Consider the following 72089-nt stretch of genomic DNA (forward strand, 5'->3'; position numbering starts at 1 on the left):
GAAATACAGGTTTATAGAAAGAATGAATGCTTGAGTTCTACGAGTAGAAGATATATTGAAGCTTCACATCTTCTAGAGGTAAAGGTTTTATGCCAACTTTACTTGTTGTGCCATGGCCGTTCAGGGTATATCAGCTGGTGGGATTTTGAAAAATTCCAAACCCATGAAAATTACCAGTTCACGAATAATAACAGCGTATGCAGGCTGTTTAAGTACAACAAAAATAGTGTTCACGAAGTCCAGATATTAAAACATTGCTTTCTAACGAAACATAGCGTAGCGTCAGTATATGATGAGGATCATCTTCGCCATTTTACATGCTGCAAAAAAACATGATGTGTAAGCAACATTAACTTTGTCTTTGTTAAATTGAAGAGAAAGATATTTTCCCAGATGTCCTTTACAGATCAAACGAACTTCAATGATTCATCGGTATATCCACCATAAGATACACAAACATAGTAACCTTCGGCTATTCAGTTTGGAGGTTCTAAAGAGTTATTTGTTGGTAATGAAAGTCCAGAAATCATCTTTGTTGACACGAAGTGTACTTTTAGTTCTCCTGCCTTAACAGTAACGAAATCAGTCTTGGCCCTTAGAAGAGTCGTTCCAATGAATCAATCCCCCCGTCTCATACAGATCAAAATCAATGTCAGTTCTTTAATATTCGAGTGAAATTCTAAGAAAAGTTTCACAGAGTGTGAAGCAAAGTCGTGGAAATTTAACATTCTAATTTAGAGAGCAACAATAAAAACAAACGTTTCTTTATTACTTAAAATGTAACTTCGATTCTTCTGTCATTTTTAGCATAGTCTTCAATCACCTGATCATATGAGTTTAATTCTAGTTTTTATTTGAATGGGAGTTTCTTTCCTAAGGAAATAAAAGCCAAAATTTAAAGGCTCTCCCGACCTTGTGAATTATATGCGTGCTTCTACATTTTGTTAATGTCAAAAAACTCAGTTCTACTCAAACGCTGATTGTTTAAATGGTTGAAATTAGCCCCTAGAACTTAAGTGTTTTACCATGAAAGCCGTTAGCTTTAACAAAAATAAAACGCTTACCAACATGTTTGCTATTTTAATCTTCATAACTAATAGCTGTTACATAAAAAAATGTTAAAAACATCACTACAGTTTTCATTTCAAGATTTGAAAGCAATTTCAGAAAAACATATTTATTGTATCGAGAAAAGTTTCAATGTAAAAGTTTTAAAACAAGTTCTTGACACTGTTATTTGTTGTATCATCATGTCAAGTTTTGATGTTAGCATTGTGTTTCAAACATTTTTGTATGATCCATCTACATATACGCGTACATTTGTTACACTTGGCTTTCAGTATATCTTGAAAAGCCTCAATTTTATTAAACAGAATATCGAATGTTATATATGTGAAAACGGCTGGTTTGATATAGAAAGCACTATGTAGAGGAACAAACGACGTTTCAATCTTCTTCTGTCAGATTCACAGGGTTAGTTGTTTCTTTCTACATTGTTCAATGAAATAGATGTCATTTCTTCTGTTGATAATTTTTTGGTTTAAGTTTCTTAGTTTCTTTACGATCGTATGAGCGTGTACTGTTAATAGTGTTGTAAGGTATGTTAGTTCAGACATAATGGTTACATAGATAAGTACAAATACATAAAGAAACACAAAGACATACACTCTAAATAAAAATTGTTCATTTTGACTACCAGGGCATAGTCACGTCTATTTCCTGCTTTAGAGATATCGTGGTCGCTGTCAAATTGACTATCTAAAATGTATCAATAAGCAAAATGACTAACAATTTGTAGTCATGGATATGAAATTGACTATTAAGTAGTAACGATGATCTAATACTAGTCAGTTTGAATGACTCTTAGCAATTTAAGTAATTAGTCAGTTTGACTGACTCTTAGTCAATTTAAGCAATTAGTCGGTTTGACTACTTCCCAGTCACAATGACCATGTCCAACTTTGTTTGACCACTTCCCAGTCACCCTGACTACTTCATAGCAGCACTGCTATGCTGGTCTTCAGGACTACTTTGTGTTCAGGAAGACCAACACCATAGTCAGCATTAACTCATGAACTGACACTCTAGATGTTTCTTATAGCATTAAGGCGCAGTTCAAGCAGATGACTGTATACATGTATTTTGTTCTATAAATACAACAATTGAAACGTGACCAGGGCTAAACTTTGCAAGAATTTATGTATTTACTTTTATTTGGGGGGGAATAAATTTCTTTCACACAAAATAAATCCTACCTAAATAAATCTTATTTATTGGCCACTACTATTTCTTCACTGTTTTATTTGAAAATTGTGTTTTTATATTGTTGTGTGCATGTGTTGGAATATTCGAATATGGCATCCAATAGTCAATAAATTTATTATCACAATCCACAATGATCTAAGTTATGACTGAAATAAGCTTTCCCCACGTGATTAACACTCGCGCTTACACTACACGTCCGGGAAATGCATCCGATTCGTCTACCAGTCTGCAGCGCAAATCGAGTACAAATTGAAAGCAGCTACGTAAGGCGCGAGCGAGATTATCTCTTTTTCAGAGGGGTGTACCAGGTTGAGTTTATCTGAAGGCGGGAATTCCTCGTGCAAGGAGGGCTGTAGGTGTTATTTGTGGAATATTTGTGAAGGTGGTCGAGGGGGGATTTAGGAGATCACATACAACAATAGATACACAAGGGTGGAGTGAAGACGGCACGGTACACTCCTTAGCGGCAGCCGAAGGTAGGGATGACACTATAAACCCAAAGGGGCGGGAGGAGAAAGAAATCACACTCAGCAATATTTTGTCGCACATTGGAGAATTGCATATGACCGAAACTTGCACTGACATTGCACAATTGCCATGCAACTGCGCAGATGACGGAAAGAAGAAATTCAGGTAAATATTAATCGTTTATGTTTTATTGAAACGTAGTTTAGGAAAATAAAACAATATAAGAATACGAATGATTAACGTTCTAGATTAGCTGAAGTGAATCCATCCGTATTTTTTTGTACAACTCGTTATGTGTGAACAAGGATGGTTGCCCGTTATATTGTGTAGGTCTGTACTACTGTAATCTAGTAGTAGTAGAGTAGGAATATTTATATTTAGATAATGCTTTGAAGCAAGTATGAAATCGAAAACATTCCCCAGTCTTGACATCACAAATGTACATATTTGGTATCTTGAATGCATATCAAAAGCCCGCAATGATCCATGTTGCTGCTCTGTTAAATTTAGCGCCAACTCCACCGCTGCTAAAAAGAGTTGTTACGGCTACCGCTACACAGATGAAAGTTATATACTCATTGAAAGGGACCTCGTCTGTTATTATTTCATAGACCTTTGATAATGAAAGATGACATACTATAATACGTAAATGATAAATCCTTATTTTTAATACATCAGCAGAGCTACACATTCTAAAGCGTACACACTTTATGCGACGTGTGTATTATGGCGGGATCCACTGACACGGCCAACAATGGGGTTACGAATGGGGGCGGCAAGACAAATCATTTGAAAACAGCGAAAAAGTGAAACATATATTGTGTTTAATGTGTGTTTCTTTAATTTAATATTACAAACTATCTAAAAATCTCTTTAGGTACAAAATGTATTTAAATTTTTAAACTCTACTTTGAAATCGAATGGTTCGAGATAGGAGACAGCGCCAGGCCGTACACTATGAATAGAAGGCCTGTGATCCTGCAAAATATTTCCCCGACCCCTCTCCCTTCTATGCTCCCAGGGAACTTTCTCAGACCTTGGTCCTTCCCATAATCCGTACCACATCCATACCGGTGAGAGAAATGTAGAATCCGGGGGCTATTGCATCAAGTCATGAGCAACCGAGTTGTGTAGTTAAAATAATAAAAATTGTATACCATTACGAAAATTGGGGGACACTATAGATCACGCATCAGTATGCGTCTGCAGAGATTTCCTTGTGTTGACTCTACAGTCCACAATTTCTTTCGGATTTCTGTCCAATTTGGTGAATATGTTAGTTAGGTTGAGGTCTGACCAATGTTTTTGGCTACCCCCGGAGGGTTGTGGCAAGAATTTGCATTTTGAAGTACGTTTTTATTCGCTAGATTGACGGCAAGTCCAAGGATACACCGTCAGTTCGCTAGTTGTTATTGTTGAAATTTATCATTAAATTTAGTTAAATAAATGATACATTTTACGTTCCAGAATGAAAACCCGTGACATTTGGATGCATGTCTTGCATGATATTTATTAATAGACACTGTGAAGTTTGATAAACTTTGGAGTTAAACATGGCAGAACAGTCAGAAGTTTTCAATAATTTCCCTTGCATTAAATGTAATTATAAGGTTAGGCATTTTAACAAGCTTCTTTCACATTTTTCTTTGGTTCATTAGCATGAGCCTGGATTTGTTGTCTCATGTGGGGTTAATGGATGTAAAAGACCATTCAAAAGCATCAGATGTTTAAAAAGACATATAAGTAAAATGTATGGATGGTTTGCTACTACCAGTATGCATGATAATGAAGCTGGTGGTGAATGTGCCGAGTACTTTATGGAACAGAGGAATAAAACCTCTGACAGTGATGAGGCAGTTGATGGTAATAAGGAGATGGTTGTCACAGACAAGCGAAGAACCTTAGTTGAAACAATTCTGTAGCTGCGTGAAAATGAAAAAAAAAATTACTTACAAAACTACAATAATTTTTTAAAAATTTGTCATGTTCTGTTATTTTTGTCAAAGATGAACATTTATTCCAAACCATAAAAAGAACATTGATCCTAGTGAGGGGGTATAGTTACAGTGATGGAAGTTTGCAAGAAAGAAAGTCTTGACTTTCATTCGATGATTGAAAATTTCACTGACCACAATAATTTTCAGTCTTACATTGAAGATAATTTGGCATTTGTAAAACCTGTTGAGTATGACCTGGGAATTGCTGGTGATGGGAAACATGACACAATGCAGCATGTTTCTTTATTAGATACTCTGAAGTGTTTGCTTAAACATGATGATATTTTTAGCCAGGTTGTTTATCCTCGCCAGTCAGCTGATGATTGTCTTAGAGATATCGTTGATGGTGAACATTTCAAAAACCATTCATTATGGCAAGAAACTCCCCTTGCCCTTCAAATCATTCTCTATTTTCATGAGTTTACAGCTGTGAACCAGGCTAGAATACGAGCTCCTGCTTACAAATGTGCTGCTTTCTACTATTAGTTAGGCAATATTGAACCTGCTTTGAGATATCAGCTTCATTGTATATTCTTAGCAATCTTGGTGAAGAGCCAAAAGGTAAAAAAACATGGGGTAAATACAGTGATGAGACCTTTGCTTGAAGAACTATCTGTTCTTGAAAACATTGGTATTGACATTGTCAAACCAGAGGAAACATTTAAAATTAGAGGTAATTGTTGCAGGTAATTTGGGAAGCCATGCTATTGGAGGGTTTCTTGAATCATTTTCTGCTCTCATTTCATGTGGATTCTGCATGGTAACTCGAGATGATTTAAGAAAGTTGACTGATATTTCAAAATGTCCAGAGAGATCTATTGCATCCTATAATTACCAAGTTGCAATGGTCGAAACTGAACCGACTTTGTCAAGTACATATGGGGTTAAAAAAAGATGGTCCCTGAACGTTTTGCAGCAATTTCATGTGACAAATGCTCTGCCTCCTGACATATTACATGACCTTTTTGAATCTGGTTTGGAGTCAGAAATTTTAGTTTTACTCATAGATCAGTATGTCTTGTCTGGATATTTCAGCCTTCAGTACCTTGCAGGCAGAGTGAAAAAGTTCCACTACAAAGGAACTGATAAAATCAATAGGCATGAGTTTGTTATTTTGAGAGAGTCTGTACACATTATGCAAAAAGCTGTTCAAGTTTGGTGCCTCTTAAGGTTATTTCCATTACTGGTGAGTGATGCAGTGCCAGAAAGCAACAACAAATGGGAAGTTCTGTTGGCTTTGCTGGATATGGTAGAATTGATAATGTGTTCATCAATGTCATATGCAAGCATTGAATTATTAAATGATGTGATACAACAGTTCCATTCTCTTTATGAAAAAGAATTTCCAAATAGAACTCTCAACCAAAGGGACATTTTACTTTGCATTACCCAGACATGACCCGCAGATTTGAACCACTAAGGAATGTGTCGATCATGAGATTTGAGATCAAACATAGTTTTTTGTTGATGTTGCAAGACGTACCAAAAACAGGAAGAATCTAGCCTAAACAATGGCAACGAGTCACCAGTATAAACTCTGTTCACATTTGGAAAGCAATGGATTTCTCGGAATAGATGCCTTTGACCTGACAATCCAGAGATTGCCTGTGAATTCACTTGGAGAAAAGCAGAACCTTGTCAGTACATTTGTTGGGGAAGGCGATTTTGTCACTAAAGCATCAGGTTGTACAGTCAATTGCCTCACATACAACACAGGGACAATGGTTGTTAGTAGCTATGAATTAGACAGTCTTCAATTTTCTTCAGTGATCTGTTGCTTTGTTCTTTGGGGAAAAACTTTTTGTATTGTCAAATATTTGTTTACATTGTAGAGCCAATGAGAAGCTATGTACTCCTGAGCATTCCAGATCTTTATGATCATTGCCTTGTCATGTGAAAAAAAGTGAAAATATGATCATCCTACATCACTACATTCGTGGCGACTGAACGACGACAAATTTTAAACAGAACTCGAAAATCAATGGTAAATTTTAACCTATTTTATGTAACTTGGTGTGTACCTTCCAGTGACAAATTTTATTAAAAGATTTGACATATTTTATGTATATTTGTTTCTGCCTTTTTGTGACAAATTTCATCAAAATTTTCAAACAGAGAGAACTTGTGTCATATTAATATGTATCATGCATATTTGCACCAAAATCACCACTATGATCACCATCTATTGAGGTCAGACTACTTATATTTGCTTTCACCTTTTAAAGGCTACTATTTGTTAGGGAAGAAAACTAAATTACTTATTTAGCTGATTTATACCAGTCCTGCTGATGTTAACTTTATGGAAAGTTAATATATCTATTTGGTGTTTTGTAGTTGTTCTTCAATGACAACTTTTCTACATGTGTATACATATAAATCATTTTTAATCAGTACCATACTTTTAGGTTCCAGAAAGATGGCTTTATCCTTTTACATTACCTACAATGAAAAAAAATTGTGGTGTCACTGGATGATCTGGGATTGTTGCCCAGAACAATTTTTGAGAACCTAAATCTGGATGTAGATGCTACCAATTTGTCAGCTCAATGAAAAAAATTGTGGTGTCACTGGATGATCTGGGATTGTTGCCCAGAAAAATTTCTGAGAACCTAAATCTGGATGTAGATGCTACCAACTTGTCAGTTCAAGTGTTCATAAAAGACTGGCAGAACTGGGTGGATGTTCAATGGTCTGACATTCCCAAATCACGAGGTTGCTAATGCTGGGGCCTCTGACGGAGAGATAGTTGTTGTGGTGAGTCGTTTGTAAGAATGCGCAACCCATTTACATTTAAGTGATTATAATCATTTATGTAGTCATTGGAAATCACTCTGCGGAAAATTTCGAAGAAAAGAAGTAAAATTGTTCAATATACATTATTCAACATAGTACAATTACTGTTGTTATTTTTTATTACAAATTTAGACCCGTTAAAAATTTATTTTTGACCAAAATCCACCGAATCCTGAAGTGCCTTCAAGCAAGCAGAATGCATCTTCACCCGGTCAAAGTACTGAACAAATTCAGTCCTTATCATCACAGTAGGATATGTTCTAATGAATGTCAAACAGATTTTTCAAGCTATTGGAGAAATAGTTTCATCTTTCACTTGAAACAATTAGGCCTTAGTTAGTATTTCATTGCAATCAGTCAACCCCAGTTTGTGTGTGTTTTGAACTATTTGATATTTTCTTTGGTCAGCATCTTAGCATTCAAGCCTTGGCCAGTACCCTTTAAGCTGGAAAATTTGTCAAGTCTGCCTAGATCTACTGCTTTGCTTTTGTCGCAAGGGAAGCCTGTTGAGAAAGAAGGGCGCTTCCATTTACTGGATGAAGTCTACACTGAGGTTTCCAACTATACCTTGTAAGTGCTGTGCAGTGAATACCATGTGTACCATTTCTGATCACAAGCATGTAATTATATCTCTTCAGATGTCTTCATCTGTATTTGATAGCCTGCCCAACCTCTATTTTCCAGATATCCCACTTCAAGGCAGTATGCTCAAGTAGTGGATGAAATATGTAAGCACTACCCTCAACTGTCAAATGCCCCAAATCTAATACCCCAAGGTGTTCGTGTAAGTACTATCCACATGTACATTATGTTATGTTTGTTGTGAAATATATTTTCATCACAAATATATTCTTTTATCTATACATTTGACTTTATGAGCCCAAAAGCCAATGAGCCCAATAAAATTCGTCCAAAAGTTCATAACGGGAATGACCATATCACCACTTGTAAGGGTGTAAGTGTATTCTGCAAGAAATATGTTCATTAGTTACAAAATAAATTAAATGACATTTTATGTTGCATAATATTAGTGAAGAAACAAATGAAAATTTTGTAGGAAGTTATATTTTTTAAAACACACACAAGTACATATATCTACCAAGGAGGGGCTGTGGAAAATACTATTTTGATACTTTGAAATATTTGTTTTATTTGTATACGATGTAACATGATTCAACTAATGAAACTCAACTAATTTGACGCTAAAGAGAATACATTGTCAAGATGAACTCGTACAACTGATTTATTAACCAGCATGTGTATGGCTTTCAGTTTCTCAGATTAAACCTGAAAAATGCTAAAAGTGGTTTAAAAGAAATACTGTTTAAAATAATTGTAGTTATACCAGGGCAGTTTTGTTATTCATTCTCAATATAAATAATTTTGTCAATTCTAATTGTAGGAGCTGTGGAGGATAAGGCTTCGTCAGAAATTCCAGTATGATAGACAGCGAAAGGATTCATCATTGCCTATAGTCCAAGAAAGAAAGAAAAAAAGACGAAAACTGTAACAGATGAAACCACATCTCGGAACAAAGGCTATATGGATTAAAACAATACTTGTGTGAAAAGCCAGTTGGGGAGGATGAAACTTCCACCGAAAAACACAAGGAATGGATGAAAACTCGTCTGCATTGCAGAAAAAAGGGTGATATTTGTAAAGTGGGCTTGCTTATGGACAAAACTCTGCATGATCGTAGGAAACTGGCCATTGACAACACTCTTGTCAATGAACTTGTAGAGCATTATCCTTTCCTTGTGGCACCACCAGCACAGCTATTGAATGAATGTAAGCGGCGAGGAAATGATGCAGAAAAAGGAGTGTCCAGCTTTCTCTCTCAATATAAGGACTCAGTAAATTCTCACCTGCAGGACAGAAACATATCACCAGAAAATAATCCATTGCTAGCATTTCTTATGAAATAGTTATCACATGTGCCTGATGTTACGTCTAGTATTGCCATTCTTGGTATCCCTTTTCTTCTAAAAGAAAGTGAAAGTATCATGGTGGGTAATGAAGTTAGGGAACCTGGTGAGAGTAGTATATACATTCAATGTGGTTCAATTTCTCAGTTTTGTGATCAGAAATTCAAACTATATGTTGATGGCTTTGATATTTGTGCCACTGAAGATTTTGTGGAAGCATTCACTATGTATGTCGGGAGTTTTTATATCTTCAATTTTGCATTTCCAACAAAACTCAAGAAAACTTTCAACTTTGTTGAAAGGGTTGTTCTGAAGCTCTATGATGAGTCCAGGATAATTACCAAATCTGATAAAGATGCAGACAGATGTGTTCTTCAGTTGCTTGATCTCTTGAATGTCAAAAACATAGCCGCGGGAAATTTGTCAAAACGTCCAAAGGTAAAGAAAGAGGAAAGTGTTCAAAGCCATAAGGTTATATTAGATCTGGTAATAGTAACTTGTCATGTGTATTTGATCCAGGGTGAATTTTTAAAAACCAAGTGTAAAGTTCAGTTGTTTATTTTCATATTGTTGCTGCAATTTGAATTTTATTTTGGTACATGTATATTGATGTACACTTGTGTTCAGTTTGGAATAAAAAAGGTGCTGCTAAAATGCATTTTATATTTTTCAGGATGGTGGCAAGTTACTGGGAATTAGGTTGAATCATCAGATTGCTGCGGGATTGACTGCTCAGTGATGGTTCTGCTGACTACAACTGACTGAAGATGGTCTCTTTGCCTAACAGTGGCATTGCAGAGGTGGTCCTGACCGGGTCAACATGACTTATCTTCCATGGTCTTTGGATAGTCATAATGACAACCGCTTTTTGGACGAATAGGGTTACACTGACTATGCCATGACTACTCTGTAGTGGTTTGCAGGTAGGCAATGCGACTATTGTCAGGTCGTCAGCATTGGTCAGAATGACTACCTGACGAAAGTCATAATGACTATCATAGAGCAGTCAAATTTATTACCTGTCAGGTAATACCTGACTATTTTCCAATTACACAATAGTAAAATGACTAATATTTAATAGTCATATTAGGTAGTCATCGATTTTAGCGACTACTTGGAGAGTCTTTTTTGGCACTGCTTGACTACCTGATTTACTATTCAAAAGTCGTCGCCTTGACTAGTTCTTATTTTGAGTGATACACTTCTCGTACAACAGTCGTGATGAAATAATAATCCGTGATGACGAGGAAACCCATTTGCAAAGAAAATTATATATGTAAAAACAACTGGTATGAGTAGAGAAGAAGGTCTAAACGTTGTTCGCTCCTCTACATAGTGCTTTTTTTTATCCATACTAACCGTTTTTACATATATAATTTTCTCTACAAGTGGGTTTTATTGTCATCACAGAATATCGAATGCTGTAAGTTTTAGCCCGCAGTGTATCACATCACTTACCTTTGATACGAAACAATTCTACAAGTGTTTTTAAAAGAAAATTAACATTCAAACCTCTCATCCAAGATACAAATCAATGAGCAATGTTGTCGGCTTCTTATTGATATTTTGGTTTCTCGAAACAATAAGTGAAGCTGTTCCTGATATTTGTAAACTGTTTAAACCTACTAGGTGATACTATTGGCAGTATTTTATTATTTTTTCATCTAGAGCTTATGTTCTACTTGAAGACTTAAAAAAAGAACTTGCTAAACCACTGAATGCCAGAAATATAGTCAACAATATATGAGACATATTTAATCTGTGAGGAAAATACGTACAAAAATTGCATTATAAAAATTCTCTTTTACGTTTAATTGCGTACTATTTAGGTGACCAGCGATGGTGGAAACATCAACTTAATCTTGGGTATACAGTCTTCTGTGTGGCAATGTTGTTGGTTCTACATCCAATCGATCTTTAGAAGAATTTGTGGGATACAAAAATATTTCCTGATGTAGCATAACGATGCACAAATGATACTGAAGAAAAATTAATTTTGTCAGTGGTCTCATTCAGTATTACGGAAAAGAAATTATAGTATTTAGAATTACAATAGAGAACTATTACATACAGATTAATATTTTAAATTATACTTTAATTTTTTCCAACACATATTAACGTGATGTAGAAATTATCTTAATTTACTTTATTTTTGTTATTGTTGTTGAATCACTTGTTTCTCCCGTTCTTTAACACGTTGGCTCCAACACAACCTACCAGTAAGTTGTGCTCTATTTTCTTTTTAAAGGGCCACTTATTGGCTGAGGCACAACAGATACACATACACTCTTCCTAAAAATAATAATTATAAAATGACTAGGGGGACCCTGGAAAGTATCGGAAAAATAGGCTTGAAAGCCAACGTGTTAAAGGTTAACTCTTCCCGTACTGGAAAACGAACAAGACCATTGAAACGTTTTATAATTTCTTTATATTTGATTACTGTACATTGATTACTTTACACCTGAACGGAACCTCATAACGTGACTCCTTCGAATTGATGATATTTATATATATGTGCCTTGGAAAAATTCAACTAACGTATATTCCAGGGGTGGCCAAACTTGCTTAACGTAAGAGCCACATACGATAAACTTTAGATGTTTGAGAGCCGCAAACATGAACAAATATTACACACAAATTTTTATTGTTACATGCACATTTTGCTACATAAATTTTATATACATATTAAGAAATATGAAAGTAATAATATTTATTCATGTATGTAGTTTTTAAACAGTTAATTTGTATTAGCTTGTAATGACTAAGTAACACATTGCAGATAAGACACAAAAAGTTTACTTTCTTTAACGGTGAAATCAAAATCTTCCTCCCACTCTGGCTTAAAATTTCTCTTTTCACCTTCGTACTTTTGCTCCTTACAGTTTGATGACGCCATCTTTCTTCACAAAATTTTCACAGACACTTCTAAAAAATTGAAGTCAAAAGAAACAATAAGCTCCAACACGCACAACGCAACATAACACTACAACGCCCAGTATCACACTAACACTCCGCTAATTTCACTGCCCGCACACAGCCACATACGCCACAATCACGCGATCGTAAGCCACGCCCACTAAATCTAACATTGTTAGCACTGGCTTGTGCGATTACTGATTCTCCTGCACAATTCCTCTGTAATTCTTGCTGATCCGAAATTTCTTTAATCTCTGATTCAAACCTAGCATTAAAATTGGGATTTTAAGTTCTTAAATATACTTACCATGAACATTAAACTTACGTTTTAATCCAGTGGATTCTCAGTTTATACCCGGTAAATAATTATGAAGCTTGACAATTTTTATGTACCTCTATTGTGATGCAAAAGGAGCTAAGCCAACATATTTCCAAGAGCCGCACGTGGCTCGCAAGCTGCAGTTTGATTCCTTTCCGATTCAGAAGGTTGCCAGTGAGATCACATGTGTTAGACAAATGTTACCGTGTATCGGTATGTATTTCAGTGTTATAATTACATAAGAGAGAAGAGCAGCCACTTATCAAAGCAATGATGATTATTTGCTGATGGGCACATTGTATAATTTCTTGACCTATGATTTGCTGATGAATGAAATAACGATATAGAGATGACTAATTAGTTATCACCTATTTCAAAATAGTATTGGAGACATTTACACCTGAACGGAACCACATAACGTGACTGCTTTGAACGGATTACATATACCTTGGAAAGATTCAATCCAGTCATGTTTTAATTAACATATACTCTTTCTAAATTCAGCAGGTTGCCAGAGAGATCACATGTGTTAGCCAAATGTTGCCTTGTCGGGTAGGCACAAAAGTAGCATATGGCTATGAACATGAGTTACGAATTAATTTAGTAGAAAAAATGCACATTCGCAATACAGATTCCATATTTGAAGATGTTCAGGACGCTGTGACAATGACGTATGAATTTTCCAATGAATAATATAGTTTAACACAGTATATATTATTGGTTTGCTACAGTTGGTGTATTATAAAGTTCAGAAGCTATAATTGCGATAAATGCATATTAATCGGGAAACAACAGATATTTGAGTAGGAATGTTTATAAATTGTTAATGTTTCAAACCGTTTATCTTCAGTTAATTCACATCGGACATTAATATTTTTACGAAGACATTACATAACTTCAGCGGTGAAAAACTCAACACGTGATCAAGAAAGAATACAGAGTTAGGTAACTCCTTGTTAAAGGAATTCTATTTACATCAACTCGAAATAAACCGCTTATCGTGAACCCTCGATAAGACATTAAGGAAATTCCAAACCAGAAAGAAGACTCGATATTATTTGTAAGTTTGTAGATCGTTGCTTTGTATTAAACGTTATTGTAAACTGTAGTATTATTTCTATAGTAAAACATATTTGCATTAACAAAGAAACTGTGTATCAATCTTGTTGACAAGTATGACGCAAACTTTATTTAACTTATAAATTTAAATTATCATTTAACTCGGTGTTAGGCTATTCGAATTTGTAATACGTGGTATAATAAATCAAGGGCACATCTGAGATCTGAATAAGAGAAAAAAATTCGATCTTATCTAAGAATTCAAATCATAATTCAATTTATTATGATCAGTGACAACAAGATTTAGTCATGCCTCTTTACTAAAAGTTTTTCGAATCACCCTCACTCGGACAACCACAAAGTTTAATAACAGCGAAATGCTCGAAATTGTTAAAGTTTTAGAACTAGAGGTTAAGAAATCAATGAGAAAAAATGAACTAAAACAGTTTATTATTGAAATACTAGTCAATATTGGTTTGTTGTCTGGGAAAGCATAAGAGGAATATTCTAGTGTCCCCATTAGCCGAACGGGGTTGAGTGATAAAGATAAGTTAAATATCGAGCTAAAACTCAAACAATTCGAGCTTAAACAAGTTGGTATCGAAGTCGAAAAGTAATTAAATAATTATTTTAATTAATTTTCAGAATACCTTGCGTATTCAAAGTATTTCTAGTCTTAGATCGTACAGTATAAATTCATTGAATAACATTTTCTACCATCGAATTCACTGAGTATATGACATTTATTTATGCTCAAAACCTTAATTCCTTGTAATGTAATGCTTTGTTTTTGCTATTTATTTATAAAATACAATTCTTTTCTATACATATAACAATGTAAAAATAACAGAAAAATCAATCTGTATGGTGTCGAATTAAAATGAATATAAATATTCTGTGATCCTACCTAACATAGACTTTAAAGAATAACGAAAAAGCTAAATCTACAGAATGAAAAGTTTTGCTTCTTGAAACGTTTTTGCTGATTGTGATAGGTACCTGGTGGGTGTGCACAAATGTAGTTTTGGTTTTGCTTCGTCATGTAGGAACTCTGAGAAATAGACACTTAACTGTTTACCGACAATAACGTATTTAATTGCGTTAATGTTTCTAATACGCTATATTACGTTCAACATAATTAAAAGTGTATTGCTCCTGATTTTCGTTTCTATTGAATATCCGTTGCACTACGTTGCAGTGTCCAACAGTAGTCAACAAGTATTGACGGATTCTAGTTGCCCTGATATCGTTTTTCCATTGTAGTAAAACTGAATATTTCCATTAAACGGTACGTGACGGGCAAATTTGGATGTGATTTTCGTAATCAGCAGCCAAAAATCTATAAGGAACACCCAACAGTGTTCAAGAAGCAAAATCTTTGTTGTGCAGTGTTATGAAATACTTCTGAAAAAATTGAGAATATATTATTAAGTACTGGGTCAGTATATTTGATGCGGCATTGCCGACCCTAATTTCCGACGAAGGAGGAAAGTTGGACTAGTAATCCTTCTCCGTAAAATAGTCATTACTATGTCAACGAGCAAGAACGATAATGCTTTTTATACACTGGAAAATATGAAACAAAATGGCGTTCATAAAAATTGCCCATTTAAAAAACACCTATAAAATATTATTATTAACAAGAACTATTTAACATTATTGCCTGAGCAATACTAAAAATTAATGTATTCATAAATCCATCTAAACAACTGTATACGTGTTCATGAAATAAATCAGAATTTCAACTAATTTTCATTTTAGTAAGTGACTTTTTCAGAAAAGTGTAGAGAAAAAATAACGATTGTTATCGATCTGATTTTTCACACAGCTCTTCCCTTTGGGGTCTTTTAAATCAGTTTATGACATTTCCATGACAAGTTACACCAGGATCATTTTTATGTATACATATAACACACGCTTGCACATACATATTTGTTTTAGAATTAAGCAAAAAACTACACAATAGGCTATCTGTGCTTTGCCCACCATGGATACTGAAACCCGGTTATTAGCATTGTGAGTCCATAAACATGCAGCTGTGCTACAAGGGTGAGGCACACATACTTATAAATTTCTTTCAAGCTGCAATTTTTCCATAAGACATTTTCCATAAGTTGATTCTAGTTAAGTTTATGTTAATTTTATCTTTTTCTAAGTTAAGATGTTGTGTAGCCAAAAAAAAGCTTGAAACAGGGTAAAATAATATGAAAAAGTAGGTAAGTTATATATATAAATATATCTGTATATTGTATTTGTTATTAGAACACAATAATAACGTTTTTTGTTTATAAAGGTATTCCTACTTTTTCATATTATTACAAGGTAGTATTCACGAAACCTTTTTTTTTGAAAAATTCAAGTCGTGACCTAATTTAATGTGTGTTTTCTTATAGCACAACCACATAGGGCTATCTGCTGAGTCCATCGAGGGGAATCGAAACGTTGATTTTAGCGTTCTAAGTCCGTAGACTTACCACTGTACTAGCGGGAGGCTTATTTAATAAAATATTTTAGTTAATAATAACATTCATAATTTGAACTAAAAATACTCGAGATAGATTAAGTCTATGCATGAGACTGATCACTTTCCTACCGATGCAAAACCATTTACATTTGTTCTGCAACGGCTTCACCGTTATATAATATATTTATTTTCACATCGATGTTTGTTTTAATTAAACATCCAAACATTTTATACTGTTAAATTTGTACTGCAAAATACTCGCTTATTCCCTAATTTATAGAATATTCTGGAGTGTAAGAATCAATAATATATTACACGTGTAAGTAAAATATTGTTGCCAACTGAACTTTCGAGAACCTTGCTTAAAGTTTATAAATCGACACATCAAGAGACAATTTTATATCGTTGGTTTGCTACAGTTAGTACACTATAAACCACAGAAGCTATAACTGTGATAAACACTTATTAATCGGAAAACTATAGATATTTGGGAGGAAGCGTTTATATATTTTGAACATTACAAATCGTTTAATTTCAGTGAATTAACTTCGGTCGTTAATATTTCTACGAGGAAATTAAATGTCTTCGTAAGAAAAAATCCAGCTAGTAAATAGCGTGAGGCCAGCCAAGAATAGAGAGCTAGCTAGTTAGACATTAAGCGAAATGTAACAATATCAACTCATAATTAATTCACTCATCGTGTGCCATCGATAAAATATTCATTTCCAGGCCAGATAGATAATTCAGTATTGTTTGTAAGTTTGCAAAACTTTTGTATATAAATCATTATTTGTAATAACTGTTATTATAAACTGCATTATTGTTTGCATATCAAAATATATTTGTATTAAGAATTGAAACTGTGAGTATAATTGTTGTTGGCGAATATCATAAATTTGATACATCTCTACATTTAATTCACTTTGCAATCCGAATTGCAATTTAACTCGGTTTCAGACTATCTGAAATCGTAATATGTAACATAATAAATTTTATGCTTGTCCGAGATAAATTTTAATACGTAACAGTTCTCATGAAAAATTTTGCGTAAAGACGAAACACTTTGTTTTTACGTTTTTTTATCTACAAGACAGAACTAATTTCTTCAAGCACATCAGAGCAATATTTTTTATTTCTGAAATAAAATAAGACAGAAAAGTATAGACACGCGTAGAAAAAGTCATTATTACCTATTAACTCTGATTTATCATCTGCCTTCCTTCTCGGAGAAGTAAAAAAACTTTCAAAGGTTCTCTTTTGTTTTCTTGACTAGCTGTCGATCTATATCTTTGTCCTGTAACTTTCTAGGGGATTAGTTTTCAGACAAAATGTTAACGATGAAATGAATATTTCTTATAGCATGTGCAAACACTGGAATGTATAAATGGCAGTGATATCTTAGCCAAATAAAGATGTGTGTTGTGGGTATTGCTAACGTATGGTAGCCCGGCATGGCCTAGCGCGTAAGGCGTGCGACTCGTAATTCGAGGGTCGCGGGTTCGCGCCCGCGTCGCGCTAAACATGCTCGCCCTCCCAGTCGTGGGGGTGTATAATGTGACGGTCAATCCCACTATTCGTTGGTAAAGAGTAGCCCAAGAGTTGGCGGTGGGTGGTGATGACTAGCTGCCTTCCCTCTAGTCTTACACTGCTAAATTAGGGACGGCTAGCACAGATAGCCCTCGAGTAGCTTTGTGCGAAATTCCCAAACAAACAAACAAAAGCTAACGTATGGAAAAAATAAGAACGTCATACTTCACGTTTATGTATTAGAAAGTGAGTTTGCAGAGTATCATTAAAATAAAACTAGTTCCTCACGAGTGTTGCCTTAGGAAGTTTTGGCCTGAGATATAAGATAGATACTGACTAAATTCATATTAACTTGAAAAATTTGTGTAAAAAGAAAAACTTTACATAATATTTCTTGTTCTTATAAAAACTTTGCATTTTTGATATCTATTTTAATCAGCTTCTATTCTTCTGAAGTATTTAAAGCATTTATTATTATTTTTTATATAATTTTTATTTCAAACCTTAAGCCATATAGTATAAATTCATTAGATACATTTGGAATCATCAAACTTACTAGGCATATGACTGACAGCACTGCCCAAACTTTTGGATTTTATGTAATGTTTTTTTGTTGTTGTTTTCTGCTCTAAGATAGTTTCTTTTTTTCATATGACATTGCGAGACTAAAGCAAAAAGCGATTTCAAAGTTATCTGCATAAAATTAATATAAACATTTGCATTACCCTCTAATGTAGAATTTAAACAATAATAAAGAACTAAACAGTTCCAAAATGGTAGAGTACTATACCGTTTATTTTACTTCAAAGTACAAAATAATTCTGACAAAAGAGTTGTGAATATATACATATATAATAATGTAATGCATTTCCGTTCCTTGTTAGTCATCTTTCGCCATAACGGATTAAAGCTCACAAATCGTTGAAGATATCCCATCTATTAAGCAAATTTCAAAACGTCGAATTTAAACAAGTTGACCAATATGGAAAATTAAAACAATGGTAAGGAGATAAGTGCTTAAACTAACAACGTCTCACTACTGCTATTCGCTGACTGCAGTTACCTTTAAAGTTATTTAAGTATAAATAGGATCACCCAACATTTCTACAGTTGAGAACTCCCAACCACCATCCATATAAAGATGTTAAAAATGAAAGTAAGAAATCTTACTTATAAATTGTTGAAGATTTATTTGAGTACAGGACGGGAAGGCTAAGACAGGACCAACTGCAGCATACTGAATAAAAAACTGTTTTTTTAAAGTAAGTTAGCTATTCAACGTTGATAAACTAACGACCTCTAAGTAACGAGTTTTCCATAATCCTTGTTACAAACTATCATTTACAAAGTTTGGTTGAGATTGCCCTAGTGACCTACGAGTAGTTAGATAATGGACGAACAGACATACACACATATTCTTCATGCTTTCCTTATATAGATATGTTTGTTTGTTTAAATTGAAACACATAGCTACACAATGAGCTATCTGTGCTCTATCCACCAATGGTATCAAAACCTGGTTTCTTGAGGTTTGAGTCTGCAGACATACCGCTCTGTCACTGAGGGACATATCAATATACATTTCTGGTAACCAAATTATCCAAAAAATTAAAATTGTTAATCTACCAAGACCTTTTCTAACGCAACATAAAAATATATTTCAGTCTTGTAAGATACGGTATTGTAATATATGCAAGTCTTGTTCTAAATTTTCATTGAATAGTTATTTTGTTTACACTGCTAGTGAATCCTAGGTTACAATCCTTATTATGTTGTTGACTCACAATATATTAAGGTTTGTTAATTGTCCGCAGTTTTAATTAACATGCCCTTTTCGTGTCAAGTATAATTGATGGCGTAATATCAACTCATACATTTTTACTAGCTTCACGTACGTATGATTGCAATATTAGCCTATTTACACAATACAGTTCCACTTAGCAATCTTATAAGCACACACATAATCCTATTTTCAAAGACAAAACCATTTTAAAATAAAGTTGTGTTTGTGTCTAGGATTCAGTTAGTCTGGCACTGTTTTGTCGGCAAGTTTCTTATATATGATATTTAGAGTGGAGAAATACATAGGAATTGGTTCATCATGTATTAGGTAACTTCTAGTTTGCTTCTTATTTAATTTTTATTAATATATTCCCTATAATATTGAAGAGAGTTATCCAGAAGTCTGTCTGATATTGTTGGTATGTTTTAATGGAATACCACATATATATATATATACGTTTGTTGATCGTGGCATTCTATACTATTTCGTTAAAATATAGTTTTGTATTTTATATAATTAGCTTATATGTGTTTTTGATACGCTTATTCATGTTATCCAAGTATATCCCTACTAGTCTTATGTAAGTTCTGTCAGTTTTTTAATACATTTTCTTGCAAAGTTCCTTGTTTTTGCCAGTAATAATTTTAAGGTAATTCGCTTTTTTTTTCAGATTCTTGTTTTTGTGCTATTAATGTGTAGTATCCAGATAGTTTTGAGTCAACTGTATGATTCCTAAGAATTATGCTGAAGTTGCTACCTGTAAGAGAATCCCGTCTTGTTTCGTACGATTTTGTAAATAATATGAGTTGAGTTTTGTGCGCAATTATTTTAATTCTCCACTTATTGCATTGCAATCTAATTTAATTTATTAGCGGTTGTATATAATTCATGTTACCGTTGTTGGGTTTAGATGTGTCATAAACTGGCTTCATAAACATAGTATCCTCCAGTGGATTCTTCTTTCTTCTTTTTTTTGAAACAAAAATAACACGTAAAAAACTCTGAGCCTCATGAATGCGAAGTAAATATAGTACTGTATGTTCTAACATTAGGAAGAACTTTTAAGTTGCGTCGGCTTCGTTTGAAAAAAAAACATTTATTCATTTGCAATCTTTGGATTGTTAATCCAGAAGGAATCACTCACATTTTAGTGTATAACTTATTGTTTCAATGCATTCTGTTGTATTTTACGTGAACAGCTATTTATATTGAAAAATCCTACACTATCAATGTACTAAATTCTGGTAATATATGATAATATCAAATAAATAATATTCTGAATCGTAAATGGTAAAAATTAATTTAAATCATTGAAATGTTTTTTCCTTGATTTCTTTAGTTTAGATTTTTTTCTTTGGACGCCGATTCAGGTACTGTGCAAAGCTTTTTACATTAAGTTAAGTTGAAATTCACGGCTCTCTCTTAACCAAAAGGTTCGCATCCCCGTCGCGCCAAACATGCTCGCCCTTTCAGCAGTGGGGTGTTATAAGTAACGGTCAATCCCACTATTCGTTGGCAAATGAGTAGTCCAAGAGTTGGCGGTGGGTGGTGATGACTAGCTGCCTTCCCTCTAGTCTTACACTGCTAAATTAGAGACGGTTAGCGCAGTTAGCTCTCGAGTAGCTTTGTGCGAAATTAAAACAAACAAACTTTACCAAAAAGAATATACATACATTTAAATAATTGCAACTAAAAAAAATATGCAATTGTAAATTTTTCATCACCTCTTTCGCTGACTTCTTTGACAGAGGGCGCAACTAGTTTACCTTTACTACTCTCTGCTTGGCTCAAGAAATCAGTTTGAGTTTAAACGACAAACGAACGACGTACAGAAACTACAATTGGTAAGTTAAGAACACGTCTTTTTGTTAGCGTAGTATTAAATCGTATCGTTTCTTCAGGTCGACTATTTGCAGAGTTTTTCATAAGTATAGAATCATAATTATGTTCAAATCTATCTATTATTCGGAATTGGAAAATAGAGATTGTTCTGGTGAAATTCTGATAATGAGCTTAGTTTTTATAAATAATAATATGTTAGTGGAGTAAGCGAAATATTTCTCTACGTGAAAAACTAATGCTACTGTCCCTATAATACACGTTATAAAGGTGGACCTATAATATATATATTCATATTTTGTTTCAATGGGACAGAAATATAATATAGCAGTACAAGACTGAAATCTAAGAGCAAAAAACATTTAAGATATCGTAAAGAAAGAGCCCTATTAGAGTAACAAAGTGACGAATTTAGTTATAATAAGCTTAATTCTATTAAGCAACAAATTTCAGCCCTCGGCTTTTGCAGATGAGAAACTACTAGGAGAAAGGAAAACAAATGGGGTCAGATAAGGATGTGGATGATAAAAAGGGTATAGTTATAGGTGATTTCTTGACAAGGCATACAGATAATTATATTACGCTACCTATAGGTACAGGTGGAGGATATAAGTGACAGAAAAGGATATATAAAAAAGACGCAGTTTTTGTGGTTTCTGATGTAGGAAAAGGTAAGTAAGAGGAACAAATTAGTAAGTACAAAGGGTTGATAAAGACATTTAAAGAAAAAGGCTATAGCTTCATAATTTTCAGGGTTAATACCCAGAATTAACTGTGGGGATAAAGTTATATGTAGGTTACTAAGACTAAATGCTAGGCTTTGGTTAATATATAATGATGAGCACATAAGCTGGTAGGACTTATGGCATTGGTTAAGCGATAGAAAGGAGCTTTTTGGAATAGATGGTTTAAATTAAAAAGGGCAGGGTTTGGCTTGTTTGCTGAATTTGCTTGTTTCTTAATTCAGCTGTATGGGAAATTATAAGCTAGGACTACATAGTGGTAAGCGCCAGAAGAAACTATAAGTACAAAAATAATAAGGGGCGGAAAAACGTTTGGCAGAACAAATGTGTATAGAAGTAGCTCTGAGGCTTAGTTGTTAATATTTTAATACTAGCAACAAGTAATAAGTAAAATGGATGATTTTATTGCACTAATATGAATGGAAGATGTTGATGTAATTAAAACACTCCCCATTTGCCCCTGAAGAAGAGAGGGCCACCTTTCAAAAGCTTTCGGGTAATAAGGGTTTATATTCATACTAAAACTTGGTTAAACATAATTATTTTTGACAGAAGTTTCTTTAAAATATAGGGATACAGGGTATTTAATAAGGATAGAGTATTAATGAGGGGGAGGTTTCATATATGAAATTTGAGTTATATCCTGTTGAAGTTGAGGATATTAAAGATAGCAGCAAAGAAATTGATTCTATGATGGTTTCTCTTTGTGGATATAAAAGGAAAATACTTTTAATAGCAACTTGTTACAGACAACTAAACAATATTGATAAAATTAGTGAGAAACTTTACAATGAAATTAAGATTTTTGCTATTAATAAAGTCATAATTATAGGTGATTTTAATAACAGGCATACAGATTGGAAAACGTTAGAGTCAAACCATAATGGAGAAGTTCTTAGAAACTCTTTAGATTGGCTTTCTTTGCTAATTAGTCAAGAAGTCTACTAGAAACAGTGATATTTGAAATTTACTATTAACTTCAAATATAAAAATCATCGAGAGGGTAGAAATTTGGAAACTTCTTGGTACAACTTTATAAGGTTTGATGTTTTGCTGCATGTGCATATAAGGAATAATAATATTTTGGATACAAGTTCCAAAGAAACGAATTTGGAAAAGATTTTACAATATTTATCTATTGTAAATTAAGCAGCTGTGTTACTTGAAGACATTTAAAAAATATTCAAGGTAAACAAATTGCTTATAGAACGAAAACGGTAGCTGCAAGTAAAAAACAAGATGGGTTCACAGAGTTTAAGAGATAAAATTAACGAAAAGCATCATAAATTTAAGAAATTTAAATTGAGTGATATGTCAGGAAATTATAAAATATCAAGGGAAAACGGTAAATTAGAACATCAAAGGAATGTATGAGAAAACGTGGGCTGAAAATGTAAAAATTAAGTGTAAGGACTTTTTATATACATGAAGAAAGGCGTTTTCGACGATTTAAAACAACAGTAAACTTAAAGAATATTTTACATTTTGAACAGTTGATAAATAGAAACGAGATCAAACAAGGTTAATTTATTAGGTAGTTGACATAGTCTCAATAAAGGAAAATCTTGACTTATGAATTTTGAACATTCTTTGAAAATATTACTGCTTATGTAGATGAGGTAAGAATGTAGGTTTGGTATATCTTGATTCTCAGAATGTATTCGACATAGTACCAAATAATAACAGGCTTGTAAAACATTTTCGTTACAGGTGGAGGGGGATAGGTTCACAAATTGTGTATAAAAGGATTGAAGGATTGTTATCAATGGAGTTCAGTCAAACTGGGCTAATGTTGCACGTGGGGTACTTTAGAGCTCAGTCTTAAGACCATTGCTCATTTTGTATTTGCATCAGTGACATAGATGAAGGAATAGCCAATAAATTACTTAAATTTTAGATGATACCAAAGACTTGAGTGTTGCTAGCTGTGAAGATACTGCTGATTTACAAAAGAATTTAGATCATTTATTGAGTTGGGCAAATAAATGGCAGATGAATTTTATTTGTAACAAATGCGTGATGTTGCATGTGTGTTATCATAATTTGAATGGAAATAACAATGTGAAAGAAAATAATCTTGATGTAATAGTCGATCAGTCTCTAAAGTCATCTAAGTAGTGTGCTGTTGCTAGTGGTAGAACAAATAATATTTTAGGTTATATTTACATAAATATTGAATGCAGGCCTAAAAAGGTTATATTTTAATTGTACAAGTCACATTGTACAGGGCTGCTGATTTACAATACGATTTAGATCAGTCAGTGAGATGGGCAAGTAAATGCCAGATAGATTTTTATTATGATAAATGCAAGATAATGCATTTGAATTATAAGTATAAAAATGGACGGTTAATATATTATAATTTGATTGTATAAGTCACTGGTTTGGTCACATTTGAAGTATTGTGCTCAGTCTTGGAAACTTTATCTTAGGAGAGACATTGAAATTATTCAACGAAGAGTTACTAGAATTGTGCTTGGGATAGAGGAGTTGTCTTGCAAAACGAGAGTAAAACCTCTCAATTTGTTTTCTCTTGGAAAAAAAAAGAGTTAGAGGAGATGTGATTGAGGTATATTTAATATCGTAATGGTAAATGATAGGGTAGATGCATCACTTTTATATTTAATTGTGAGAATAGTGTGAGTATCAAACCCCGAATTCTCGCGTATGTTGGCTTTTAAACTTGCCACTGAAACACCAGGACTGTAGTAGATTTACACACTTACAATACTGAAACCTGGGATTATGATGAATAATAGTTTGATATCACAATTCAATATGTTAAGTTCAGCATTGCCAGTTCGTGAGATACTATTATTAAACCGAAATGTAGTGTGACAGTTACTCATACAACAAAATATGTGTAAGTTTTCATTTTTTCGGTGACACCGTGAGATAATCCATGGAAGTACAGCTACCCGGCTTACATTTAAGAATTAATAACAACAATATAACGATTTGTCTGTTATTTTCTTCGGGGTGTATAATGTGACGGTCAATCCCACTATTCGTTGGTAAAAGAGTAGCCCAAGAGTTGGCGGTGGGTGGTGATGACTAGCTGCCTTCCCTCTAGTCTTACACTGCTAAATTAGGGACGGCTAGCACAGATAGCCCTCGAGTAGCTTTGTGCGAAATTCCAAAACAAACAAACAAACAAACTGTTATTTTCTTGTTTTTATGTTACTATTGTTGATATACGCTCAAACTTAAAAAATCAACTTCTCCGAAAATTTCAGAAAACATAAAAAGTATGAGAACTATTTCTCATATGACTAAACACTTAGAATTACGTTCTTGTATCTACAACAAAAGTTAAAATATGTAAAACAGTGTCAGTGCTTTAAATATTTTAAACACACGTTTTGTAAATTTTGTAGCATTCTAAATATCAGTGAATATTCTGTGTTTCTCTTCCTCACCGACACAATTTATTTAAATTAAAATATTAAATATTAAAAACCTACTAAACAGTTTTGTTTCACAAAATAGTAATGATATCTATACATTTAATTATATTTATAAACACCGTTAATTAAAAAAGGCATCTTTTCAGCGTAATGATAAAATACATAAACATTCGTATGTTATTTATGCTCTCAGTTAAAAACCTAACAACCTACTTATTCATCTCGTCATGTTTCCTATTTTGTATATTCATTCCTGATATTAAGCACGTTAAAATGTTTTTAAGCAAATGTCTTTTCTTAGTGAAACAGCCTTCAGTGTTGCTATAGCTTTTGTTGTTCATATAACATTCACTCACTTTCATTTGCTTACGTGGTATGAAGACACATGTTCTCCTGCTATTTATAATGATGAGTGCTTACACTATTGACTATCTAGTTTCTTCACTGTCATGAACGCAACACATGGATCAATATTTCTAATATTATATTGTCCTAACCGCTTCAGCCCTTTGTTCTCTTGTTATATTATTTCTTCATGTATGGATATTTTGTGAATTTCACTACTTAATACTGAAATATTCTTTGCCTGCCGGATTTTGAAGTGAACTGAATTTGATAGTTGACTAATGGTGCCATAAAACAGTGGCCACGAGGTAATGCTGTTCGCTGAATAAAGAAAGCAAGTTGTTTGAATATTAAAAGCTTTATTTCTAACAGTTTTTCAGAAAAAAAGATCTATCAAAGTCAGTTCAGCATTTTAAGTTTTGAAGTAATTCATCCTGTTGGAAGGAAAACTTCAAACTAAGGTAAGGAATCGCCGTCGTCTCACGCAGGTACGATACAGCTTTCAATGGATATCTGTGCAACTAATAAATATTTTCTTCGTTTATTTAACGTGCCCAGATTCTTTTATTTCGTAGAATACTTTTATAAAGTTTGATATTTGGGTTTGTTTAGAATTAAGCACAAAGAGACACAATAGGTTTTATGTACTCTACCCACCACACGTATCGAAACCAGGTTTCTATTGATGCGAGTGCCCATACATAACACTGTGCCACTGGGGAGCATCTTTTCCAAAAAGTTCACATAAATCACTGTCTAACCTTGAATTTTTCGTTGGTATTTGTGTTAGAGAAACTTCTAAGTCAGTTTCATCTGAAATTACTACTTATATTTAAAGTAACTAGATAAAATACAACTTTCTATGCATATCCTAGCAGAATGGTAGGTCTTCTATCAAAAGCATGAAACTTGGTACAATTATAGAATATCATACTGTAATCGATTTGGAATAATAGACATAATTTCAAGAAGTTCTAAGCTTTTGCGGTTTTGTGAGCCTTAATAAGATTATATCCAGTGAATATTTTTATGATCATGTGTAATATCTAAACAGATAACTTGTCTTGAAACAATTATCATATATCTAAAAGCCACAGCATGTCCAAGTTGTTAGGACTCTCGAGTCGTAATCCGAAGATCGCGTGTCCAAATCCCCCGTCACACCGAACACTTTCGCCCTTTCAGCCGTGAGGGTGTTATAATGTAACTGTCAGTTCCTCTATTAGTTGGTGAAAGAGTAGCCCAAGAGCTGGCGGTGGGTGGTGACGACTAGCTGTCTTCACTTTAGGAAAGGCTAGCTTAGATAGCCCTCGCGTCGCTTTGCGCGAATTAAAAAAAACAAAACCTTATTATATTTCATGTTCTACGCTGGGCATGGAGTTTATATTTTAGGGATACCTGTTAGTCCATAATACAAATATTAATATATACGTATATATACATACCTTAATAAAATCTTGATTGCTCGCACACTAGTATGAAACCATAGTGAAGTAGATGATAATTTCTTAGTCAGTTAAATAACAGGTACATATACCATTATACTTGTTGTTGGATGCTCTTTCATAAAAACATGTTCAAGATAATGTTAACTAGAAGTCAAAACACACAGATAGTTTTGAAGTATCATACGATTCTATTTAACACTAATTTAAATCAACTTGGTCTTACTCAATTTGCAGAGTATGGTCAGCTCTTTGTGCTGCCTTGCTATTTTGATACCTAAACTTGCCATATACACTACATCCATTTCAGCTTGGAATTCGGACTTAATTAGTATAGTGAGAGCCTTGGATACCAGTTCTAAAGTAGTCCAAAGGAGTTTAAAGTAGTTTTCAACGACAGTTTTGATCACTATGTTAATAATTTTCTGTGAATTAAAAACTATAATTTCTTCGTAACAGATTATCTTATGATGATAGTACGACCATACGTTTACAAGTCAAAGCGATAACTTTGCGATAAGTAGTTTTATCTCATTTTATTCTCTGCGTTTTTATATCATTTTTGAAAAGTTACTGGCCCGGCATGGCCAAGCGTGTTAAGACGTGCGACTCGTAATCTGAGGGTCGCGGGTTCGCATCCCCATCGCACCAAACATGCTCGCCCTTTCAGCCGTGAGAGCGTTATAATGTGACGGTCAATCCCACTATTCGTTGGTAAAAGAGTAGCCCAAGACTTGGCGGTGGGTGGTGATGACTAGCTGCTTTCCCTCTAGTCTTATACTGCTAAATTAGGGACGGCTAGCACAGATAGCCCTCGAGTAGCTTTGTGCGCAATTCAGAAACAAACAAACATGTTTCATTACGAACTATCCTCTCGGTGGACACAACAGATAGCCCGATGTAGCTTTGCTGTAAGAAAACATACATACACAAACATTTTGAAGTGAAGCTCAACATCTGAAAATTGAATAGTGAATTGTATTTGCGGCTTTTGTTTGTTTGTGAGAGATGCAGACGAAAGGACGCCATAAACTAAATTTACATCAGTGAGAAATCAGTTACTTATTACCTCAAAATCCAGATTATGTTTAATAACAATAACGCCAAATGTAATTATTTCAAGGAAATATTTTCTAGGTTGTTGTTGTTTGTAATTAAACATAAAGCTACATAAAGGATTATATGTGCTCTGCCCATCACGGGTATCGAAAACCAGTTTTTAACGTTATAAGTCCGCAGACATACCGTTGTGCCACTGGCCGGTTATTTTTCTAGGAAATCAATAACACTCCAAGAGAAGATGTTTAATAATAGAAACTCGATATTGTTAGAAAATTATTTGATGTATTTTTCACATTGTCCTGGAGAAAACATAGATGGTTGTTTAGAACAAAATATTTACATCTCTCCCAGATGTCCTCATCACAACAATTAAATTTAGGATTACGTTTCTTTCTTTAAGTAGTGACAAAATGGTTGTTGCACTGGTAAAATTTATCGCACAGGTTGTTTGTTTAATATTCATTGAATTATGTTGGTTGTAAAATTCTACAGATTTACAAAATCTGTTACAATCAGAACAGTTAACAGGTTAATCTTTCAGATATACACATTCATTACTATAACAAACGTTACAGTACTGTAAAAAGTGATGTTTGTTTAAATTTTCAAATGATTTATCACATTATGAACAGTGATAAGTTACCCCAAGGAAACCTTTCATTGATGTTATAACGGCGAAATGGTGATCATGATATCATAGATTGATTTTATCTGTCTGTGAACTATGAACTACCTATATTACACAGTTAAATGTTTTCCGACGAAACTACATAAATGTCAATATCTAAATGATGTTGAAATTTATTAATGTATTCTATACCATGTTCTTTGTGGTATATATATTTTTTAGCCGTGGGGGTCAGCAGTGGTTGTCGTTGACTTCTAATATAATTACAGTTTGGATTCTTTCTGACAGATGATAAAACTAACACTATTATTTTGACACAACAAAGCCTGTCGATATTTTTTATAGCAATAACTGATATTTTTTAAGTCTGTCAAGACATAATTTATGTCTGGCACTACTTACTGGTAATTCTAATGTTGTAACTTCAATTTTAAAGTAGTCATTTTGGGCCCCGCTAGTACAGCGGTATGTCTCCGGATTTACAACGCAAAAATCAGGGGTTCGATTCCCCTCGGTGGGCTGAGCGGATAACCGTTTGGGGCTTTGCTATACAAAAAACACACACACAAATTAGTTCTCTAATGGTGTATCTTTGTTACTTTGATTTACTTTTTCGACATTTCAGATGTTAAAAGATCCTTATTTTGTAAGCATGTGCTCATCAGTTTATTGAGATGGTCTGAATAAACATAAACTCTTACTTTATCTTTGAAGTTTAGATGTACTATTCAGTTTATTTCAAATGTTAATATTAAGAGTCCGTGTGATTGTCTTAGGATTGAGAGAAATACTGTAAGTAGTAAAAGCTGAATTATATTTTTTGACTCTTCTCCTCACAGACTTTCTAACGATAAATTCTCTGCCTTTTGTGACGACGTTTAGCAGATACCTGTAAAAGATAATATTATTAAACGTCATTTGTAAAGTAAATTAATTTCAGTAATAAGTTGTGTAAAACTTATAATAGAGACAACATCTAAAAATATGTACGTGTGTTTCGTGATAGACAGTCTGAAATCTGTAGTATTTTGAATAATACTAATCAAAAGTCGTTCATTTATTATATTTAGCTCTAGCCTGATTATTGCTTAAGTGTGATTTGTGAAACTAAGTACTACACTGTTTGTAAGAAACAAGCAACAGTTTATAAATGTAGTGCATACTTTCACAAGTTTTGTGTGCGTTTGGAGGTATCAATGGTTGTGTAGAAAATGGACGGATACAGTAATTCAACCTTTTATTATTTCATTGCAGGTAATGAATTTTAATATAACTAAATCTAGATGTTGTTTACTTGTAGAAGTATTCTCACAGTATATTTTTTTAAACTCCAATGGTAATAATAATAATGATTAAGTATATATAAAAATCATTCTTTGTAAAATGTGATTTTTATTTTATTACAAATTAATAAAACTGTTAGTGTATAATAAACGTTTGATTGACTATGTAAAGTATTGTATAAAGTCGAAATAAAGATATTAATTACTTTATGATGTCGCCCTTTTATATAGCGATTTAAACCTACAGACATGACTTTTATGCGGTAAAAATGTACATCACTGTGATCGTGTTAGGTTAAATAATGTCATTGAAAAACATTTGGTTGATAATTAAGTGAGTAAGTTTTAATTAAGATACCGTCCTTTTCAGACATATAAATAGTAAGACTATTTAATGTCTTTTTTTTAGGATTCTCCCTTTGTAAAACATGAGATAAAGTAACGTGTAAATTATTTTATGACAATGGTGAAAATTTATTGCATAATAAACGAGTTATTGACGACGTGAATTGTTGTATAAAGTATAAGTTTTAATTTTTGTAAGTTGTTCTTTTTAGGGCGATATAAACAGTCATAAAGTATAAGTTTCAATTATTGTATGCTGTTCTTTTTAGGGCGATATAAACAGTCATACTGTATGCTTCAAATTGAAGAGGATATAGCCCTTTTAGGTAAAAAAAATATGATAATTAGGTTCTGAAAATCTTTAAAAAATAAATTTCAATTATTGTATTTTCCTTATAGAAATAATTAATGATAAGGAAATTAATTGTAACGCTTTTACTTAACAGTCGCCCCCCAGTGGCACAGTGGTATGTCTGCGGACTTACACACTAAAAACCGGGTTTTGATACTCGTGGTGGGCAGAGCACAGATAGCCCATTGAGTAGCTTTGTGCTTAATTCTAAACAAACTTAACAGTCGTAACATTTACCTAAAATAAGCAGTTGAGAACCCTCAGCCAGCACAACCAATAAAAAAACTTAACTTTTAAAAGAAATGTAGCCTTATGGAAATCAGGAGAGCGGTAGCAATGACTATGTAGAGATGGTTGGAATTGTTCAACTAAATGTTATTTAAAATTTGTCTTTAATAGGTAATCATGACGTTACAGTACCATACAATGTTTCCTTATATAACAATATCTATGTAACAACTGAGTCACGAGATCTCAGAATGTATGTAAATATCATAACAAAAAAGTTTCGGTTTATTCTTCTTTCTTCTGTTTCTCTTTCGTTATATGACAACTGAAAAACCAAAACAACGTAGTCAGCCAACTTAACTTTGGCGACATCGTTTTAAACAGTTTGTATTAATTTTAAAAAAATCTTAGTTCTTGTGTAAACTAAGTTATTATTACGCATAAAAATGATACTTTAAAAAACTGAAGTACAGAGTGAAACGGGAATTCCCAGATAATAATAGTTAAACAATATATATTACAGTTGAAATCTTTTCGTACAACTAAAGAAAAGGAATTTGAAATAGAAAAACGAAGTAAATATAAGGATGGCTAACATCAGTTTTCCAAAAAGAATACAAGCAAGATATTAGAGATGTCATCTGCATCAACCCTGCATAAAAGTACAGGCACACAGTGTAGTAAACAATTAACAAAATATAAAAGGCACACAGTGTAGTGAACAATTAAGAGAATATAAACGGCACACAGTGTAGTAGACAATTAACAGAATATAAAAGGCACACAGTGTAGTAAACAATTAACAAAATATAAAAGGCACACAGTGTAGTAAACAATTAAGAGAATATAAACGGCACACAGTGTAGTAGACAATTAACAGAATATAAAAGGCGCACAGTGTAGTAGACAATTAACATAATATAAAAGGCACACAGTGTAGTGGACAATTAACAGAATATAAAAGGCACACAGTGTAGTGGACAATTAAGAGAATATGAACGGCACACAGTGTAGTGGACAATTAAGAGAATATAAACAGCACACAGTGTAGTGGACAATTAAGAGAATATGAACGGCACACAGTGTAGTGGACAATTAAGAGAATATAAACAGCACACAGTGTAGTAAACAATTAAGAGAATATAAACGGCACACAGTGTAGTAAACAATTAAGAGAATATGAACGGCACACAGTGTAGTGGACAATTAAGAGAATATAAACAGCACACAGTGTAGTAAACAATTAAGAGAATATAAACGGCACACAGTGTAGTGGACAATTAACAGAATATAAAAGGCATATAGTGTATAAAAATGCAAGTAGACAAAAATAAGACGAATTAAACTGAACTGTGCTTAAATAGTTATATATATATTGCTGTGTGTTGACTCTTTCCTGTGCTATTATGTAGAGATAATGTAAATGACATTTTTATCGTCTTGTTTTTGAAGTATTAATATTAGTCATCCTTATATTTACTTCACTTTTTGAAAAGTTTTTTCTTTACTTGTTTGCTTGTTTTTTTTAAGCGAAAGAATCCAATTTTACTCGGGGTAATATATTTTAGACGACTATGTCATTGTGTATATTTTGAATCAATATTAGTATAAAAATATAACCTATATACTTTGTTTGCTAAGCATCATGACATATAACACATTGTTGGAATAGACTGTCACCAAAACGCAATGGCTTTTCTATATATTAAAAGTTGTTATATAAGAAACCAATTCTTTTCTATGTAGGGTTTTTCACTAGCTTCCTTCATTAAAAAGATACAAATGAGCGCAGGTACGTGAATAAGAGCACATCTTAAATGTCCACTTAATATGGATACAAATCTTCAGGTTCCTAGATATTTCATCTAAGAGCTATGACGATCACTCACACACACAGATGAGCCCTTTTATTATTATACATGATGTCACCATTTCATGTAGATGTGATTTTCAGCTCTCGTAGAAACTTGTGCGATTAAAAGCAAAATAGCGATAAATTAAAAAAAAATTGTCACAAGCATTCGTGTTAATGGTCACTCACCGAAAAATGAAACAGTTCTGAGAAGTAGAGTGAAAGAGGAAAAGTCTGGATGTCAGTTGTACTAATGTTGAATAAAGCTCTCTAGACATAATGTTCAACTATAAATTCAACATGTTTGGTAAATGAAACAATGATTTTAAGAACACACATTTGTTAATTCTGAGTGCTACACCTCTTATCAGCATAGATTACAAGGGATATTAATAATCTACAAATTTTATATTCGAAAAATTCAAATATGGAATTTTGTTCACAGCTATATTGACAAAAATTTCGAATCTCATGATTCGATTGAAAATTATACTTGTTTTCGAGATTGCTCGGCTGGACATTTATAATCTTACAATGCAAATCTTTGGATTTGAGTAGACACAGCAGATAGCCCAATTTGGCTTTGTTTTTTTAAAAAAAAGTCCCCAGAGGGGGTCAGCGGGAAAGTTACGGACTTTAATGTTATGATATTGCTATTCTCACACTCCACTTTCTCTTCTGATGTCCATAAATTTTATTTGAATTGTATTTATTTCATCAAGAATTGGCTCGTACTAACATAGACATAAATTGCTGTTTATTACTGCTAATAAATAACACAAGGTTTTGTTTCTTACTGGCAGAGTATCACTTTCTTCTTCTGTCTCTTTTGGTTCACTGATTCTTTTTCTCAACTTTTTTATCTGAACTTCTTTTTTTAATGTTCCTTTTTTAAGCTTGCGGTGAATTGACTCCTATCTTTCGTTCTTGGATAATAACACTTCATAACTATATTGGGTCTTGTGGGAGCCATTCTGGCTGAACCTGGAAAGGCGGCCGCTGCCACCCTCTGAACTTCAATGCATGTTCTTAACATGTAAATGTCTAATATTTAACGCTAAAATTTGGGATCAATTTCCATAGTAAACAGAACTCAAACGATTTATTTTGTATCTTCGATTTAAAATACTAAATGTCACAATATAAAATCTTATGTACCAGAAATGGCTACAAATAAGTAGAAATAATATTCAAGTATATGTTTGTATGCTTGTAATGCAGTTAATACACATTACCAAGAGTTTGTAAATGTGTTATGTGAATTCAGGGCTAATTCAAAGTATTTTGACATTCTACGTAATATTTTAAAATTACGTCCTTAGTAGAACTCGTGCACCACTATCTTCAGTAAAACTATATAGGCATTACAAGGGCATATGCAATTTATAGTACTATTTTACTTTAGCTATTTATAATTAGAACAACTTGATTTTATATCTCCTTTTTCACTTCTCAAGTATCTAGCTTGTTTTATCTATAATAAAAGGGGATGTTTGTGTGTCTACGTGTGGGTGACCTGGAAAACTGACATTTTGCACTCATACTAAGTGGACTCTGAGGGTGTGCCCCTGCTTATTATTACTCATCCACGTGCGTGCGGGCATGCGAATATTTTTAATTAAACAAGCCAGTGAAAACCCATATAGAAAAGAAGTGGTTCCTTATATTACAAAATAATAAGTGGACTCTGAGTGTACGCAGCTGAATATTATTAATTATCTTATCTATTTGCATACATGCTTCTTTTTAATGACGCAAGCTAGCGAAAACCATTTAGAAAAGTGTTATGTTTCTAAGAAATAACAGTTTTGAAAACATATTTCACTGTTCTTCTATATTAAAATATATTCGAAATACACACACTGACAGAGTCATCTAGAATATATAAAACTAATAACCCGAGCGAAGTGGGTACTTTTGGCAGTATTTATTAAGTTTGTTATCTTTCAGTGTCTGCATCTATGGGCACAGTTGTCAGGTCAGTAAAGGACGTCAGAATATGTAAAAGGAGTGTTAGATAGACAAAGTTATTGGAATTAAATGCTAATATAAAATGTTTTATTGACTTTTCCCCCCTAAGCAATTTACTACCTTGTTTACTTGCCGGACCTGGATGGATGAAGTATTTATTATTTATTATGTATTTCAACGACATATATAATTTAATACAATTATGAAAGAGTAGCTATCAATTCCCATTGTCTTAACCTAGCTTCCTGTGAAGTCTTCTTAAAACAGCTATTCGAAACTGAATTCTTCAAAAATAAACGTGCACTTTACTGAAATTCAAGGAAAGAATGAGGAAACAAAAGGTATTCAACTAAGTCAACGTGAAAAAGTGTTGTCTGGTTGATTACTTAACACTACTGATGATATTTTTTCTTATAACGTGTCTTCGAGTTTCCAACTCTTCCACTTGTTTGTAGCTGTAATTATGTTTTCTTTTTTTATTTTAAGCTACATTAAACTCTTGCTGCTTGAATGACACGTGTAAAAATTCTTATTTATTAAGATTAAAAGCTAGCACACAATGTCTCATAAATTCTGTAATGGTTTTCAAACGAGACCCAAAACTCGAGCTCCTTCGATAGTTCACTATTGTTCTTCTGAACATGAACAGTGAACTATTCCAAAGCATTTTATTGACGGTAGTATATGAATACGGTGTCTAAGAAGGTTGTGCACACTTCTCTATCTTCAAATCTGTAGTTGTAAGTGGTAATTTATGAACAGTTCTGAAGAATTCACATTTCTCCCCATATAGAATTATTTTATACAATAGTTTACAGATTATATCGAAATTTATAGCAATTAAAGTTTATTATATAAACAGGAAATCCTCTATAACGTTTTCATAAAATATATTCAGACTAGTTTTAACGACTTTGTATTACGTAAAACTGAAGAACCAACATGAAAACACAACTCCCTTATGCATATTTTTTTATTGTAGTCAGTGAAGGTTATATGTAAACCATTTCAGCAAAAGCAATCAAATTTGTAAAAAAAAAAAAAGTATAATTCTTTTATAGGAATCCATCACATTTATAAAAATTCTTGACAATTCTCGAGCTTTGGTTAGTGAAACGTGTGTAGAAATAGCTATCTCAAAGTTACAAAATTATTATGTAAACGATGTTTGCAAAATTATCAATTTTTCGTTTGGTAGCTCTGGAGTCTCAGGTTGACAATTTGCACGTAGTTCTCTGATTATTTATGCTTAACTTTGACATTAGTCCTCTGTAAAATATAAAGTAGCCAGGACCAAACTTAAAGCTCTATCATAAATCTAGAGATTAATATATTCTGCGTTATAATTTATAACGGTTGCTAAAGAACTGTTGAAATAGCTTTTTTCACTGTGGCTCTGATGCTCTGCTGAACTCTAGTATTAAACAAAAGCCCACGTCAGCAACAAAGTACAAAGTGCAGCAAACAGAATACAACTGAAAATTAACAGGCCTTATTGCTATCAAGCGAAATAGCCAGCCACTGCCATCTCACAACTCCGTTAATCTTAAACACAGCTCATTTCTTAACTGACAGAATTATGACGCTATTGATATTTATATCCAAAATTGTAGCTAAATATAGGAACATATATTTTAAGTGTAACTTAACCTTCATATAGTAGGTCTATATGAGCTAAACATCCTACATCTAACAGCAAATATGATGCTCGTATCTATAACATTACGTATTAGATACATCACTAACAAAAGGATGTGGTGGTAACTCAGGTTTTAATGTAATTATGTTTTTTTCATTTTGCTGTCTTTTAGCTTTAAGACAAAAGCATCAATAATGGCAACTTATTCTTATAAAACAATTTCTTATTTAAAATTTGTTAAAATGAAAATATTTGATGTGATTACGTACTGTGCCTCTTAACTGACAGTTACTTGAAATTAATCCAAGCAGTTGTTAACAAATCAGTTTCACGTGGTATTTTAGAGATAGACACAATAACAGTATAGATTGTGAGCAGTGCTACATAACCTTACTGTATTGTAATAATGTGTTTAAGTCATTAATTTAGGGAGATTTTTGTAAAATTCCTACATTTTCAAAAAAATAAAAAACTAATATATAAATAAACATACACACACATAAATATATAAAAGATACCTCAGGCCATTGCAAGTGATGATATGGCGAACTTGACCATATTAAATATATGGATATATGGTAATATTTCGAGCATGGATTATATACATATTCGTTCGTTAATTTGAATGTTATATACTTCCATGTTTTCAATCTTTGTATGGCCTAGTCTGCTATAAGGTTTCAAAAATTATAGCCTTTCTATTTCCGTATCCGGGTTTCAATTCTTTAATTTCAAGAATAGTTATACCTCTTGGATTGTTTAAAGTTAACAGTTAAACAGCTAATAGAAAATGTGTACACAGTGTATCAGCAAATTTACAGATTCAAAGACTCAACATGTGGCTCACTTCTACCTGGCGTTATGATATAAAAATAGTGGTAGTCTATAAAAGTATTTTGAATATGAATGTAAAAATCACTTTAGGAAGAGGAAAGTAGTTTTCTGTTTGGGTGAATATTAAGCCCAAAATATTGTGGCACATGTTTGAATCAAGTCCATAATTACTTCTCAGATGTGTCATGAAATAGCATATGTAGCACCTTCATTAAAGAGCATTCAGTTACGAAATAAGAATGATGTAGCGTACAAACCAAATTCTGAAAAAAACCTACAACAGTAAATAGTGAAATCCATCTCAAATGTAGTCTATGATATATTGTAGATCCTGATTTTCTTTTACTCCAGTTCCTTGACTTTTATAATAATTTTGCTTTGCAGTGTATTCATAAACTCTGAATTGATTATATCTTGAAGTTTACTCTGAATAGCAACCAAAATATTTTACTACTAATTCATCCAAAATTATTATTCAAGGGAAAATACATTGATTAATTTTATTAAAGAGTAAAACAGTGTCCTTCCACCTCGTATGTCCGTTCCAAATAAAACCATTTTCAGTACTATTTGTATTAGTGAGTTTGCGATTGCCTGTGTACGCATTGCTGCTGTACGTCTTACACTTACCACAGTATATAATTAATTGATACAGAAACGATGTAGATGTTATTTTTTCTTTTAATTTCTTATATAATGAATGTAGTTTGTGTTTTAAAAATATAAACCTTTGAAGGATTCATAAAAGATACATCTTTGTACATGTACTTTAGAGTTTTCTTGCAGACCAACAAAGTTTCATCTTTAAATAGTGTTCCAGAACAGATACACGATTATTATTGATTTATCTTTGTAAGCCGTCTTAAGATGTCGTTAATAACTGAAAGGCTGCTGATACAGAGACTATTTTTGTCCATTAACGTTTGTTTATGTTATCTTTAAAATACTTTCTGTCTGACATGACATTAGTAAACATTCCACCATTTATTTAATGGGAGGCTATAGTTAACCGAAAACAATTAAACAATGAGGTTAGTGAATGGATAAAAAACATATAAATAAAAAGAACAAAGAGCTAAATGTATTTGTATTGTTGATATTACAAAAATACTTCTATTCTCAAACAGTTAAGGAAACTTATTTTCAGTATTACATGTGAAATGATAGCACTATCATAAGTGTGTATAATGTAAGTGTATTGAAGAGATAACAAAGGATCGTAACGGGTATCATAATCATGTAAGAGACAAAGATTGAACAATAAGATTCGTTAAACTCTTTACCTCAGACCTCAGTGTGTTATTTACAGTTGGTCGGTTTATGAAAAAAAACTTGTATCTGAACAGAAATAGAATAAATTTAGAGGCACGAAATTGGAATTATAGAAATAAAAGTAAAGAAGTAAATATACTTTCAGTGAAAAACAACAAAAAACGTGTTAAACTGTTAGTTTACCAATGAGTGGACAAAGTAAAACTAAAACAACAAAATAATGAAAATGTTAATGAAGGAAGAGACACAAATTTTTGGATGACCTAGTGTTTCCTTGCGTCAAGTGTGTCCTTACATTTTAGGATTTTTTTTTATGTTTCAAGCGCAAATTTACACAATGGGTTATACGCGGTGTACTCATAGCGGGCATCAAACCCAAGTTTAAGCGTTATATACGTTTAAGATTATTCCTAAGCAACTGGTGGATATTTGTCAAAGGAAAACATTAAATACCTCTAAAGAAATGTGTATTTTAGGTTTTGTATTACTCCTTGCAATGTGACAACGCGCGCGTAAAGCTCCGAAATGATGTTTACAAGTAAAAGTTTTCTTCACCGAACATTGCCTGAAAGAGATTGTTTTTATGTTTTTATAAATATGGTCATATAGTAAATCTGCATTACAAGAAGGTTTTATAGTACATCTATATTGACGTTTGTCATACGTTCCATATAATTCTGAAACAAACAGTATTTAAGTCTTAGAACATCAAACAAACCCATTAACAAGTTTTGGTGTTGTTTTTTTTTTCTCAATCAGTAGTTATTTTTTGTTGGTTTTTTGTCAGTAACTTTAGGAAAAAAACTGAAAGCTGAACACATTTATTGCATTTACTTTATAGCACTTTAAACTATGTTAAAAGAAGTTTGTTAAAAAAAGATTTTTATTGTAGATTTCCTAGGTGTATGTTGTTACATCTCTTACTCTTAACTCTCCTCAAAGTTTGCTGCGGTATTGAAGTTAATGGAATCTTTATCTCCTTATCCTGGTGCACAACAGGATACAAACAATCTTGAATCTAGTGATGAGTTACAACAAAATTAAGACAACGACTTCATTTCTCATGTTGTATGTTTTTAACTACTGGTCCTTGGATGAACTCATCCCCCATAGGAAACAAGGTGAATATTTCGTTACACATAGCAGAACTTGTGGAAGTGGGAATGTTGGCTGATATTTCATTTAGTATAAGTAGCCATGTTCTTGTGGAGCCCATATCTTTAAGCTTAGAACGAACCTAGTGGACCGGCATAGCCAGGTGTTTAAGGCACTCGGCTTGTAATCTGAGGGCTGTGAGTTCGAATCCCCGTCACACCAAAGATGCTCGCCCTGGAGGTGTTATAATGTCACGATAAAAATATAGCTTAAGAGTTGGCGGTGGGAGGTGATGACTAGCTGCCTTCCCTAATTTAGTTGTGTAAGATTAGAGGGAAGGACTGAATAGTCATCACCACCTACCGCAGATAGCCCATGTGTAGCTTTGCGCGAAATTCAAAACAAACCAAACCTAGAACGTAGTTTTATGTGATACAACACAGTAATGTTGAATAATTCCTTATTTACGTAACCTTGATCATTAAACATTAAAATGCTCACACTAAGTAACAAATTCTGCCTAATATATCTTTGAGTACACATGAGACAAATGACCTAATATACTTCTGGAAAGAGTAGTCAATATCCTTACCATTTTTAAAACTCTCTTGATGGAAGTTGTGCCACAAAAATCCTTTGGTTTTATTTTTTTCTAATAGTGGTAATACTCAACTGAATTCTATAAAACCTAGAATAATGTTACAAAATAGTATGCAGTGTTTTGTTTTGAAACGTCATATATGAAATAGTGTGCTTAGTTTTTTGGTTTTGAAGTTACAAAGAGTTTATAAAAATGTATATTTTTTAAACCTTTGATTAGAAAATTACCTTTAATTTCTCTTGTTAGTTTTATTTGTATTTATATTAATTAACTTATTTCAGTTAAGTCACAAACAAACACGAGAAGCTGACAAAGAGGTATGTGAGTAACACAGAACAGAACTCGTTAAAATGATTTAATCATTAAGTTTGTCGCAAACATAGTTAATAACATTTCCGGTTGAGATCAATTTATATTTGATTGATACAGTTTATTTTCAATAACTCTTTTTATATGAAGGTGCCTGCAACCGTTGTTTGTTTGTTTGTTTTTTGAATTTTGCACAAAGCTATCTGTGCTAGCCGTCCCTAATTTAGCAGTGTAAGACTAGAGGGAAGGCAGCTAGTCATCACCACCCACCGCCAACTCTTGGGCTACTCTTTTACCAACGAATAGTGGGATTGACCGTCACATTATAACGCCCCCACGGCTGAAAGGGCGAGCATGTTTGGTGCGACGGGGATGCGAACTCGCGACCCTCAGATTACGAGTCGCACGCCTTAACACGCTTGGCCATGCCGGACCGTAACCGTTGTACTGCTGTATTAATATGATGTCAACTCTTATTCAAGTTCCTCATATTCCTTAAAAAAGTCTGAAGAGATGTGTACCTTTATGGCACCGTAAAAAAAGTTGTAACAATAATTTAACTAACACAGAAGAAAAATCGTGCGAGAAAGACATCAGTTACTATATTTGAAATAAGTGATAGTTTCTTAAATATATATGCTTATAGCTTGGAATGTACAAAAAACTAATAAAAACAAATGAATTCATTGTTTACAGGCACCGACTCTTAAAACCCGAGCGGAAATAAAAGTCTGAACATTTTATTTATTTCATCTTTTTAATTACATTAATTATAGTTTACATAATGATAAAATATAAATGATCAAAAATGTTTAATTTCACTTTTTTTTTTAATTATTGTTAACTTTTTGAAGTGTGATATGCAGGTGCACACTCAACTTTTAAAATTGATGAGTACATCAGTTTTCTTAGGTTAACTACTGTTTGGTTAACTCACAATACATGTTCACTACTATAAACCGTTAACTCACACAGATGCCTGCAACCAGTATCTTTACGGATACATGGTTTAATATACAAGTGTTCAAGGGAGGTCATCATTCTCTTTGAAACATTAAAAAAAATATGAGAATCCTGATAAATGCATTGTTTTAAAATTATGTCAGCAGCAGAAAGTAATACATGAAGATATATTTTATCATTATATTCTAAATCTACCTCACTTATCTAGAAATCGACATAATAACAAAGGGATTAGTGGTTTCGTGATGAGATGCTGACCGATCCAAGCTACACTGTCTCAGCTTTTTTTATGGAATTCCTACATCACATGAAATCCATTTTCGTTCCTGGCTCCATAAAGTGTTGGAAATGTCTGAGCTATTGAGTGTGCATTTATGTCCTATAAACATTGTTCTATTTATTTTTATAATGCTCTTTTAGGCTGTTGACCATCAAAGTGATTTTTATATCCCTTAACTCGCTTGTGTAGAAGTCCACCGAGTTTGAGTTCATGTGACAGCTGAATATTTTTTGGATACCTTTTCAGCTTCTGAATTTTCATAGTTGGAACAGCTCCTGATCCAAGATGGGATTTCTTCAGGTCATTGCTACACTTTGATCGTTGTCTTTTCTCAGTTACAGTTATCCTCTTCTTCGTCAGATCCCTGGCAATGATATGGCATAGTAATAAATTTTTAGTTATTTGTGGTGTTCACAGATAAAGTTGTAACCATCAGTAACAAGTGTTAAACAGGGAGATTCAAATATAAACGTTTGTTGAAAAATAAAATGAAAAACGACAAAAAAAAAACTGATTCAAATAAGAAAAAGCTTTACAATGTTACAATACTTAACAAAGTGATTAGCTTTTGTAATTTAAAAATACCTAAATGCTGTAACGGAATGGTGACATACTTCACTGGATTGTTTCAATAACGTGTTTTTGTTTGAATAAGGCCCTATTGTGTATTCTATAGTCCTATTCAATCCAAGTCATTGATAATTCTCAATAATTTTTAAGTTTTAGTTCCTTAACCTGTACCACAGCTTATACCACTGTGGTATGTAACCTTGGTTCAGTTTTTCAAAGCTACTGCTCAACGATGTAGTATTCTTCATGAAAATGCAATTGAATGTAAGATAATTGCCTGAACAAATAGGAAAATAATAATAAGTTCCTCTGAATACCTAAAAAAATATGTATTTTATTCTGGTTATGCTCAGGTAAATTTTTGAAGTTTTCAAATGTCATAGACTTATTGAAATGATTCTATAAAATAGAAATAAAAACAAATTATAGATGCACTAGAAGCTTAAAACAATTTTATATTGTATTCTTACCTAAAGGTCCCCCAGTGGCTCAGCGATATATCTGCGGATTTACAACGCTAAAACCGGGTTTCGATACCCGTGGTGGGTAGAGCACCGGTAACCCATCGTGTAGCTTTGTGCTTACTTCAAAACAACAACTTACGTAAATAAACAAACTATTCTTTGCTGTATTTAATTTATGATATTGACAAATAATTACTCTATATCTTCACGTTGGTGGTTGCATATTTATTATCTTCTTCAGTTTGTACTTTCTTCATCAATTGTGTAGCAGACATTCTAGCCTTTAAGCTTTGCAGTTTATTGAGTTTGAGTCATGCATTGATTCATTTTCTACTCTAAATTTTTATGCCTCATATGTATCATTTTTTAGTTGTTCAAAGAATTAGATTAAAGGCGGGCGACAAGAATGTGTATAAAATTGTGTAAATGAATTTCATTTGTTAATATTATTGCATTTTATTTGTTTAGAAAATATAGTTTTTCAGGATTTACAGGAAATATAAAAACACACAACTCTTAGGAGCTCATATTACTTCCCAAAGTAGCACCTCAAATTTAAAAAATAATTATTTTTGAAACTTCAAGTCGGTAACGATGGAAGTAACATAAACAAAAAGCAAGATTGAAAACTGAATTAAATTTGTTTCCCAGGACGAAAGATAAAAACTAAAGCGATGATGTTTTAACATAGGCTTAATTTTGTTCACTGATTTTTGTTTGTTTTTGGGTTAAATACATGCTTTGTCTTTTTCTAACAGAATAAAGCCACCGCATTCAACAGTTCTGTTTGAAATGGAAGTAAATGAAACAGGAATCAAAGACCTATCAGAAATAATACATTTAGAATATAACATTTTTGAAGATAATCATAGTAATTGGAAAAACTGGACGCCAGTGGACACAAACAAAATCGAAAACTTCTTTGGCACTAACAGTGTGAGAATTTCTCTGATTTTAGCCTACACATTTGTATTTGTTTGTTGTTTTCTAGGTGAGTATAATTAAGTAATTTACGCATTATTTCATTTATTAACCTGTTACAATTTATCATTCTATTGTCATTAAGTTATAAAAATACTTATATACCTGACAATGCATTAATAAGCTTGCTAATAAACTAAGCAGTGCTTGAAATATTTCTAAAGTGAATAAAGAGACAAGTAACTCACAACTCTGCTTCAATTAACTGAACTTCACTTTTAGTGCCACAAGTACCACAAATTTCAGTTTCAAAGCTTTAAGGAATTTGTATTTGCTTAATCAATTTACTTAAATATCTCTTATGCCTTATTTTCTTCCACCATATGCATGGATTACTTATTTTCTTTCTGTCGTCTTTAACTTTTAGTTGGTTAGGTCCTCTAAGTAACGGTGCTTGACCACTGCTTTACTGGCTCAGAGGGACAATGCCATATCAGTTGGCACTTATTTATATAGCATACGAGAGTAATGAGACCATTCTACTACTGTTTTCATAGAAAATAAATATCATATGTCGAATTTTTAGTAACTTAGGAGTAAATGTTAGTAGTAAGCAAAATATAGAAATTGTAGTAAGCCAATAAACGACTTTACGGAATGTCATCTCAAAATGAAAAACTGAGTGAGAGATAAGAACTATTACCAGAACATGTCAGCCCGTACGACTAGTCCTTTCAGGCCAACAGACGCAATCATACTACAAATGAGTTGGCTAACATTCTACCGAAACATGCTAAACGTTATGGGCTACAAAGTTGCAATATGTTCTATATACCTCACACTTTCAGCCTGAAAACTATACAATGTCATATAGGTAAAAATGAGAACAAAACACCATAAGAGAAAGATGTCAGTGGCCCAATATTTTTCCTAAACGACTTAAAAGCAGAAATTTAATTTGCTTTTTAGGATAAGACTGAGAAGAGACACGTAAATATTTCTTAGATTATAAAACTGTCAATATTTGAAAAATGTGTTACACAAACATACGACCTACAGAAAGTAGTAGTTTTGAGTGGTCACATTATTCTATTAGCCGTTAACTGAGCCCTAATTGGTTCTAGATGTACAATATATATTAACATTAGCTTTAAAGCCGAAGTATCAGGCAGACGTACCTTCATGTTCTGGATGAAGGTCATGAGGCATTATATAGAAACATGCACTTTTTTGCTTTATAGATCCTTTGACACAGAAATAAAAATTACAATATATAATAATAAGATAGGTAAGTAGTACACTGCTATTTAGTGACTTTTTAATTCACATTAAAAATGTTTTCATATGCAGTTTCAAGACACAAGATTTTTAGGATATTTATTTCTTTCTACATACATATGTACATGTTTGTTTTTTTACATATTAAGTGCTATTTTTACCATTTACATTTTCACTGCCATACACAATCATACGTCTCTTCCTAGAGTAGTGACACGTGAATATGGAATTTTGTGCCTCTATAAAATAAGGTTTGTCCTTAACATTTTCCGATGTTTTTTTTTTCAATTTAAGTTTTCAGATAAGCAATGAAATGTTATAATAGATATACACTACATGACCAAAAGTATGTGGACACCCAACCACCACACTCTTATGTGTTTGTTAAACATCTCCAAAACCATGGGTATTAATATGAAGTTGGTTCCTCCTTTGCTGCTATGACAGTCTCCACTATTTTGGGAAGGCTTTTCACTAGATTTTGAAACATAGCTGCAGGGATTCGCACCTATTCAACCACAAGAGCATTAGTGAGGTTGGGCACCGATGTCGGACGAGAAAGCCTTACTCGTAGTCGGCGTTCTAATTCATCCCAAAGGTGTTCGATGGGGCTAAAGACAGGACTTTGTGCGGGTCAGTGAAGTTCTTCCACACCAGCCTCGGCAAACTATGTCTTTATGGACCTCGCTTTGTGCACGAGGATATTGTCATGCTAAAACACACAATTCTCTAAAATGTCACTGTATGTTACAACATTAAGATTTCTCTTCACTGGAACTTAAAAGCATAGACTAAACCATGAAAAACAGCCCCAGAGCATTATTTATCCTCCACAACATTTTACAGTTCGCACTATGCATTCAGGCAGGTAGTGTTCTTCTGGTATCCACCAAACCCAGATTCGTCCGTCAGTCTGCCAGGTAGTGAAGCGTGATTCATCACTTCAGATAACGCGTGTCTACTACTCCAGAGTCCAATGGAGGTGTGCTTTACACTACTCCAGTCGACGCGTGGCATTGCGCATGGTGATTTTAGGCTTGTGTGCGGCTGCTCAGCCATGGAAACCCATTTCATGAAGTTCCCGACGAACAGTTCTTGTGCTGACGTTGCTACCAAAAGGAGTTTGGAACTCGGTAGTGATTTGTTCCGTTTGTGAACTTGTATGGCCTACCGCTTCGTGGATGAGCTGTTGTTTCTAGATGTTTGCACTTCACAATAACAGCACTTACAATTTATCAGGACAGCTCTAACAAGGCAGAAATTTGATGAACTTGCTTGTTGAAAAGGAGACATTCTATGACAGTACCTCGTTGAAAGTTACTCAGCTCTTCAGTTCGACCCATTCAACTGCCAATGTTTGTCTATGGAATTTGCATAGCTGTATGCTTGATTTTATACACCTGTTAGCAATGGGTGTGGCTAAAATAGCCCAACCCACAAATTACAAGGGGTGTCCACATACTTTAGTCCATGTAGTGTATTTTGTGATTTATTGTATGCGTAAAATAAACATGGCATTGCTAGAGCTGTTCATTTATGTAAGTGTAATTAAGAGGAATCAAAAGTTTCTTTTACGAATTTTTGTATTTAGATATTTCCCTTAGATGAAATTTTTCTTCCATTGTAAATAAATAAATAATATTTTATTAACAGTTCAAATAAATTGCTATCAAGAGCTAATATTAATCCAAATTTTTAAATTATAAATGATAAGCACCAATATATACATTCCATCTCTTATGTTGTAACTAATATACAGCTGCAAAAGTTAAGAGAAAAACACAATACTTTCATACTTGGTCATTACTGTAGTTCATGCTGTGCTATTGCTTCTGGTGTCAAAGGTGGAACTTATTCAGAATTGCTTTAGACCTTTTATGATTTTTATCATCATGTTCTTTTTATCACAAAACGTAATTTTAATTTTATTACTTAGATTGTATTTTCTCATTATAATAATCATTTTTGTGTTGTTTCCTCACAGGTAATATGTTAATAATTTTGATCGTAGCATTTCACAAACGAATGCGCACAGTCACGAACTTTTTTTTAGTAAACCTTGCTGTAGCTGACTTATGTGTTGGAATGTTCTGCGTATATCAAAACTTGTACAATTACTTAGCAACTAGCTGGTCCCTTGGAAATTTTTTGTGTAAAATGTATCATTTTGTACAAAGTCTGAGCTACACTACGTCCATTGGTATTTTGACAGTGATTTGCATAGAGCGATACATAGCCATTGTATTTCCAATGTGTAAAAAACGCCTTATCACACTACGACGGTTGCGTTTTGTTATCATTGTTGTGTGGTTATTGAATGCTGTGTATTGTTCTCCACGCCTTTTCATGTTTGGAACGTCTGTTGTGCCACTTAAGGGTGAATATGTTATCATCTGTCACATGAAACGAGCCTTGTACAATTCCAAAACGTACGATATTGTGAATTTCGTCGTGTGCTTTCTTATCCCATTAATCATAATATCAGTTATGTATTCCATTATATGCGTTAGCCTTTGGCGAAACCAGATGCCGAAACAACCAGATGAGATGCGACTGACAACATTTAGTAATGCAGAACAAAACAGAAGTACGGTTTATTCTATAATGGTGAAAAATGAAGATGCTGAGAGAGTAGAGGCTGAAAATGAAACGGTAGTTTTACATAATGAATTACCAAAATCTAGAAACTGGAGAAGAAGAACCAGAACTTTAATTCTCAGAAGAAATCTGGCTCTGCAGCAGAATGTTAACACATCAGTCACTAAAGCTCGACGAAAACTAATAAGGTTACTAGTGGCTGTTGTGTTTACGTTTATGCTCTGTAACCTACCGTTTCATGCAAGAAAATTTTGGCAGTATTGGTCACCTACCTATCAAGGTGGTAGTTCTTCTTCAGCCATCTTTACCATTATCACAAATTTGATATTATACCTCAATTCGGGTATAAATCCAATTCTTTACGCCCTTCTGTCCAGAAACTTTCGGCATTCGATAATGGATCTAGTACATTGTCGTCAGGAGAAAAGATTAACTCATCGGAAAATAACTCAACGATCCCTATATGATTGTAAGAAACACAAGAACTCAGTTGCCAGACCCAAAGAACTATGAATTATTCGCCTATATAACTAAGACACATAAATAAACCATTACTAATACTGGTGAATCGTAATGAAAACTAGTTTAGAAATATATTTAAAGACGTTACTTTTCAAACATTAACAAAGTTACCAATTATTCAGTTGTAAAGTGTAATTAATTTCTATAAAAAATCTGTACGCGGTAAAATTGTATATCGTGTTTAAAAAGTCATGAAACTACAAAAATATAAAATATTTATTAATTCATCCTGTTTCCATGTGTATTCATGTAAAATTCATAAGTATCCAAAAGTAATCTTGAACTGTAATTTGACAACCATTTAATAAAATGAGAAGTACGTTATACGAATTTCAGTTATCAATTTTTTTTTACATTACATTTCACAATTTTATTTCGATTTCAAGTTTAATCTGAATTATTAATGACATTTTGTTCTATTTTTAAACGAAAAACTATCTGTAAGTTAAAAACAAAAGCTTTAACATCTTAAAGTGGAGAGGTTCATCAATAAATCAGAAAATTGTAAAGGACCTTAGCAAGAACTAAACTCACAAAAACCTTAAGCTTTTTTTTAATTTTCTGGATCAGTTTGTTTCGTCGGAAATGAATTCCTCTGTATAACAAGATAAACGTCTTTCACATGGAAGTTTAGAGGTATTTTTCAAACTGATACTTAGTGGATGAAGTATATTACATATCTGAAACATACTATATGCATTTTTTATATGGTCGCTTAATAAACTTTTTTCTTACGTATGTTATGAACATTAACCTTATTACGTTTCGAAAAAGTAATTCATGGTAAGGTAATTTATATAAACTCTGAGCTTTAGCAATATTATGAGGCCCGGCATGGCCAGATGGGTTAAGGCGTTCGACTTGTAATCAGAGGGTCGCGGGTTTGAATCCCGGTAGCACCAAACATGCTAGCCCTTTCAGTCGTGGGGGCGTTATAATGTGACGGTCAATTCTACTATTCGTTGGTAAAAGAGTAGCTCAAGAGTTGGCGGTGGGTGGTGATGACTAGCTGCTTTCCTTCTAGCCTTACACTGTTAAATTAGGGACGGCTGGCGCAGATAGCCCTCGAATAGCTTTGCGCGAAATTAAAAAAACAAACAAACAAACAAGCAATATTATGACATCAGTGGATAATACAAGCTTGGACTGTGTAAAGTAATATAAAATAAAGTTCAGGTCTACTATTTGGTCACAATAAATTTATATTAAATACCAATTTTGACACTTTCGCATGTATTATTAGTCCAGCAAAAGTGGTATACCTAAATTTTATCTTATAAGAGGGAATTCATTCTCAAAAACGATTATATTATTGAGTTTCTGTGTTATTCTGTTTTAACTTGTTTTCTTTGAAATATGTAACGACCTGCTACCCTGTTCTTGATATCTTTGAACAAAAACTCGTCCTTTGCTTTCTTCACAATACCTGTATCTGATTAGAGCAGTGGTTTCCAACCAGGAGTGCTCTCACGTTTTGGGGGTGCGAGATAGTGTTCCAGGGAGTGCGAGATACCATTTCAGTTTTTTTTTTGTTTATATTAAGGGTACTGTCCTATATATTAAAAATTACGTTCGATTTTTATTTCTTATTTTTCTTGTTACAGACGTAGCTTTTTACCTTGTTACGATAAACTATCGTGTCTACCGTCACCAATCGCAGACCGAAATCATAATGTATAACTCTAAACAAACAACACACGAAACGTAAACATCACCTAAATACTCGGCACAACTAATTAGGTTACGTTCGTGAACGCCGTCTTAAAGTGTCTATTATTTATTTGTTATGTATTCACGTGATCGTGACTCGAGAAACTTTCAGAAGTATCCAGAATTAATCGATGACGTCATGTGACGTATATTCGAGAATGTTCTAGAAAGTTTCGCGAGTATATAAACCTATGCATGATGCTATCGTAGTCAGTGCTTTGTTGATTCTGTGTTCGTGCAAAAAAATTTCATTATGTCAAAGAAAACTCGTTCAACTCGTAATTTGAGGGTCGCGGGTTCGGATCCCGGTCGTACCAAACATGCTCGCCCTTTCAGCCGAGGGCGTGTTATAATGTGACGGTCAATCCCACTATTCGTTGGTAAAAGAGTAGCCCAAGAGTTAGCGGTGGGTGGTGATTACTAGCTGCTTTCCCTCTATCTTTACACTGCTAAATTAGGGACGGCTAGCACAGATAGCTTTCGAGTAGCTTTGCGTGAAATTAAAAAGAAAAGGGAATTTGTGGCTCAAATTGGCACAGCGCTAAGTCTGAGGACTTACGACGATAGATCTGGGGTTTTTATACCCATGGTAGGCAAAGCACAGATAGCCCAGTGTGAAGCTTATTCCTAATTACAAACAAACAAGTATTTGTGTTTTAAGTAAATGATGTTTGCAGCATCTCTGTCTTTGTTTTCTTAACATTTTTAGGATCCATGCACGTACGTTTTTAAATTTCTAATTTTTACATATCTTGTTCACTGACAAAAACCTTCTAAACTATAGACAAGTGATTACTTGATACTTGTTTCATCATTATAATGATGACAAACACAACTATTTGCTAGCTGATACAGTTTTTATTTGATACATACATAATATAGAAGTTGGATTGGTAAAAACACTGTTTGTATAATGTACAAAGTACTGAGTATCTACACGTTATAGTCATCTAATGTTCCTTTATTATTGGTTTGTAATTCCTATTTTACCTTGTAACTAAGTTTTTAAATAACATCGGATATTTGTAAGAAAGCTAATTTCAAGGGATAATAACATCGTTTGCACTAGAATTATGATGTTTATTAGCTTATATAACGTACAGAAGAAACAAATCGACTTTTAATAAACCTTCGAGGTACCTTATTTAGTATTATACCAAAGGTTTGGGTGCAATATTCAAAGCTGTGGTTGTTAGAGGCTAGCAAGAAAATATTAATGAGAAAAATAATATTTGCAAACAGGCTGTTTGTAGAGGATTTTCTTTTCCTTTTAAGTTTGGCAAGTGTGTGTTTTTTGTGCATTTTGTATGTGTTCAGCCTTAACAGTCAATAGGATTTAAAGTATTGTTTCAACAGAACCCCATAACCCGAGCGCTTTTGAAAGGTGGACCGACAGTTTGTCTCTGAAGAAGAAAGACCCATCCTTCGAAAGAGCTCGAATTATAGGGTTTCTATTTTATTTTTATCAAGACTTCTTGGACCAACGTGTTTTTAGAACATCATGAATGTTTCAACAGTCTTTATTATATTTTGTTCAAGGTGCTTTTTGCCCGAGTGTTCTATTCGGATATGTCCATTTCCTGTTAATCCTATTACTATCGTGCTTCATGATAAGAAAAGTAAACTTTCAAGAAATTTCAATATTCATTTTTTCAAAAGCATTCCTCTCAAAATCCTTCTTCCTACATTGGTATTATTAAATACATTTTGTTTTCATACAGCAGTTTACTAAATGTCAGCAACACTCCTCAAATGTATTGAAGAAAACGTGTAAATTTTTCAAGCTAAAATTCCTATACCAATGCATTATTAACTATTATATAAACAAATATTTTGTCATTTTTTACAACTTAATTATATTTGAAAATTCGTAGATTTTTATTATGCATTTTAAGCCTGATGTGGACATATTTTCCACAGTTTTTACTTGCAAAATCTCCATTGTTACTTCAGCCGTTTCTTAAGGGGATTTACTAAACGTGGAACGTATAGTTTAACACAGAGTACCTGACTTAGAACTGGCAAAAATAAAATATAATTAACATACTGGAAAATACGATTCTGAACTTTTCCTTTCTTCCTTTATTTTCATTTTATATCAGATGAGGGACTTTCTACCTCCAAAAGGGTAATTAGATGAGTCCTTTACGTATTAAATTTTCTCACAAAAACAGTTTATTAATTTATTAAATAGACATTCTTCTTGTAAAACGTGATTAAGAAAATTGCTTCATGGAACACTTACGACGTTATGAAGACGTTGTATAAAAAAAATATGATTGTTTTAAGCATTTATTTCAAAAAATTCTATTTATGATTGATATTCAAACTATGAAAAAATCGCACAACTCGGGTGTATCATATTGTTATTTTCCAAGCTGACTCAGAAACACTTACAACAGATTCTTTCCGGTAGAGCAAGTGAAGGATATGATACTAGTTGCCTAAAGACGTAGAAAACGATAGTTTCCAAGATTGAAATATGTTTTCGATTGATAGTCCTTGTTGTAAAATGTGTAGAATTTTGGAAGTATGGAATGACTGTGCAAAAGCCAGTCTAACAGTTGGTTGAATGTAACTCGCCACTGTGTTGTAATTTTTGTGTTTTGTATTCAAAATTTGAAAGTAAAACATGTATGCAGGTTACCTTCATAAAAAACAAAACGCGTCGTACAGGTGAGATATGAAATATGTGTGATTGTTGTCAAAGAAAATGTGGGAAAAGTAAAATATAACTAAATAATAACAATCAACGTGTGAAAGCAAATAATAATTTAATAATATGTCAGCCACTCTATGTCTGCAGTGTACAGTGTCAATGAAGTCCTTTACCAAATATTCAATGCTCTTCAAGCTGATTTAGACAATTTATTATGTTATGTACGTTAGGTACGATTTCAAGTAGCCGGAAATTTGAATTTGAATTAAGAAGTTAACTGAATGTTAATATGTATAAAATTTATGATATTTGCCAACAAGATTGATAAACACTATTTACTTTCTTAATACAAATATATTTTAATATACAAACAACAATACAATTTATAATCACAGTTATTTCCAATAGCTATTAGATTATTGATTTATATACAAGAAGTTTACAAACGTACGCAATATAATGGTCCAGAACTGAATGTTTCATATGTTTCATAGAATATTTCCAAAGTTATTTCATTTTATGAATGTCATATTGGATGAAATCCCTAAAGTTCATAAAAACTCCAACTAAATTTTGGTTTGTTAGTAATTAACCAATTCACTTCATTTTATTGACGTTTGATGATAACCTGGATTGAAAACAAATAGATATCAAATAATATTGAAGCAATTGTACTTTCTCCAAGAAATGCTTTTTAAGCACACTAATTTAGGAACATTTCTTTGAATAAACAGTTAAAATTATCGTTATACGAATCAAATATCTTAATTTTAAAGCTCCTAATGAGAAAATATAAGATATTTTGTTTGTTCGTACATTCATAATTTCTTGATTTTTTAACTAGAGTCGAGAAGAGAAAGGGTTGTATCTTTATGGGTAATAATTATCATCCAAATGACACTAACTGGTTACTAATTTTTATGATAGTTCTTTTGCGAAAAACATTTACATTTTATTGCATTTATTTTAACATATAGATACAATTGTGATTTAATGAGTTCAAATAATCAGATTATTAATGATACTATTACAACCGTATATCCTTCTGAATTTTATTATAGTGTCTGACACCCAATTACATTTTTCAAATGTAGACTTAAAACCCAGCAATGGTTCTGTTATTATCGACATTTTTACAGTTATCTTAATTTTTCTTTTGACATTTATATATTTTAATTACCCAATGTCTAATACTCTTTACCTAATCCTTAATCTGTATAAAAATGTTATATTTTCTCAGTTGTATATATTTTGCATATTTCACAGTAATACTGTTTTTTTTCTTTTTGACATGGAAATCTCATTTATACAATATACTCGCCATTTAATATTTAATGTTAAATATTATAAAAACAAGAGTAAAAGTGGAGAAAAGTAGAAAAGTTTTCACAATATTTTCAATAAAAAGTAATTTTTTATTGTAGACAACCATATTGATTCAGGCAAGACTTACAACTCAAATTATAAGTGGGAATTATTCTATCCAGACTGGTTACATACATAAATTAGTTGTCTTTTACTGAAAGGTACGGAGATAAAGACGAACTTATTTTTAATCCTTGGATTCCAAGGTAGTTATTGCTCTTAATGTATGAAATGAGTTAAGTTTACGGCAAACACTTTTTGAATTATATAAGAATAAGAAGTACAAATGAAAACAAAGTAAAACGAGTACCTCGTGGTAAAGTAAAATGAGAACCTCGTAGTAAAGTAAAACTTCGTAGTATTTATTTATCAAACTGTTCAGAATATTATATATTTTTTGTTTGTTTGTTTTGAATTTCGCACAAAGCTACTCGAGGGCTATCTGTGCTAGCCGTTCCTAATTTAGCAGTGTAAGACGAGAGGGAAGGCAGCTAGTCATCACCACCAACCACCAACTCTTGGGTTACTCTTATACCAACGAATAGTGGGATTGACCGTCACATTATAACGCCCCCACGGCTGAAAGGGCGAGCATGTTTGGCACGACCGGGATTCGAACCCGCGACTCTTGGATTACAAGTCGAACCCCTTAACTCACTTGGCCATATACACTTTTTAACTTCTAGTTTAATCGTTCATGCACTCATAATAATTTGTAACTTAATTAATATATATATATATATTTAAATATTGTTTTCACACTAAGCATGTATTATCAATACAGATATTTGTTAATGATTTCATTAAGCTCCTCTCGACCACGTTACTCTTGGAAATAAGTAATTAAATTACAGTGTTACGTACACCTTCTAGTTAAAAAGACAGCTGTAACATAGAAAATATTACTTCAAAGTGACAGTGACTTTTCCCAGTAGCAAGTCAGGTAACGTTTTTAGTGTGTGTGGTGATCAGTCATGTGGATGACGTTTATTCCCCAGAAGATTGCCTTCTTATTCTAGAACCAGATGAGTGAGAAGAACATTTATTTAGTTATTATATCAAAACAAGCACAAATGTATTAAAATATAATTCTTTAAAATTTTATTCTGTCTGTGTATTACAAATAAAGAAATTGTCATTATATGGCACATTGTGTTCTTTCTCTCTTTTTGCTTTAAACCAAGTCGAGTTTAAGAGAACTCACACTGTGCTCCACAAAAAAAAAAAAAAAATGATTAATGTTCATTATGCTATGTCTCCTGCCCAATTACTCACAGGCAAATCAGTGAACCTGAAAGTATTGTAGGATATATGAAATAAGAAGAAGATATACTCCTGGCGCTTTTAAGACAAACTAACTATTTCATAATAAACGCTCTATTCTATGGTAGGATAATAAGTTACTATAACATGTATTTTAATTGGTCGCTTTTTTATGTTTTGTACTGTTAATAATGGCTAAAGATTATCTATATACATTTATTTTCAACGTAATTATGAACAAACGCTACATCCACCTCGGAATTCTAAATATTCATTCTAAACACAGCTTTGTAGTGCCAGTATAGGCATTTTTGGCCTTAAAAAGGAATCTTACTTTTATTAGAAGCGAACAATTTTACAGCGGTGTTACTATAACTTCAAAACCACAAACGATGTCAAATTCTGCTTGTACATATCATACTACTTTAACTTTAGATCGATTGTGGTTGTCATGTAACATGGAACTTTGATCGCATTTGGTTGTCATGTAACATGGAACTTTGATCGCATTTGGTCGTCATGTAACATGGAACTCTGCGCATTCAAAGTTATTTTAATACGATCTCAACTCTGTATCCTATTAACCATGGAAATAATCGCTTATAAAATTTGTGAGTCTTCAGATTAACATATATATCAGTTCTTATAAAACACCAAAGAGTTTGAAAGAGTTTAAATATAGTTCACTCAATCTTATATGTTGAACATATATTGAAACTTGAACTACTTATTATTTATTATTCCACTAAGTTATTTTTTTTACGACTTCTCGTTTTGTTGCTCTCGGCATTTTATTTTGGGCATGGTTTATTAAAGATACCAGCCAATTTAGTCCACATATACTTTTTACGTGTATTTGTAAAACATTAACTTTTTAAACGAGGAAACATAGGAGGATGTGACATACATTCCTAAAGCCTTTATACTATTACATATGATACCTGTTGACCTCAATGCTCTTCCTTCTATAGGTGTCTTCACAAGTTCTTAAATATAGTAATTAGCAGGTATTATGAAATTCATTAAAGTGGTTCTCTGATTTAACATACATCTAAATATAGTAATCTGTAGTTGGATGTGTGGTAGATTCCAGCTTCACACATTTCCTCAGACAAAGGTCTAGCAGTATTAAGTGTGGAGAGAGAGCAAAACGAGGTGTTGCACCATCCATCTAGCTGAGGGAAAATACGTCAACGAGAGATCATAGCTACAGAAGTGATTAAAATCCATGAAGTACTGTATACTTAAAAGGAATATTATTTAAAAGATTTGAATATATTTAAATTAGCGTTTTCAAAATATTTATTACACTAGCTGTGGTTAAGAAAAGTAATGATGTGGATATTTCATTGTGAAGCCTTCAGGTCGCGCCTTGTTATGATCCAGCTGTGGTGTCAGTCAGTTGTAAGTATCCCAGGTCAGTTAGGTGTAATTGCAAATCTCCAAACCCTGGTCTAGTTGTGAAGAAAACAATGTAATATGATAACAGAGTGTGCTGCCATGCGTTATTTCATCATGATGACAACTGTGAATTACTCAGAGTGCTTGCTAATATGTTCTTGGGACTAAGTGGTCGATTGGGTCAGACAAAAATCACACGCCTTTACTTAAACACACAGGTGATACATGTTCAGTACAATAACTACTGTACAGGGGTTCTTAAAGAACCAAGGATAGAATGCAATCAGTGCTAAAGTTAAAAGGATGTTCAATGACGGTATAATACAAACATCAAAGAGACATGGTTGTCTTGTGACTTACAAAATGAAAGAAGGAATTCCAAGGTACTACGTTACTTCAGAAGAATGAATGTGATAATGCACACATTGATGAATTTTTTTTTTACCGGTAGAGATGTAGTGAAAATTGCTCTTTGATTCATTATGCTAGATCTGGTTTCAGGGTAAATGTAGATATAAGTCTTATTTCACCACTTGAGAAGAACTGTATATTGTTTAGTCTGGGTAATTTGCTCACTACGTTCAACTTCATTAAAGAATTGCATATTTCACAGTTTATTGTACCTGCATGAATGCACACAGTTCAAAGTGGTAACTTTAATGGGCAGTTATTTGCAGAATTGGGTTAGTTGTTAGATGTCGTAAAAACATGCACTTCACCATGTCATCCTGAATCTGACGGTCTGACAGAATTGGCAGTAAAAACGAAAAGGTATGTGCTTGCAAAGTTTAGTAGCCATAACTGAACTGAATTGGATGAGCACATATCTTACGTTATGATTGCATACCTGAAGACTCAATAACGGTCAACTGGTTGTTCTCCAAATTTCCTTATGTTTTAATGAGATGTAGAGCTCCATATCCAATGTATATATATCTATAATGGCTACATTCTACAATACTTGATGTTTAAGAGTTTTCATGACATTATGCACTAAAATAATTATTATATTAAAACAGCATCAGAAGAAAAATTTGAACGTAGAGTCAGGGTATGGTTGTAGTTCTTTTATGGAACAGACACAACTTGATTCTGGCAGAAATGGTCCATATCTTGTCACAAATAAATATAAAGGAATTTTCGGACATTGTTTTCTTAGCATGGAGATTAAGGTTTGTGGAAACTTTTAATTAACGTTCGGTAAAAATTTCCTGAGCAAACTCTTGAATATGTTGGTAAGTTTGTACTAGTTCGTGTTGTGTAGCTACCTCGTGTAGTAGTTGTCTGTCAGATTAATATATATGTAAAAACGGCTCGTTCAGGCTGAAAAACTATTTTACGTAGAGGAGTGAACAACGTTTATGAGATTTGGGGATGCCGTATATTTGTAGTGTGCGTGAGTCGGTTTTGCGTAGATAAGAATAAAGTGTTGAGAAATTGTTTTGGCTTTTTTCATTTTTAGTAGTATTTTGTTTAGTTGCATTTTGTATGTTTTTGTTGGATTTGTGTGTATTGATTTAAATTTGTTTGCGTCTGAATGAATGTTTTTCATTTTCTGAATGTATTCATTTGTGTTCATTATTACTATAGCGTTTCCTTTAGCTGCTTTTCGAATGTTAATTGTGTTTGTCTTCTTTTAAGTTTTTAATGGAATTAATGTCTCTTTTTGTAAGGTCGTTTTTTAGTTTTCTGAGAAAAAAAGCCAACACAATTTCACAAACACTTTATTCCTACCTACGCAAAACCGAGACACAATTGAAAACAGAAATCCACTGAAAAATCACCCATAGTGGACTATTAATTCCTTGAAACTCAGCACATGAAACAAAACAAAATTTCAACATACTAAGAAATCAAATAAACACAGCCATAAAACTATGCTCGCCAGATAAAATTAACGATGAATTGGACAAAATAAAACAATACTTCATCAACATCAATAAGTTTCCTCCACAAACTGTAGAAAACGTTATACGCACACACCTAGACAGAAAGCAAAATCAACCAACTAAAGTAAATATATCTCACGAATCAAAAAATCACGAAACCATATACTGCTGCATACCATATATTCCCGACATCAGCAGATAAATAACTAACATTTGGCAAAACTAGTAACAAAATATGAAATTTCAGTTAATACCAAATTTATTCAAAAACCAGGCCCAAATCTGAGGTCTATGCTATGCAAAAACTAGACTGACAACCATCACACCAACATTATTTATAAAATACAATGTGATAACTGCCACGACTTATATATTGGAGAAACAAGTAAAAAAATGGAAACCAGATTTAAAGAACATAGAAAGTCACCTTCACACGTTTTCGAACACTGCAAGTCAAATAATCAGAACATAGCCATAGAAAATACTCAAATACTAAACAAAGAAACATACATAAACAAACGCAAAATTAAAGAACCCCTACTTATACAACAACTTAAGCCTAAAATAAATCAATACAAAGGAACACCTTTATACCTATATTAAAAATAATATATTAAATAATAATAATAAAATAAATAATATAAAATTATATATTCAAGCATCTAAGCTCGCCCTCTACATTCCGACACTCAGTTACACAACCCCATTCAGACATGTGGTCAGCTTCAGGTCAGTTACCTCTTTCTTTCTTTGTGAATCTGACGATGACCGAAGGTCGAAACGTTGTACGCTCCTCTACGTAAAATATTTTCTCAACTCAAACGAGCCGTTTTTACATATATATTTTTCTCTACAAGTGGGTTTTCTCGACATCACTGGTTATCACATTGTTATATACCAGTATTTGTGAAGTGCAGTTAGAATGTTGTACTTTAACATAACATAATAAATTAACATGGGCTGTATAAATCTTTCGAAGTGCTTATGGCTTTGCTATGTCTTCCTTTAAGTTGATTTTCACAAATGTCTAATGTAGTAGCTTTTTCATAATATTCAGATAGGAAAATTTTCTAAAATAAGCATCACAATAGTCAATTTTCTTTCGTCCATTGTGCGTGTCTACTGCATTTAACCGTTTCTGTATGCACTATTTTCAGTTGACAACATGACAGTTTGTCTGGTTATATACATATAAAATTACGTGCTAATTATGCATATTTCTGTCTGTGAAGATTTTTAAAACTAAGGATAATATATATTCGAAGTTGGCTTGATTAATTTCAGGCATCAGTATGTGTATTAGCTTTAGTAAAGAGTCTGGGTTCATCATAAAACTTCTCTAAGTTTTTCAAATACTTTGAATGAACAATTACGAGACATTTAAGAAATGTTCTAGTACACCATATCGAGTTCTTGTCCTTTAATTTTCATGTTCTTTCACACTAATTAATGTTTTTTTTAGTGGACCCGATATAACTATTTTGACAGCAAGAATAAAAACATACATTTGATAACTTTAATGTAGGAATATGATTTTTAAATATAAAAAAGGAAAACGATAATTAGAATTAAAATACAACTCAACTATACTCGTGTATATACCATAAAAGTATATTTTTATTTAAAAATATTTATCCATACATTATGAAGTTATAACTACACGATATTGAGAAACGTCATGTTAAAAAGGTTTGTTAAAACTCCATTCATCCCAGTAACTACTAAATGTTCTGTTAGTAGAAAACTAGGAAAAACATTTTTGCATAATAGTTCTTTTATATATCACTAAATTACTTATGGAACACATTATAAACACTTGATAATTTATGTGCATTATGAAAGGAAATGCTAACTGCATTTTTGTTAAAACGTTTCATACACAGAATGCGAAGTTGGAATGCAGGCCAATATACGTTTTTTGTTAAGGGAACTGACCATTACTATTATAAGTCATGTATCGAAAAAACGAAAATTTATTATATATTTAGCGTACAACATTGAATTTTATACTGTTGATTTTGCTATCCTTTTATTCGATCCTTATATTATATAGTCGAAGTTCCGAAAACGAATGTGGTAAAACTAATAAAGGTTACACTCAAAAAGAAGTTCAATATTCTTGCAGGAAAATTAAAATAAATTAAATCATGAACTTTTGTTATTTAATTCCAGAAATCCATAGACTAATCATGAATATAATCCACATGAGTCATTCTTTAATTATATTTTGCTCTAAAATCATTGATCAACAGCAGGAACGATTTTATTAAACAGCTAATCAGATGACAAAAGGAAGTGAACTTAGAAAATATTATATTTCTCAATTGATAATGTACCACCTAGTTCTACTCTTTTCGTGCATAAATTCAAATCTGTTTGTTACTCCATGTCTTCTCAATGAAACAATAAAATACAGATCAACAATAATATATAATAAATTGGAAGCAGTTCTATTCGCAGAAAACATTAAAACTTCTATTCACAAACCTTGCGGATGAAAGTCGGTCCACTACGACAATTTATAAAGTTTACATCAGACCACAGATAGAGTATAAAAAACGTACGACTTTCAACAAGATTATGTTTACAGAGACACATGAGTACATATATACATAGGTTGTCCACGTATATTAGCAGTATCACGCCTACATATAGCCTATTATAGCCTATTAGTTCTATTTCACTGAACTCTGACGTATTACATAGTATAACACCTGTTATGACACCCTAGCAACACGTCCTCTGGTAACATATGGTGGAATTAACACGTCATCTGGTGTCTAAGAAATCATTTTCTCCCTTCTCTCCCCTATAACTTGAGGTCGACATGTGTGTATTGGCCTCTGGCGGCGTTTTACGTAATGAACGGGTAACTACTTACAACTTCATATTTAGAAACATGCAGTATTAAAATGGGATCAATGGACGTTAATTACTCTAATCAGTCTGTGATGTGTAAGACTCTTTACACATCCGTTACCAAAGTAAATTTTTAGCTCCGAATGGATAATAAAGTATTACTAAAGTGAAACGTCAATTTAAGAAAGGATAGATACTTGGAAGAACAGTTAAACTCTTTACAAGATTTTAGAGCAGTTCCTCGATGTAAAAACTGCAAGTATATCTTCACAAAATATTTAGAAGAACACCCAAACTCGTTTTCTCAACCCAAACGAGCCGTTTTTACATATATATAAGTAATTAAGTCCCTTGAGGAGATCTTTACATTTAAAAAAATACTAGGATAATAATAAATAGGTTTAAAAGGACAATATTTTATAAAATGAAAAGGATACCTTGATACATTTAATAGCTTGATCCCTCAATCGGATTTGAATCGTTTGCAGTTATAAAATGTTAATTTGGTTGATTGGTTGGCTGGCATTTACTGGAGCAAGACAACTAGGTAATCTGCGCCAAACAACTGGTAGAAAAATTAAAAATAGATAGAGTTAAATAGAATTAAAACAGCCAACGGCTCTTAAAAAGTTAAAAACACAAGTAAGTAAGACAGCATTATCATCGTTAATGACACTGTCTAACATCAAGGGTACATCCATAGAAATAATATGTATAAAATGGTCCCTTCGCTGACGGTCGTAACGACGGCAAACATTAAAACGTGAGCGATTGTGGCATGAGTGTCACAAAGGACACACAATGACGAATCAATCACAGATAAAAGAAACTAACAGATTAAAAACTGTCCCTAGTTCGTAGCCTATTTAGAAGAACTTTCTCTTTTTGGGAACAAGATGGCCAAAGAAAGACAAAAGGAATGATCTAGGAAAGCTTCTTACGATGTAACCTACTCTAAGTTGACTGCTAACTGACGCAAAGCCCAGCCTTCAGTACAAGATTGTAGTCCATAGACAGGATAGGCATGTCTTTGATGGCACCAGAGCAGACAAAATTAATTTCTTAGTCAGCAAACTCGTTCCCGCGAATTCGACATGGACAGTTATCCTAAAAATTGGATAACAATAGAAGATAAAGATAAACGGGCCAGTCGTTGTTGGGTATCGACAAGAACAGGATTAAAACTAACGCTAAGCAATTTCAATACCATTAGAAAGCTAAGAGTATCTGTGTAAATAGTGCAATCTGTTTACTACATAGCTTTTACGTGATACACAACAAGAGAAATTGCATACCACTTAGAAATTAAAACAAAAACTGTAAAGAGGATCCTATAAGCAACCATAAAGTCACAACAAACCATAGTAAATTCGAAAGACTCACCTGATTTTGAGCCATCCATATAAACTGGAATAGAAAAACGTTTGGCAAAGAGAAGACGATACTTGTAATCAAGAAAATTGCCTTCCTCAAAAAACTAAAAAAAAAAGATCACAAGTGGGGATGGTAGTAAGCCATGTCAGGATATCTTGATCAGTGGAGACAGCAGTGTCATCCATTGAAACACCCAACACAGCCAACTGCACCTGGATACAAATACCAAGGGAGAAAATGGCAGATCATCTATTTTAAAAGAGCATAGCTTACTGAGGAAGGGGCGCTGTGGTAAGGACCGAATTTTAATAGCATACTACAAGCAAGATGTAAGGCGCAGAGACATAAAGGCGTTATTTGTGACTAAGTGTACAAATTCTGGATTGGATAAGTGAGGAAACTCCTTGCAGAGTCAAACCTTAAGATAGTGAATGAGGTCCAGCAACTTCAAGGCTGAAGTCCTGAAAAAACCCTATACTAGAGACCCATAGTACAGTTTTCGTGATTGAAAGTATAATAGATCTTGAGCATGAACATTTATTTGCTTCCCAAGAGGTGGAAGAGGGGGACTAGGAAGGTGTTCAGTGCTATAACTGTTCGATGTGACCAATAAAAGTGAGCTTGAGCTTACTGTCAAAGATAAGCCTCAAGACGTTTTCCTCGCGTACCACAGAAAGAACAACATCACTGAGATAAAGCTCAGGATCAGAGTGTACTTGTATACCCCAGTGACGGCAAGAATGCGTGCAGATAGTTTTGAAGAAAGGAAAGTCAAAACTGTTTGCTATGGTCCACTTCAACAAGATTGAGGGAAGTTTGAAACCGTCACTCAATAAACATCATGTTCGACAATTGACACGAGATGGTGAAGTACTCGACATAGAGCCAGTTTGCAACAGTAGAAGGAAGTCGTGTAATGGTAGCATTTACCTTGATACTGAAAAGTGTGACATTCAAGACACAGCCCTGAGGGACTTCAAGTTCCTGAGAAAAAGAAAGGGAAAGTCTCGAATGCATACTGGCTTGGAATCGCCTGTACAGTAAAAAGTTTTGACGAATATAAGTAAATGGCCACGTAACCCATATGCAGTATCTCCATCTAGTGTTGTAAGCCTTCTCAAAGTCAGAGAACTCAAAAAAAGATGTTCTCTCTTGAGGTGGTCCACGATGGAGCACTGTATGGGCAAGAAGAGTTTATTCTATTCAAAGAATCAAACATGACGAGAATTAACCATCCTTTCAAATATCTTATAAAGACAGGTAGTTAAAGCAATTGGACAACAGTTAGAAGGAATCTTGGAATGCTTCCAATATTTAGAGAAAAGGAGAACAATATCATAGAACTAAGTATCAGGAAAAATATTCTCTGTCAGATTCACTTAATAACAACCATAAAAATAGCGAGAGTGGTATCTCACAGTGAAAATCATCAGGTTCGACCAATGTACTGCCAGACTGATAAATATAAATCTTGAGTTTTACCAATGTAAAGGAATGATTACAGTCATAGAGATGATCGGTCCAAAAGAAAAGAGGTGATCACTCTGCCTGGGACATGATGGTCAAGGTTAAGAAGGCAGGGGAAAACAGATGCACGAAAAGAGCTCTCGCAAAGAGTATCGGTGATGCTCTGGAAATCAGCGATTTTCTGGCCACTGGAAAGGGATTAGATGTATATGTCCCACTGAGCTCCATAATTTTGTCCCATAGGATTTCAAAACTGGTGATAGAAGAGATGTCAGTCGTGAACTTAAAGATTCCTTTTCATGTGAAATATATTCCAGGCATGTTTCTGAGCCTTCGATGCCATATGACAGGCAGGATTCCACCGTGAGCGAGGATACCATGGAAATGTATTGGAACTTTAGGAACAGAACGAGAAGCTACCTGGACAATACATTCAGTCACTGCTATCACACAGTCTTCTATCAATGTCAGACAGATGAAAGCAGTGTCAAGTTCCAATAAAGTGGTGAAAGAGGGCAACTTGGCTTGGTCCAGTTTCCACCAAGGCACAATGGCAAATCTCTCTCAAAATGATATGACAATTATAACTGTCCAATAGTTACTGCTCGCCTCCAAGAGAAGCAAAAGTAAAGTAAAGGAGAGCAAGTAGAAGGATCAATGGGGGTAAAAGACTAAATAGGTGCATAAAAATAAGTATAAGAACCAGTACTGAAAAAAGAAAGGTTATGATCCAAAAACATATGCTCTATGGAACAACCCTTCCCATCAGCATCATAACCATTCCAGAAGGGATTGTGTCGATTAAAATCTCTTAGGATTATAAAAGGAGTGAGTAATTATTCAACGAGTGTACTAAGGTCTGATTGATCATAAGTCTCTACATGAGACAGGTAGATAGAAAAGTAATGATAGTGTGACTTAAGGAAACACGGATTGTGACAGCCTTCAAAGTTACAAAGACAAGGTAGGCACATGCTGGTCGATTAGCAATGTCACCTCTTCATGCACTCCTCCATCACACAACCTGTCATTCTGGTATAAAGAAAACTGCTAAAAGATGACTGTATTCGCAGATTTCAGAAATGTTTCCTGTAAGGAAAGTCACACAGGATAATAGGAATCAATCAAGGCCCTAATGTCATCTAGATTAGAATGGAAACCTTAACAGTTCCACTATATCAAAGTATTAAGTTTTATTTAGATGGAGGAGAACACTTTGGTTTACGATCACGCCGTTTTTTCTTATTAAAAGGTCTGTCAAACTATGAATCCGGTCATGGGTCAATTAGGCTGTTCTCTGTCAGTAGGCAATAGAGGGTGGCTGAGTACGTGAAATAATAATTGCTCTACATCTCAGGGATAAAGATGCTGCACCCGAGCAGTCACTAGAATGGATGGTGGGAACAGAGACAGGAGAAGATGTTGATTTGTCAAATTCCTTAGCAAAATATTCCTCACATGGTTTGATAGCAACTCTGCTGGCAACACCGAAAGATTTGTCTGCACTCCCACAGCCGCCGGGAAATATAGTGAAGCAGCATATTGTCCAAGATAGAATTGGGGACAATAACTTCCTAGTTTCGGGGTAGAAAGTATTGTTAATCATTTTCAAATGCTGTATCTTTTTGTTCTCCACCAACCTAGGGCACGAACGAAAGTAAGAAGGGTGATAGCCACTATAATTAACACAGTGAAGGTCCAGTTTGCACTTGTAGGCATCATGTTTTTTTGCCACCACAGCGAGCACAGGTCAAAGAATCACAGCATGATGCAACCACAACTACAGCAACACCAAGGTTTTGTGAGAACTATACCTAAACACCAGCATCAGACATAATTTCTACAACACTTGTTGAGAACGCGCAACATCATGTACTCGGCTAATCCTAATCCAACTGGTCCAACTGACTGACCCTAGAAAACCATCTTAAGGCCACTAGTCTACAGGATCCTCTCCTTCCCTTCACGGGTTACCACGAACAGCAAACACATGGGTGGACTTTCAGGTCCGAAAGGAGGTAAATTGAAAAGACCGAACCTACTGTAGAATATTCCCTCATTATGTACAGGTATCCACACCAAGGGATAAAATGTTAAGTATACACTGGTATCCATTCTTACATATGGATCAACAGAAAGTGATATTACCTGATACTATACATCAATACTATATTCCAAGACCTCTAGAACTCGAATTTTCATGGAAAGTTGCCTTGGATGTATTACAGTATTGTCTTAGATTTTATAATGCATCTGATGTAGATCCTAATTTTAATACTATACTACCTTAGATAATTACATTGTAATAACCTGGATATTTAAGTAAAGCAGCAAATTAATATTAAGAATCACTTCTTGAACCCAACAGAGAAGGTAATTTACTGATGCTTCCTTAACCCGAAAAGAAATTGTAAACGTGAATGATGAGGTGTGCATAACATTAAGTACCGTACTATAAGTATTACTTTAGTCGCATTATAATAGAGCTCATCTATAGCTGTTTCTTCATCTTCTAATGTCTTTGAATTTGCAACGTTAAAATCAGGGGTTCGATTCCCCTTGATAGACTCAGTAGATAGTTAAATGTGGCTTTGCTATAAGAAAACACACATTTTCTACTTTCTAAAGATAAAATGAAACTGAAAAGAAAACTGCACTCTGTTTCACAATATTTACTCATACAAGACCTACATAGAAACTTTCCTGTGTTACAGCGGAGAAGCTAAGAGAAGTCATTAGACATCGTCTATGTGGATAAAAGACACGGTGCGGAGTTTGGACGATCTTTACGTTAAGCGGCGAGCACAATGGGATTAAAGATCAATATATATCAATACATGCCAGTCAGACAATCAGTATGATCGGTAGCCTACAATCGAACGTCTTTTTGCAGAAAAAATTTCTTGCTTTATAGAGTAAACTTTAAAATTCCAGATTGATTTGTTTTGAATTTTGCGCAAAGCTGCATAAGGACTATCTGCACTTAAAGCTCCAGATCGTATGAAGCAAAGATTCAATGTAAACGCTAATTAAAACTTAATCATGAACCAAACTACGTAAAAACAGATATACTGAGTAAAGTACAAGAATTGTAATTTAAAAAAAAGCTGGAGAAACATTATTAACAAAATGTACACACCCAACGCTATTAAGCATAAAGAATAATACCTTTACAATTATTGAACGCCCTCTACATTCTTCACTTCTCCTGAAACAATTTAAAAGCCCATCCCACCTTCTATTTTCGTTTCCTTAACTTACGAAACTTTGTAGAATAAACGAAATGTCTTGGTATTACAACATTTATTTTCAATTTTTATTGAAAGGCTAAAGAGTTTCAAAATTGTTCTGATTCAACTATGACATACGAGTCATTCCTCGTACACACTTTATAATAAACACTGAAATTCAAATCTTATTCTAACAGACATCACAACTTAGTTGCCAGATCCCAAGCTACATTTACATGTATTGCTATCAGGTTAAACAAAATTATTACAATTTTTTGTAATTTGAGCCAAACAAAATAATTACTGAAAACAAATTTAATCATATTAATCTTAATACTTGGAAACATTCAAAGATTATTGAATGAAAAAAATACTATATAAGTAACATACATACAAATAATCTAATCAATAGAAATATCCTTGTATGTCACCTTTTAAGATGACTCAAAAGAGAGAAAATTAAATATTTTGCTAAATATTCTCCCGTTGTCTTATATCATAAACTGAAATTCTACTCTTATGCTCTGTAAATATTTATATGTATACATACAGTGTTCTTAGATAATTTATTCGATAATTCATAAATAACGAGAGAGAGGGTTTCGTAAAATATGGTAGGTTCTTTCATTATGATTTTACGACATAGAAAACCTTTTGTATTTGGTCTTGTTAATATTCAATTGTCTATTTCTTCCATACATGAACAGCGACATAACCATAGTTATGCGATTTTTCAACTTCCTACAGTTAGTAATTTCAACTACAAAAATAATTTGAAACCAGAGAGGCCTTAACCAAGGGTAGGTGGGTGGATCCTTTTCTATTCCTAAACTTGAAACAGTATAAGTACGTATAAATGGTGGCTTAGGGAACACAAAGAATGCGTTGTGCATTTTACAAGAATTTTCTCACTCAAGGTTTCTGAAATTTATGTATGGGCTATATGTGTTCCAATATGCATTATTGTTAAGTAACAAAAGCTATTTATGGAAATGTGTTAGCTACATCTCTTGATATTGTTTGTATGTTTTGAATTTCGCACAAAACTTCACGAGGGTTATCTACGCTAGCTGTTCCTGTTTTGGGAATGTAAAACTGGAGGGAAAGCAACTAGTCATCACCACCGACTGCCAGCTCTTGGGCTACTTTTTTACCGACGAATAGTGGGAATGACCACCACACTGTAACAGCTGAAAGGGCGATCAGCTTTGATATGACGAGGATTCGAACCTGAGATCCTCAGATTACGAGTCGAGTGCTTTAATCACCTTGCTATGCCAAGCCACATTCACTTAAATATGAGAATTATAGAGTATATGAAAGTTTATAAATGTAAATAGCGACTAATAGACAGCTAAAGTCAGAGTACAAATACTAAAGAATAAGTGATGAGCCTTGTGGTACCAAGCGAGTTCATCTATTTCATACTCATGCACGTCATATAAAAAAAAAAACAAAAGCCCTGTTTCAAAATAATTTGTTATATGGACTTTGAAACTGATTGAAACTGTACGGATGAATATATTGGTTGTTACAATGTTTCGAAATTCAGTAGCGAAACCTACATTATTGTACTTGGCTGAAATATACGCCTTGACAGAATATGAGAAGGAATAAACGTAGACTGGGTTAATTGCTAGAAGTTTTTCTTTGTTTTATCTATAAACAATCATGCTAAGAGCTAATAATCCCCAAAACTAATAACAATAATTTAGAGGCAATAATGGATCTTTCTGTATTGCATGTGAGGAAGAATTTAAAAAAATATATCATACTCTAAAACAATTGAAAATAGAGAACTTAACATCAAACAAATGAAAACAAAACGATGCCTAATGAGCGTGATAATTTATTATGAAGAAAAAACGCAAGGTTACTAAAAGAATGGCGTAAATAGTGAGTTCAGTAAAGCAGCACGATAACAAATACTTTATATAAAAGCATTTATGGATCCTTAAGTTTCTTAAGAAGAAGAAAAAATAGTCACTAGGGCGCTACTTAAACAAAATGTGATTTTTTGTGTAGTAAGTTAACTCTTCTCTCACGTAGGTTGTCCGAAAAGCTCCTCCTAAAAAAAAAACTGGAATGTTTGAATTTTTCAGATAAACATTAAATTTGAACTTCTGTTTGAATTAACAATGCATATAATAATATAAGGAGTTTATTTTGCGCTTTGAGTATTTTTAGCCAGCGTTATGGAAAAGATAGTATTTCGTGCTGTGATCAAACACCTTGTTAATAAGAAACTAAAACTGCAAAAAGATAAAATTAGATTTTATCTTACTTACAAAAAACAGTTAAAGGTAAATCACAGTTTTCAGGCATTGTTGCAACATATTTAATCAAATTTTCCTTTCGGTGTTACTCGAATACATTATCACAAAGTTTTCTTGGAAGCAATTTTTTTATTTGTCAAGTTTTTATTTATCAATTCCCAAATCTGCATTGAGATCGGGGCTCTGTGGGGGTCACTGCATCATTTAATAATTCCAGTAGCTTCGTTATTAGCTAATTAATTTCTGCTTTAGTTGGATTAGTATTTGGAGTCTTTACCTTCTTGGTATTAGAATCCTGTACCAATAATACACAAACCACTGGGTTCATTATTCCACCTATTTTTCAAATATTTCCTAGCGTCTTAGCAGAAAAATACCCCTTACCATCCCTTGCTTCATGGTATGTGCTACACATTAGATAAGTATCTTTCATCTTTTTTCCACCAGACGTACAACTTACACTTTGAACCAAATATTTAAAATTTGAGCTCATCCGTCCATAACACTCTTTTCCAACAATCAATAGCCCAGGTTTTATACTTTTTAAGTGCATTTCATACAGTCTTATGACAATATTTGGAGATCAAAGTAAAGGTTTCTTAAATGCTACACAACCAAATATTCTATTCTCGTTGAAACTTCTTAACATTTTAGATCTGGATGCTTTCTGTAATTTACTACGTGGTCGTTTATCTCATGCTTGAGATCAGTGGCAGCCTTTCTTCTGTTCCAAAGGCTGCATAAATAAAGATACTTAACATCATTGTCGTTGGGTTTAGGTGTTCTGCGCCTTTCTTTCCTATTTTCAAATTTACCTGTCTCGGTCTCAAGATCTAGGATGTACTTGACAGTGTTTGAAGAGCACTTCAAGTCTCCAGCCATTTGTCCAAGCAGCATCACGTAAAGCTTTATGCTAATTCTCTGCCCTACTTACAATTCTCAACGTTTTTTTAAGTCGTGACATGAAAAAAATACATAGTGCTAAACATTGTTTTTATCAAGATTTATTTGTCGAGTGCTGTTAAAATGAGTTCTAGCACATACTGGTACCACATGCTAACTTCTTGCTAGCTTTTTTATATATAGTTAAAACTCTGCGTATGGTACCATAACAGTTATTTCAGACATTAAACGTGATCAGTATGCTCATTCAAATATAACCCTTATTACGTGTTCTTGGCACATGTATATGAGATTTCTAAACAATGACAAGTATTCTAAACCTGGCTCATTCAATTGTCAACAGAAATCACTGAAGCATTACCACAATGCTGAAATTTATAATCTGTAATGGCATGAGAGAATGAGTTACATAAATTAAAAAGAATAACAAAATATTATTTTGTCCTAACACTTTTTGCACAATATGATAGAAGAATCACCATTAAGAAGTTGACAGAAGAAGTAAGAATAAGTAAAACTACTGTATCAAGCATTATGAGTGAGAGTTTGGACAAAAGTAAGATTAGTGCCAGCAGGGTTCCAGAAATATTACCCGAACAAAACGCGATACCAAGTTGTTGAAAGCCTGCTCTAAAGAATTCGTTAGATCGTATTTATATATGAAACTAAGTTTCACTACCTAATCTCAGAGATAAGTATACAACGCTTGTGGTAAAAATACTCAAGTGCATTCACCTCAAAGAAGTTCAGGTCACAATTATTTTCTGGGAAGGTCATGACATAATTTGTTTTTAGAATGAGAAGGAAGTTTTACTAACTGAGTATTTGTAAACGGATTATATATTACAAAAGATTACTTTGCATCTTTAAACAACAATTTTCATAAAAAATCAAAATGAATGAAGAGATTGCTAAAAGTTTGCTTTTTCATTAGAATAATGCTCATCTCACATATCACGTGTTACTTTGAACGCTATCCATGATGTTAGCTACAAATTATTCAATTTATATGCAAAAACGGCTCGTTTGGGTTGAGAAAATATTTTACATAGAAGAGCGAACAACTTTTTGACCTTCTTCGGTCATCGTCATCATCGTCATTACAAATTTTTTGTAATTTGAGCCAAACAAAATAATTACTGAAAACAAATTTAATCATATTAATCTTAATACTTGGAAACATTCAAAGATTATTGAATGAAAAAAATACTATATAAGTAACATACATACAAATAATCTAATCAATAGAAATATCCTTGTATGTCACCTTTTAAGATGACTCAAAAGAGAGAAAATTAAATATTTTGCTAAATATTCTCCCGTTGTCT

At 33.2% G+C, this 72089-nt stretch overlaps 1 protein-coding gene and 1 long non-coding RNA gene across 3 annotated transcripts; both read left to right on the forward strand.

The window, feature by feature from the left end:
• Positions 1-2503: 2503 nt before the first annotated feature.
• Positions 2504-10106, forward strand: LOC143230451 (uncharacterized). Its single transcript, XR_013016443.1, has 3 exons — positions 2504-2898; positions 8208-8307; positions 8926-10106. It is a non-coding gene; the product is annotated as an uncharacterized LOC143230451 (long non-coding RNA).
• Positions 10107-21312: 11206 nt separating this feature from the next.
• On the forward strand, positions 21313-48695 carry LOC143230452 (trissin receptor-like). Of its 2 annotated transcripts, XM_076464031.1 has the most exons (4): positions 21313-21363; positions 26226-26314; positions 43805-44037; positions 47230-48695. In XM_076464031.1, exons 3-4 carry the CDS (start codon positions 43839-43841, stop codon positions 48354-48356), a joined length of 1326 nt encoding a protein of 441 aa, XP_076320146.1. In that variant the 5' UTR covers positions 21313-21363; positions 26226-26314; positions 43805-43838; the 3' UTR covers positions 48357-48695. The 2 variants fall into 2 exon arrangements, with proteins under 2 accessions (XP_076320146.1, XP_076320147.1); XM_076464032.1 differs by lacking the exon at positions 26226-26314 and having other exon boundaries at positions 21314-21363.
• The last annotated feature ends 23394 nt before the right edge of the window (positions 48696-72089 follow it).

This window comes from Tachypleus tridentatus, chromosome 10, assembly GCF_004210375.1.
Source record: "Tachypleus tridentatus isolate NWPU-2018 chromosome 10, ASM421037v1, whole genome shotgun sequence".
Classification (NCBI taxonomy): Eukaryota; Metazoa; Arthropoda; class Merostomata; order Xiphosura; family Limulidae; genus Tachypleus; species Tachypleus tridentatus.

Excerpts from the sequence above, each read along its gene's own strand:
- LOC143230452 (XM_076464031.1), top strand. The coding sequence starts at position 43,839 with ATGGAAGTAAATGAAACAGGAATCAAAGACCTATCAGAAATAATACAT. Across the intron at positions 44,038-47,229 it reads ATTTGTTTGTTGTTTTCTAG|GTAATATGTTAATAATTTTG; the intron begins GTGAGTATAATT and ends GTTTCCTCACAG.